Below are 57,581 nucleotides of genomic sequence, written 5' to 3'. Positions count from 1 at the left end.
CACATGAACGGTTATAATTCATATAGGATTAGAACAAGAAGACCAAACACCTCCTTAGCCACAGTTGCTTGTTCATCCTGTTCAAAGCCAGGGAAATAGGCACCAAAGTGACACCAGAGCAAGGAGTCAGAAATGAACTCGATTAGCTCAGAAACTGCTGTGAGGTCCTCCTTTAAACACAGTGTGAAGACCTGTTCAACGGTTCAATGTCCGGCTGGAGACCAGTAACGAGTGGTATCCCTCAGGGTTTGGTGTTGGGATCAGTTTTGTTTAACATCTTTGTCGCTGACATGGACAGTGGGATTGAGTGTGCCCTCAGCAAGTCTGCCAATGACACCAAGCTGTGTGGTTCTGTTGAGACGCTAGAGGGAAGGAATGCCATTCAGAGGGACCTTGACACACATGTGAGGTGGGCTGATGCCAACCTCATGAGGTTTAACCATGCCAAGTGCAAGGTCCTACACCTGGGTCGGAGCAATCCCAGGCACAGCTACAGGTTGGGCAAAGAAGAAATTCAGAGCAGCCCAAGGAGAAGGACTTGGGGGTGTTGGTCAATGAGAAAATGAACATGAGCTGGCTTCAGTGTGCACTCACAGCCCAGAAAGCAACCGTATCCTGGGCTGCATCAAAAGAAGCGTGACCAGCAGGTCAAAGGAGGTGATCCTGCCACTCTACTCTGCTCTTGTGAGACCTCACTTGGAGTATTGTGTGCAGTTCTGGTGTCCTCAACATAAAAAGGACATGGAACTGTTGGAACAAGTCCAGAGGAGGCCACGAGGATGATCAGGGGACTGGAGCACCTCCCATGTGAAGAGAGGCTGAGAAAGTTGGGGCTGTTCAGCCTGGAGAAGACAAGGCTGCGTGGAGACCTCATAGCAGCCTTCCAGTATCTGAAGGGGGCCTACAGGGATGCTGGTGAGGGACTATTCATTAGCAACTGTAGTGATAGGACAAGGGGTAACTGGTCGAAACTTAAACAGCAGAGGTTTAGATTGGATCTAAGGAAGAAATTCTTTACTGTTAGGGTGGTGAGATACTGGAATGGGTTGCCCAGGAAGGTTGCGAATGCTCCATCCCTGGTGGTGTTCAAGACCAGGTTGGATGAAGCCTTGGGTGATATGGTTTAGTGTGAGGTGTCCCTGACCATGGCAGGGGGGTTGGAACTGGGTGATCTTAAGGTCCTTTCCAACCCTAACTATTCTATGATTCTATCATCTGCTAGTACAGTCTTTATTTCATTCCTAATCTTCTGCTTTTGTTTACAGCATCAGCCAGATGTTATGTTCCCAGATACGGGAATATAAGCTTCCAGCCCAACTATCACTAGTCTTACAGGTTGTTGTAAGCTCCCACAGCTGTGGGTGAAGGATGCTTCCCTACAACCCACACTCTCTGACTAAAACTTACCTTGAAATTCAGTTCATGGTCCTGTCTCATTTGATCTCTTACAAGAACCCTTCATGTTTAGATTGCCCACTACCATCACCTGAGGACTTCTGTACAACATACAGTTCTCCTTCTGCCATGGTCTGGCTTTTTCAGCCCAGAGGTGGCCCAGACCACTGTAGTAGCATGTACTTTACCTCGTATTAGTACCCTTGGCCGCAAAACTAAAGCATTTTGCAGGATTGATAGTTGAGTGTAACTGTCTCTCATCTCTCATTCTAGTACTACAAGTGAGAAACTTGTCCTGGGGCCCACTGTCTATCCAAGCAATACAGCTGTCTCTTCTGCTAGCAGAGACTGCCTGCCTGTAAGTGTCACCAGTCAAGCCACAATCCTACTATGCTGCAACAGCACGTAGAAAGTCATTGGGACAATGTGTGGCACATGAAGTCTTTCAAATTTGTACATTCTAGCATTGGGCTCATCTGCTTTGAAGACTGCATAAGCTGTTGAGCAACCACTGTGCTTGGCCTTAGACCTTCAATCTTAATAGATCTACCAGTAGCAGTCAAAATATACCTATATTTTCTAAGCCATGTTCTACAGGTATCACTGGTGATGCTGAGCCAAAGAAACAGTATCTTGAAGAGCATAACAGAGAATATATTCTGCCATCTCTGCCTGCTCTGCAAGAATAGAACAGAATGAAACCTCTACCTACCATGAGAGGACAAGTATGATCAACTAGAATTCACTGGTCCCCTTAATACTTACTGGTCTTAAGAATGAACAAAACTTCCCCTCTAAGTGGCAAACTGTCACAGAACAGAGTGCTTTAGTTTTTTTGCCTATCCCTCAATAGGTCGGAACTCCATTCTATTACCTGGCACCCTGTCCACTTTAAAACCAGAAAACATTCTGGTACTTAACCCAACAAACACATTGTGCACTGTCTCCTGGCCTAATCTGTCAGGAGAGCTCAGTCCTCGAAGCTGAACAAATCCAGTGCCTTTAACCCCTCCATGTATGTCATGAACTCCTACCTCCTTCTCAACTTGGTGGTCCTGTTTGACTCAGTCCAGTCAGGTCAGTCTTGTACTGGGAAGCCCACAGCTGGTCCCAGGACTACAAGACTCATTCACAAATACTGCATAGAGAGGGAGTCATCACTTCCCTTGACCTGCTTCCCCCCACACCCTTTTACATAAAGCTGCTGTCTAGACAGTAGGCTCCAGCCTCTGCAGTTGCATCTCTTCCATTCTAGGTGCATGGCTTTGTGCACGTTTAGGCTGAAAACTTATTTCATATGGCATTTCATCAGCTACATCTTAGTGATTACATACATTGCTTTGTAGGTACTTAGATGTCAGCTAACAAGTAAGATTAATTAGGCATTTAAGGAGTGATACAAGTTGCCAGAAATACACCTTAAAGAAAAATTCATTAATCAGTTATTTCATTGATATTTTGGTGGCATCAATCCAGTACCTGTTTAATCACTGCCTACTTTGATAGCATCTAATTAGAATTGTATAACCCGTTGATTGAAGCTGCTGAACTGTCCTTCCTAGGCAGTCACACAGACACATACTTCATTAGAAACTTTGGCACCTATTTATTTGATGCCAACATACTGAGTTTAAATAGGAATCTAAATGAGTACTTACCCCAGGAGTTACTGCACTGACTGAAGACTTTAATTAATGCTTCCTGAAACAGTGTTTATTAATGCCGTTAAGATGTATTTAACTTGAACTGCTTGATAAAATGAAAAAGCTCTCTAGGTGGCCTGAATGGGCAGAATGTACTTTTCCAACTGTATTGTTTTACAGGCAACTATCCAACACATCCCACTACTCAGTTTTCACCATAGCCTTTTATTACCTAGAGCTGAGATTTATACAAAATGCTCCCTAATAAAACACATAAGCCTAGCCCCTCTTTTAAAAGAGACAGCCCTTTGGTTCCTACCTACTATAGAAGAAGTGTTACATTAAGATGAGCTTTTCCTTACAGTGATTGCAATGTTTACTTTTTTATCACTCCTTACAAATGAAGCCCTCTCATCCTCTGACTAGAATAAATTTCCTACATGCTAAGGGAATAAATATGGATGTAGCAAGAAGGGTGGACACTGAAGTAAGCACCCATTAGATCCAGTAGAAAGCCAAATCATTTACTCTGTGTCAGTTTCTGACCATGATTTCACCAAAAGTAAAGTTGTGGAGATCTGCTTTTGCTGCCCTTCACACATTTTGCCCTCCCCTCCATTTCTGAAAATAGAGCTCCAGAGCAGGCAACAGTAGGTCATACAATGATGGAGCCTGAACCAGTTTATGGAAGATTGCTTGAAACTTCAGAAAGGTGGTAGGCTTTGGTCTGTGCTCCGAAAGAGATTCTTTCAGTGGCAACACCATTTTCTGAGACCTCTGTTTTCCATAGCAGAGTAAACCTGGACACCCTGACTTCAAAATACAGTGCTGGAAACATCAACTCATGCGGTGGCAGAACAAGACAAGTCTAGACTGGAGGAGGGCACCTCACCCATACCACAACCCTACGCCACAAGGAAGTACAGCAGATTTTACCCACTGAACATAAAGGCACACTCACCTATCCTTTGGCTGGAAGCTGAAAGGATCCACATTGCTACCCGCAACAAGGTCCTGTTAACACCAAAGGATTCCCAGGATCCTTCTGGAACCTGGCTTCTCTCAGGATAGCAACAACATCCCTTTGCTCAAGAAGCTGCACTATTTGCTCCAAATATCCTGAAATGACAAAGACTAAGAAACTTGGTCTAGAGCTCAGGAGCATCCAAAATACAATCCTCCTAAATATACCCTATTTAATGTCTCTGATACTCTGGTTCACAGTTAGGTAAAAAGTGTGTAGACAAAAATTTGCACATCAACCATCTTATGAACTCAACATTTTAGTAGAGGCTGAGAACAGCATTTGTTAAGTAGCAAGGCTTCTGCATGGAATTCAATATCTACAAAGTCTAAAATACCTGAAAACATAGTAGGGGACTGTTTTGACTATGTTGTGACTTGAATGACTATTTCCAAACACAGACAAGATAGGTGAACAGAAAGCCAAACTGATTTGTGTCTGCTACCATTTGCACATAAAGATAACAATGACATGTTTGGTTACCTCATCAATGACAGTCCTGAATTGAAGTGCAAGTATTTTTTTAGGCAGATTTCTAATAAGGATCTGGTTTGCAGTGCTTATCCTGCAAAACATGCCCAAAAGAAAGTCCAAACTTAACTGGTGGGTGAGGCAGTGAAACAAAGTTTCCAGTTGTCTTTCATGGACTCTTTAGTCTCACATCATTTCCTGAATTTGTTTGAGCCATCTTGCACTCCATCTGACACACCAGGTCAGGCCACTCTCATTTTTGCTGCTGTTCTTCATTTCTGTGGCTTTTGCTGTTGGAGACGCATTACTTGGTATTATAAAAGTTTCAGGAGGAAGCAGTTCGAGTAATTTCAAACTTCTGATTTTAAGTGTTTGACCCTCCCTGACATATACTGAACTGGCAAAGTTTTCATCAGCACTCCATAACGTTTGTCATCTAATTTACTAAACCTAATTTACTAAATCTAATTTACTAAACCTGATGTCCACAGGGTCACCAGTCCATAAACCACCACCACCCTCACCCACTGCCCGCAGCACTCTTCTTTAGTCACCATTACAACTGAATGGTGGGCAAACAACAATGAAGGGACAATAAGTTAAAATCATACATTTTATTGCCAAGTAGCATTTAGGCTGACATAGCAAAGGGTTTTTCAGATAATCAAAATGTACACTTCTATTCAGATAATCACCTCTCCTGTACTTCTGAATCCCAAGAAGGCAGCAGATAATTCTTATTCTCCATTTCCCAGGGAGAAATGCTTCATTCTTCTTACAGCATTCATTTAAAAATCACTTCAAATCCAAGAAATCACACTTCATTTGAGGAAAAGGACTTCCTAGATTTCCATTTACATCTTTACTTCTTTCTCTGTCATATCTCAGTCCTCCAACTTTGGAACACCAAGACAAAGCTTCCAAACAATTCCCAAAGCACTGCACTTTCAACCTGGAATTATTTCATGTTTATAAAGAAATTTTCTACCAGTCATTTGAAAGAAAAAAAAAGATCAAGTCAAATATAAAACTTCCAACAAATAAGAATGAGTGGTTTAGAACAATTTTACTTTGCTCATTTCATTATGCGGCAGGTACTGTACAAAACTGCCACGGAAACAGTGGTATTGAGGACTACTTAAGCATCTTACACAATGTTAGGTTAAACCCAAGCACTGAATATTCAGAGCACTTTAAACATGTTAAACAATATAGATAGGCAACAGCACAGCCCAAATGCCAAAGGATCTGCCTATTTTATACACCATTTTAAAAGCACTTCATGAAGTTGCATGAATTCCAACTGACATCACGTAATTTGTTTCCAAAGATGCTTATTGCAGAGTACTTCTTTCAGATAAATGTACAAGAAACAATATTATTCTTCGGGCTGTGGAAAAGTGACACGCACATCGAAGCTGAAGGCTTGTTTCTGGTGATGTCAACAGGATTTTTGCCACTGACTTGACTGATGCAAAGGTATCTTTTATCCACTCACTTTTCTGTTAGATAAAAGGTGTAAAGGCCAGCTCAGATTTACAAAATAGCTATTTGAAAAATACTTCCATGAGGCACACGTGCAATACGAAGATGAGTTACCACAGATATCAAAACTACAGCCTTTAGTACTCACAGATACACCGCAGCAAAAGCAAACCAGAACAGAGAGGACAGCACCACCGTCAAACTTCGCTGAGTTCCTTCTTAAGGCTATGTAACTGTGTATTGGGAGGAAAGACATCAATGCTTTCTTTTTGGCATTACTTTCCTAGGTAAATGGGTGGTATATCATGTTTTAATCAAGTTATTAAAACGTACTTCAAAATAAATGTTTCTATACATGTGACTTGCTTCATATCTACAGATATACTCCAACAGACATGATTCAGAGTTGTTTAACAGAGATCTATAAAAATATTTTAACATTCATGTAGTTTAGAGGCTTAGTGGTAAAAATTATGATTTCTCAGTATGAATAGATTTGGTAATTATTGTTAGGCTCATCTTGAGAAGCTGAAGATTACCTGGGTTTTCTGAACAAAAGCAGCAGCAGAATATGTGACTGCTTAAGTGCATCTCACCAAGGTTCACATATTTATGTTAAAGCCATCATATGAAAAAATCCCAAGGAGCAGAGCTAAATATAATACTGTTAAAACATTTTAAGTTTTAAACTTCAAATCACAGGTAAAAATGTCAAGTTTCAGCTATGTGAAGCTGTGTGAAAAGTTAACAAGCTTCAGCTTTATTCTACTTACTACCAACTAAATCACTTTGGTTTTCTGTAATGTTAGGCCTACCTTCGGTATACCAACTGCATCAGCTCCTGTCTAGAACTACCTCGCAGTGTAACTATCTGCATTCTTCCTAACAGATCATACTAGCTTGAACACAGTGCTATGTTAACATAGCTCTGAGTTTCAAAATCAGAATTAGCCTTTCTCTGGCCACCCTGAGCTGGCTCTTGCCTGCAAACACTGGAAAAACAGTCCTCACAAGGGACTGAGGAAACATTCCTGGGAAGATGCTGAGCAACTTAATTTCTTCAGCTGAACTTAGCAAAGCAGTGCACTTTGTAGAATCAAACATTAATTTGCTCAAGAATTTAAGGGCAATATAAGCTATGCTAGTTTCTTTTTCATTCCTGTTCACAAAATGAGACAAAAAAAAGGTCAAACCAATTTAAACCACTACATGGTAATGAAACTCTTGAGGGCTGAGAATCCTTCTGGTAAGTTCTTTACCTGAAGTATATGCACTTCAAATATTTAGAAACATTTAAGTCCGCCTGTTTTCTGTGTGTGAAATAAAAAGCTCCAACCAAAAAAGGCAGTAACAGCATGCATTTTAATTTCCAAAACATTCTGGGGACAGATACAGTCTGTGAGTTTGCTGCTCATTCTTTCATGTTTCACAAGCTGTTCAAGATGAAACGTAGCCACAGAACGCTTCACAGTTAAGGCTCAGGGTCATGTGATAACTATAAAGGAATCTAAGCATGGATAACTGCCTTCCCATTTTCTGGCAACAGATCCCACACACCGTAGTAAGCTAGCTGAAAAATAAACAACAGATGACAAGTCTGCTGTTAAATCTGTTTCTTCATTATGCTAAGCCACTTTTAGCAGTACCCTCTGATGCTGCACAGGGGACTCGCCTCTAGTGCTACAGGTACCCAGCCACAAGGAACAAGAAACAGACTGCATCAGTGTCAATTCACTTAAGTGAACAGATACTACTCGAATTGAGAGCTGAGTCACCTCTTCTGACCAGATCTACGATCTCCTCTCCCAGAGAGCTACCTTATCATTTGTAAACAACTGACCATCTTTCACTGTTCAAACCATCATCCACTTCTGTTTATGGCATTTCCCATAAAACAAAAGTCTTCTGTTGCCAAACAGTTGAAGACATATGGTCTTATAAATTTTTACAGATACTGTTCCAAATTCATAACATACTTAAAGCAAACTTCACACATTCACCTTAAGCTTGCACAGTACAGAAAAAAATATAAACCCCCAATAAAGCCATGCAAAAAAACCCAAAGACCATCAAGTTAACATATCTAAATACAAATCAAACCAAATAGAACATCAAAAGAATATATAAAGTATGATTTTGTTGAAGATCTTGAATAACAAAGTATTAACAGTTTTCTTGTGTTGGGGTTTTTTGGGGGGTGAAAGGGAATAATGGTGGGTTGGTTTGCTGTAGGTTTTTTGAGATAAAGCAAAACAAGACTTAATTCCTCACTCTTCCCAAGTCCTGGATCTTTAGATACCAAAGAAGTCTGAGCACTTAACGAGCATTTAGTGTATTATATTCATACTTCGACTAAACTTTTATTTCCTTCCATATAGGAAAGTAACTCAAATTCCCAAATTTACCACATTAACACAAAAGCAAATTAAGCGTATTCCCATCAGTGTTTTTAACACAGATTATTTCTGGTCCATTTTAAGCTGTGTGACATATGTCAAAATTCATCTTTTGAGATTTACTGTTGTTCTTTCCACTCCCAAAAATGTATTTGATTACCAGTTTTCTCACTTTGAAGGCATCAATGGAAATCTGCACCACTCTGACAGCACATTAGATAGAAAATTGCACCAAACCCAGGTTTAAAAAGCTGTACTACTGTTAGGTATTATGCAGTTACATAAACTGTAAAAATGCAGAACTTTGTAAAGTATCACAATCAACCTAACTTTAGATGTATAATCATGAATATTCTGAACAACTGATTATTTGACAGATAAACCAAAAAGCGCCTCATACAATAACTTAGTGTCTTCACCTCTAAGCTTCTACAGCATAATTGTACATCAACCAATTCAGTCCTGGACATCAAAGTAGTCAATTATTGGCTCTTCTTTTAACGGTTTGGATAAACCACTGTCTCCAGTAGTCCTGAAATTATAAGAATACTAGGTGTTACTTACCAGAAAAGACCCCAAAAATTGGTAATACTTATTACAAAAATGATACTGTACTGAAGACTAAATGTTCAAGAGGCCTTTTTAAAGAGAAAGAGAAAAGAAACACAGTTGAAGCAAGTTGATGATCAAATCTGCTTGCTTTTAAAGGCAAGAGTAACAAAAACACATGACAATACCAAGTCCAAACACTGTAAAGACTTTTTTCCCCGTAAGACAGAAGATTCTGTAGAATTAATTACTTCTAAAGCAATTTCACTTCTAGTAGTTAAGAATGAATGGCTAAATCCCTTTTTTAATTAATTTTGCCACATAAATCTGTTTCATTACAGTCACTGAAGACAGGAATCCCAGAGGAGTAAGTGGAAATGAGGCATAACTTTTTCAACATTCACACTTACACTGTAAGCAGTCATTTTAGGCATGTGTTTCTGAAACAACTTATATTTTCTCTTCAGAATAGCCTACTTTGTGTTCCAGCAGCACCTTAAACACCCAATAGATATTGCAATAGTTACTGCAAAATCAAGCTTTTCCCTTCTGCAAGCAGTAGTGCACAGAACATTTCAAAATGCTAGTTTGAAATAACTTGGGGGGGAAAAAATGTATCTGAAAGGTAAAGAATTAGCCATCCATTAACAGAGTTCATGACTATGAGATGACTACAGGTACCTGAAGCTGGCAGGTCATACAAAGTAAAGCCTGTTCTATTAGACTGTTCACCAAGAAACCTTGTATATCCCATCTTCAGTAGTTTTCACTACCTGACAAAAACGGTAGTTCACCTTTAGCCAGCTGTGTAGTCATATCTACACAAGAAAAATACATTTACTACCTGTCCAAATAAATCATCTTAGGCAAGTAAGACCTTACTCTTTCACACAGAACAGTTAAAGGTGAAAAACATCCCCAAAGCAGCCCTCTCTTCCCAACTATCTAATCTTTATGAAGCTCAGAAACACTCAAGTAACTCAGCACAAAACTGTTTTAAAAACAAATTCCTTACTTATCTGTTTGTTTGTAATGAGGAATAGGAGGTGGAGCCAGAGGCCTGCTCTGCATTTCTTTATCTAGCACAGAAGTTAAGGTATTGCTTGGACAAAAGGATTTCCCTCTAGGAAAATAAAAAAAAAGGTTATTTAATTTAATAGGAAATTATATTCATCAATAAGTTAGGGCAAAAGAGTTACATTTGTAAGTAGCTGTTCTGGAGCAGAGCTCGTACTTGTATACTTAAATCGCTTACTCAAACACTTAATTTTTCAATGATGGAGACCAATAGTGTGCCAAGTCCATTTTTCTTACCAAGATATACAAGTATTCTAAATGTCTCTTGATAGCTGTCTATGAAAGATGCAGAAGCAGCTTACTAGATCTGAGTGCTGGTGCACAGACTTCTTGCTTTCCACATGTGAAGTGCACAATATGATCAACTATTAAAGTACCAAAAATGCAGTACTTGCTTTCTAGATCAACATATATCTCTTCTTTCACAGAAGAGATAAAAGATCAGAAGCAACAATTTACTTACTTAACCTGGTACCCTGTGAACACATCTTCACAACATGTTCTCTAATGTTTTGGAAACATGTTTTTAAACTCTGGCAGTGAAGTCACATTAAACTTGTTTATCACTCTGCACTCAAAGCAGCCTTGCTAAGCAGCACTATCCCAGGAACAATGCAACAACACTGCCTCTTCCTTTTCAGCTAGCCCAGGTGAACAAGATCACAGAAATTACATTAGGCATTGGGGTGAGGAATAATGAGCTATTCCTGCCCTCCACACTTGTAACAGTCTATTATGTGCTTGTGACCACACAATGAATCACCCCACTTGTGCTTGTATCATCTGCAATGCAAGGGCTACCCTGTGGCTATGGTGCAAAGCAGTATTTTCCCCAGTACAGGAGGACAGTGTATTTCAGTATGTACATTTGTATGCTTCAGGCATATACTGGCTGTGAATCACACTCAACTTCAGTATGGCAGTCCATGCTCAAAGGCTGAAATGGATGGAGAAAGAAGGATATTAAGACGATCCAAGCCAAAACCACCCAGAAAAACAAAGCAAACTAAAAGCCAACCCTAGATTGGTCCCAAAAGGCATCAAATTACAAAGAAATTATTTAAAAATTCCAAATAATTACTGGACACACTGTATCTCTAACAGGCTGTGAAGACATCTTCCTACAGATTATCCTGTAAATTCATAGCCACTTTCAAGACTGAACTTGCTTTACTTCAACTTGCAGTCACTGTTAGACTTAACTACAAGACTGAAAAGCCTTCACTATCACCATCTTTTCCACTCACAATTTCTTATTCAGCTTATTTGTCCCCACAAAAGCTGAACAAATTAAAACTCTTAAACTTTGGCAAGATCAATTTCTTACCTTTCTTGTACTTTCCTCCAAACCCACGTACCAAACTACGTCTGGTACACTAAACTGGATTACTTTCCTATTTCTATCTGAATGGTTTCTATTGGAAGAGTTGTCAAGCATTGGAACAGGCTGCCCTGGGAAGTGGTGGAATCACCGTCCCTAGAGGTATTTAAAAGATGTGTAGATGTATTGCTTAGAGACATGGTTTCGTGGTGGATTTAACAAGGTTAGGTTAAAGGTTGGACTCAATGACCTTACGGGCCTTTTGCCAACCAAAATGATACTGTGATTCTATGTCAATCATTAAATAATGTTTCCTCCTTGCTTACTTTACTCATGAGTTTTTAAACAAGCTCCTCCCAGAGCAGAACCCTCCAGACCATGAGACTTCCTGTGTTGACTAATCATGTTAAATTCCTACTTTCAAGTTCATCTTGTTCTTTTCAAAATTACATTCCGAATAGCAAAAAATGCTGCAAAACAATAGACTGTGTATTGCTGTAATTCCAGAAATGTGTCGAGTTCCATGCTTGGTCACATACTTGGCAATTCATGTTTTTCCCCGCCTCTGCCAGAGCCCTAAGCAGTTTAAATCTCACATCAGTACGCACACAGATGAACACCAGCTCTATTTCAGAGCTTAGAAAATAGTAAGTTTTATCTTATTCCCATCACATCTTGTTTCCATCAGTTCTGAAAATAAAGGAGCAAATTCCTGTGGCAACACAGATGAAAACCTCCACGACATCCTCAAGGAAAGTCAGAAGCCCACTAAAGTATGAAGTGGTGATCCCTGACCCCATTTCAGTATTGTTTTAAAGCAAGTATGACAGTCTGTTCAAATGAACTGCAAAGTTCGGAAAACACAGATCATCAGTTCAGAGTATTCTCATTTCCCCAAAACTGGAAGTGTTCCTTATTCAAAAGGAAAAGTTACTTGCCACTGACCACAGTTTCTTCCAAGATTATATTACACTTAATACGCACATTCTAACATCAAGTATCAGTTGAGAACAGCTGATTTCCCCCTCTATAATAAATGGGTAAAAACTCCTTCTCTCCTTTAGCTCCAAGCCTGGCATATAAAGCCAAATGCTCCCACTATTATTTCAGTTACCTCAATTGTAGAGCTCTACCTGAAAACATTAAAAGCAGCCTAAGGTAAATAGGAGAATATTTTGTTGTCTTCTTTCATTTTTATCACCTGTGGTTTGCAAAAATATGGAAACCCGTCTGACTGGAGGTAAATAGGTGAAAGTAGGAAAGGCTGTAATGGCCCTCATTAAGTAGAGTCTTTAAAATGTCAGGCTATATCTTGCTTCTGTAGTAAAACAAGTAAATAAATGAGAGTTTTGGAACGTAGGAAAACAGAACACTTGGAAGATGACACATGTGCTTATTTCTGCAATTAGCTAAAGTCTTACTAGAAAAAGAGACTGTTCTCCCCAAGAAAGTAAATACAGCAGCTCTCTGCTGAAGCTAAATGTTCCCAGGATGCAGATTAACGCATCAAACCTTTCAAAATGAGGAGAGATCAGTTTGTGTACTGTTTGAGGAGATCCCAGAACAAAATTAGCTTTGGTCACACCGAAGCCTACCTCTGTTCTAGCTTTGACAAGATTTATTGTGTGTGTGTCCCCCAAAAAAAGCAGAAGATATACACAGCAGACTGTCCAGTCATGAAACCACAGAGGCTTTAAAGACAAAAAACTATCAACTCACACTCAAGCAAAAGGTACACCACTTCTTGTATACCTTCACAAGACACAGGACAATGCTAGATTGACTCCATCTGTGAATCTCTGTTGTTTTGGTTTGTGGCTGGTTTTGTTTGGTTGGGTTTTTTTAAATCCAAAGAAATAAAAGGAAATAAAGAAATTAAACAGCCCATTATATTCAACTGATCTGGAAGAAAATCAAACAATTGAATTCAACTAAATACGTGTACAATGCAAAACACACAAAAACAAGAAAACCCCTTGACAAATTATTTGCCACAAAGGAGAAGGAAAGCAGACTCTCCCTTCCTGCTAACATAAATCATGGCTCCCTGTCACCAGTTGTAACAAAGCTGTGGAAATGGAACCAAAAGGCTCTGCAAGTACTTTGGATATTTTGATATTAAAGTTGCTATTCTATGCTCTCTTATTCTCAAAATAAGGAAAAAAGACAACTGCCTGCCTCAAGCAACAAAGATGGGATGAGAGGTTTTTAGCAGGACTCCAAGGAAAAACAATGAGAACATAAATAACTATCTGCTGACTCTAAGGCACTGGTAGTGCTGGCAGGATGGCCTATGGTCCAAAACTGAACTGTGAAAACCAGGACTCAAACTTATCTTCCCCTTGAAGACTGGAAGTTCAATTTTTATAACTCCAGGATTGATCTATTTGATATGAAATACTACAAAATTCTTTGCCCACCAATCTGTCCAGAACTGACTCCATACAGCCTTGCAATAATGATCCATTCTGTTTCAGACAGAGCAGGTTTTTGTGAGAAAGCGTCTCCCAAAGCTGATACAGTTTGGGTGGAATAATGAAGCATCTCCTGATCAGACTGCCTAGACTTAACATATACTATTTCATAAGCTGTCAAGAGGTAACACATACTATTCTCAGGGCAAACGATGTCAAGACTGAAAGAAAAACAGTAAGAAGGAGATGCAGTTCTTTTCTGGAGCAGGGCTCCTGTTTAAACCACCCTGGCTGGTGACCTGTAGCACTATTTGTACTTAAGCTGCTCAGAAAGCCTTCGAGGCTACAGGTGTTGAGATGCAGTCATTGGAAAAGACCTTTGTGATTGCAAGGAGTAGAGAGACTTCTCCTCATGGCAGAGAATTCCTAGAGAGTGAAGAGTAGAAGTCCTTAAAGTGACAGTACCTTCAGGAAGCCATAAGAACTTCTGTCAAACTGGATCCAAAGTAATTCCAGATACCAGAAAGGCTGTAGACAGTTAAATTACTGAATAGAATTAACTTGTACCTGGAGATGATCTGGACATATTTGAGTATCTGTTTCCTCTAAACATATGATTTCCTTCCAACCATGCCACTGGGAGGTACAGTTTTTGCCTTCTGGGATACAACTGCCATGACCTCATAAGGGTGTTACATGTAGTTACAAGGGGTTTATTTTATTTAGGTCTTTGTTCCAGTTGGGTTTTGCATGGCCTGCAGCTAGGTAACCACTCCTGCACTGTCTGCAGACATACCTCATTGAAAGCAAACAAAATCCTGGGTGAAGAAGAATAAATAATAAAGAACACTTCAACAAGACTGTGGCAGGATGTGGTTTTCCCAGTGAGAACAATGTGCAGGGACCCTGTCACCTTCCTGAAAAGTCCCCCTGTTTGTGAGGAGAGACTGACCCTATTGTTTTTGGAAGGAAGAGGAAAAGGATGGGCCTTACAGGGGTGACTGTTCTTAAAAAACACTTCCAGGATGTTCAAGTCCATACAGGCAGCTTAAACACTGGTCACTAAATAACAACAAGCAACGCTCCTTAACAGGCTCTGGCATCCAGCATTATTCATAGGAGAAGGAAATTCATATGAGGAAAAGAGTTTAAGAAACCACTGACAGGTACAGTAAAGTGCATGTGTCAACTTGGAGTGGAAAGCCTTCCCCTTCCCACCAAACCAGTCTGACCAAAGGTCCAGGTAATGTCCTTTCAAAAAGTATCCCTGGAGTCTGGTTCAGAAGGACTCTGGTATTGCAGCTGCTCAGAAGATGGTGACTACAAAGATGACCAAGAGGGAAGCATGGAGAAGGGCATCTGTAAGGATTTCCTCAGGGTTTTCTACTTCAAGTGACACCAGAACTGTAACTCAGATCAACCTTCCCCAGCTATATCCCCTTCATTTCCTTCTCTAATATGAATTGCCTTCTGTGGGTATTATCTAAATATTTCCAGTTTTGCCTGGAAAGCTCTCCAATTTGCAGTAATTCCAGGTCTCCCTGTGTCTGGTAATATACTCTGTGGCAAGTTAAGGCAGATGAAGAATAAGTAACTTCTAATACCAGATTTTTTCAAAGAAGGTGAGAATGTAGGTATGACTTTCCAATTCAGCAATTAACTTTCCTTTAAATTTGATGACTTTTATCATCTTTGATACCTCTATCCAATTTAGCTGATGACAAAAAGACAAATAGTTACTATGAAGATGAATGGAAAACAGCCTTGCAAAATCATTTATTAGCTTTTTAATGGCTAATTGGGTTTTCTTCTCCGAAGATTTACCTGACTAGTGGAAATAAAAGCCTATAAAATTATTCATTTTAAATCTACTTTAAATTTCTACTGTAAATTATTGCACATTGAGGATAGCACTGGAACTCAAACTCAAGTAAGTGATAAAAATATCCAGTTATTTAAACAATCATTAACAGGTTTGAAAACAACCATGTATTACATACTTCACTGCAGTGATAACAACATTGCGCTTTGGTTCGTTGTCGTAGCTCACGCTTTCAATGCCATAAACCTGAGCTAATTCATGGATGATTCTGCGGTGATCTCTGTTCATTGGTGGGTAACAATGGCTCTTCTTTGTATGCTTGCCCTGAGTTCAAGAGAAAAGGTTAAGAACAAAAAGAAAAGGGAAAGTTTTCCTTTGCAGGGTCAGGGGGAAGAAAAGAATTAAAAGAAAAGTGCTTTTATTAAAATTTGCTGCTACAACAACATTATTACCACAAAGTGCTAATTACAGAATGGTTTGGGTTGGAAAGCACCTTAAGATCATCCAGTTCCAATCCCCCTGCCATGGTCAGGAACACCTCGCACTAAACCATATCACCCAAGGCTCTGTCCAACCTGGCCCTGAACTCCACCAGGGATGGAGCATTCACAACCTCTTTGGGTAACCCATTCCAGTGCCTCACCACACTTACAGTAAACAACTTCCTTATATCCAACCTGATCTTCCCCTGTTTCTGTTTGAACCCATCACCCCTTGTTCTATCACTACAGTCCCTGATGAAGAGCCCCTCTCCAGCATCTTTGTAGCCCCCTTCAGACACTGGAAGCTGCTCTGAGGTCTCCACACAGCTTCTCTTCTCCAGGCTGAACAGCCCCAATTGTTCTCAGCCTGCCATCGTACGAGAGGTGCTTCCCGCAGCTCCATGTCCTTTTTATGTTGAGGACACCAGAACTGTACACAGTGCTGCAAGTGAGGTCTTGCAGGAGTAGAGGGGCAGGGTCACCTCCTTTGACCTGCTGCTCACCTCAGTATTGACAGAAAAATAACCTAAAGATGATTTGTTTCTCCAAAATTATGTATTCTCTATTATTTCCATCACCTCAAAGTACACACACACATGTATCAAATATAATTTTACTTATGGGGACTTCTCGTACCTTATACAATATAATAGCAATGCCCAAATAGCCTGAGAGGCAGAACTGATCTCTGAGATACTGAATTGTCATGTGGGCCTAACTGGTTCATCCTGACTATGATTAAAGCTCAAGTTAACACCGAGTAATTCTCCCTTTAGGTAAGACAGGGTGAAGATTGTCACGTGGTTTGGTTTCATTCTTTCATTCTCTTCTGTAATGTACAAGCTTGTTAACAGACATTTGTCTGCTTTATAAGATCATTATTTAACAAATAGCTGGATAGTGCTGAGAAATAGAGCATTGAAGATGCTCTTGAGCCTTCTAGTTCTCTTGTTCTGTCATATTTGATGTCACTAATTTACTGTATATGGCAAATTCTAGATGTGTGGCTGCCCTTTCTTTAATATACATCTATTGGTTTGATATTAGTACAGACATATGCATTGGTATACACAGTTATATATATAGAAATATCTATGTAGGTACATACTTGTGTACATGTGTGTATAATAAAGGTATACGTAAAATAGGATAACCACAGGCAACACAACATTGGGCAAATTATCTTTAGATGATAACAACTGTTCTATGCACCTATTAATAGATGCTGGAGGTTGAAGGGGCCTGAACATAATTATATACAGGTGGCCTCCTTTAAGACTTTAATTACAATGTGAAAACAACAGGCAAGAACATGAAACAGGTGAACAAGCACAAAGATTGCTTAAGGAAACATCATGCATAAAAAAGAAGGAATAAAGTTACGTAACTGTCCTCAGGGTAGAGGGAAGGAAATTGATGCTTTCTACGTGAAGTGTACTCTTTCTTGAGCTAAGGGCAACTGAGCGTAGCATGGTTTATACTGTCCTTTGAACCACATATCCTAGGTCAGGCACAGTGCAGCAGCATGCCAGGACTATGCTCACCTGACAGGCCTGAAGGTGGAATTCTGCTTTCACTAGAAAAACAAATAATTCTATTTTGGCATACTGGACTCTGCCAAACAACTGTGGCTGAATACAAATCTCCTTAAAGAAGGACTCCCTCACACACTGTCAATCGCAGGAAGGTATACATAAATTTGTGAGCCAGCTCTGTTACAGGAATCAGAACCACCTAGGCTTTCCTCCTCAAAGTATGACCCTTTAAACATCATCTTCAAGATGATCTTAAGGTCCTTTCCAACCCTAACTATTCTATGATTCTATGATTAATACTTCACTAACAGAGATTCAAAAATTAATGAGAATCATTGATGCATTAAAGCCCAGCACTGATTGAATCTTCAAAGCTTGGCTGTCACCAAAGTTATCCTGGATTACTATGTCTCCCAGAAATTTTGTTCTATTTATAACTGTGTACTCTATAGGAGCTTAAACAGATTCAGTGTCAACTCATAACTATCAGCATTCATAAAGTTTAGTAATATTAAGCTCTCTCCCAAGTTAAACAAACCTATTTATTACAATAGGTCATACATAATATCTGCATACTGACCTTATTCACAGCTTCCACAAGCATTCTCATTTCCTTCTCAACGTCACTGACAAACTTCAAATCCTTCCTGCAAAAACAGTATTCTAGGTAAAATGAGGTAAGAGAGTACAAAGATACAGTATCTTTATCTTTTGTGACATCATTTTCAACAAGAACAACGTTTAAGGTCTCAGTTAACTGAAGCAGAAGCATTTTGATTTGTTACACTATTTACATTTCAAAAAGGTTAAGTATGTCATTGCTATTAAAAAGTAACAATTATATTTTCTTGAACCCTTAGAACACAGCATTAAAGTCTATGATATAATTCTACTGACAACACAAGTCTGCATTTTAAACTGGATAATATAGGTTTTAAAGTTGCTATTTCAGTGGTTTTTAAATGACTTGTCACTCAGGCAATTCACTTAATTAGAATACACGATTAAACACAAAAATGGGGATTGGATAAACAGAGTAGAGTTCTTTTCCAAGACAGAGGAAAAATGCACTGACTTTGGTGGCTTACTTGTCTAGCATAACAAATTAGTAAGAAGAAGCAGCATAAGGCTACTTGCAAGCAAAGAAAATGTTCTTGAGATGAGATAGAAAGGAGTTTGTTCTATCTTGCTTAATCACAGTAAGTCAAGTTTTCACATAAAGGTAATCTTTGCACTCTGCTCTTAAATAAGCAGGTAAGCTAATTCCAAAAGTAACGTTGTTATTTCTTAGGGTACCATCCCCACAGGGAAAAAAGATAACCTGAATATTTCACATCTCAAAGCTGGTTAGTAGTAAACCTTATTTCTTCAAAACCAGGCACCATTCCATACCAACCCAACATCACTTTGTGAATGATGTCAGAATTTCATCGGTCAAGGAGTGCCTACTAAAGCAGACACCATCATCTTTGGCAGATGCCCTACTAAAGCTCTGGATGCTGACCAAGTGGTCTCAAGGAAACACAGAAAATGGCAACATCGAGTAATCTGGTTACCAACATCATCTGATCACTGGTTTGGTGGGGCTCAACCCATCACTGGAAAACCTTCAAGGTATTGTAACAATGGATGCACCATTATAGGATGGACCATAGTGGATGTCCATCCATTATCAGAATTCCTAGACATTCAGTGGAGAAAAGTACTACATTGGGAGAATTGCAAAAAGGACCTGCACTTGTAGAGTTAAGAAGAAAGGGGCCTCTGGCTACCTCAGCTGTGAAATACAGAGGCTTTGGAAAGAATATTGCAGCAGTAGCCCCAAAACCAAGCAATGACAACTGCCAAACCCACTGATCCCTTTAGGGATCAGCATTAGAACACATACCTTGCATCTTCTTTTAGAAGTTCACTGTACTTTGGTCCAGGAGTACGGATGTTAAAAGGATCAGAATTATCATCTATTTCAAGAGCCTCAGCAAGACGCCTAAGTTTAAGGGCAGAAGGGAAAAAACAGAATGTAACAAAACCACAAGCCAACAAAATAAACCCACAAATCCTCCCAGCCTCCTAAACAGGTTGTCACTGAACGGTAAAGAAAAGGGTTACTAATACAAATGGAACAACTCACAGAAGATGCAGTCTGTACATTTGAAACTACCCATTCAGTACTTTTAACTAGATTATTCTTGTAAGATCTCAGATCACACAATACAGATCAGGGACCATCTTCACATTTATCAGTTCTATAGGTCATGCAGGAAAGCTGTTTTTGTCCATAGCATTAACTTTCTGAACATGAAATTTTAAACAGGAAAAAAAAAGCAAGTTTAGTGCCCACCTGTTTCTCTGCAGGGCTAAGCATTCTTCATCACATTGCAACCTGAATTAAGAAAGAAAAATACAACTAGAATCACTGCTGCTACTCACACTTTTCAAACTGTAGCTTTGTTGGTATCATATCGTTATGACAGCCTAAAGAAGTAGGAAGAGTGTGTGAGAATAGTTTATTGTATTAGATCAGATAATATAGCTAAACAAACAAATCACAAAGATCTTTGAGCATACAAGCCCTTCTCCAGGTCTTGAACAGAAGCAGCAGTTACCAACTCCATACTGAAGCTGAGGAAAAAACAGCCTCTAACTTGGATTATATTGGTAAATTAGATCATTTGGAAAAACACATGCAGCTGGTATCAGCATCAAGGGGATTCTGGGAAGGATGAGATACCAGAGTAAGCTGTGACAGTCAGTTCTATGCATCAGCCAGGAAGACCAGGAAAGTTAGCTATGCATATGGAGGACTATGATGCACCATAAAAATCAGTATTTCAATTAAGTCCATAACTTCTAGTGTCAATAGAGTTACAAATTTAACTTTTCTAAACTTCATCTTTGTCAAGTATTTTATAATTTTAAGGGATTAAAAAATTTTAAGGGATAATGTCAGAGATTAAAATAATTCTGTTGATAACAGTTCCTTGATTTCAAACAATTTCTGTAGGGAAAACTGGTTCATCCAATTATGTATTATGTTTGGAGACCTACAGTTATGGGATCCACAATTTCTGGTGGAGGCAGAAAAAACCTAACCTACTTGCACTCTAAGATCAACCTGGCATTGTTTAAAGTCATTTGCTTGAAGAATGATATTCTCCTCCTCTAGAAGAGGAATGCAGCCAACTTCGAGAAACTACTCTAGGTCTAAACCAATATGGTATCCTCCAGAACAAGAGAGAGACAGAAATCTCTGCACAGTTTGCATAAAATATTCTGCTATTGTAAATGAATAAAGCTGACTTGTAAGTTACTTTGAAGGTCAGGGAGTCTGACAATAAGCTAAAAAAGATTTGCACCAAGAAAAGTAATCTCTGGCGATTTAAACTATTCAAAGAAAGGACAGCATAAGTCTGCCCACACAGAAACGTGTGTCAGTGACTACAGCACCATTTACATTACATATTGCAAAGGCTGGGACACCAGCAGAGATACTGTTGTCTTGTTTGCAATCCTGGCAAGTATACAGCTGCTATGACATTTCTGTCCTTTCTGATATGAGTTAACCTTGCCCATACATTCAGAGTTAATTATTTCAGCGTAGAAGATTACCCAAAAGGACTTGGTAATAAATGTGCTCCAATTTCATAGACATTAAACAAATAAACAGAACAGAATGACTAGCCAAAATATGTTGGTGTCAGCTTTTGATATAGGAAGCAATGAAGCAACTGTACAGGAAAATGTCACTATTTTGACATTACATAATATAAAGGAACATGAGATTTTAAACACATCAAAATAATCAAGTTCACTATTAAGAAAGAAGAGATGGACCAGAAATAAACTAAAGCCAGAAATATAGGGACTTTGAGGCAGAAGACTTCAGGAAGTCAAGTTTCTGACAGCAGGTTGTTGGAGAAACTTGGCAATTCCTTAAAGAAATGAAACAGGAAGAGACAAGTGATTCCAACCCTGAGGAATATCAGGAAGAACAGAAAATCACCAAACTTCAGTCACAGGTGTTTTTGTGACTTAAAAGCAGATTTGCACTAAAACACAGAAATGCCAATCAAATTGAGATTCAAATGCAATAAATGTAAAAAGAGTAATAGACAAATATTATAAATAGTAAGATTTCAATAACCAGGGGAAAACATGGGCTATTAATCATCCAGGATGGAATGCTGGATGCTGAAATCTAAGATAATAGCAAAAAGTTAGTGTCTAGAAACCTGAAGTCCAGAGGAACTTTAGAGTTTGCTGGGCAGAAAGAAACTCAAACCACAATTCTATTGTTCTATCTTTACAATTACAGCAACAAAACTGCTGATAACAGAGATCTCACTCTACGTAAAAGCAAAAACCTAAACCACTAAGGAATTGCATAATACCCTTTTAGCAGTATTGTCACAGCAGAGCCAGGCTGTTTAAAGTCTTTTTATTTTAGCTGGGATTTTACTCACAATATTAAGTATTTTCCACATTGCTTGTGATTCAGGTACACACAAGGATTTGAAGCATGTTTCTACATCGATCTCCTTACCTGGCCTGCTTCATTTCTTTTTTCGTAATAAGCCTGCTGATTTCCACTGAATCTCCAAGCTGTAGATCTGTTAACTTAGTGGCTATAGATATAGCAGCTATTCTGAAAAAGAAAAGCACTAGATTTCATTTGAGGCAACACATAAACCTTTCAAGAGGTTTATAAAACTGCAGATTTAAACCTCCAGGTGGAGGAGAACAGGCTGTTCACTCATCACATTGCAGGACGGGGCTCCAGTTCCACATCACCTAGTTTTAACTGCATAATTTAAGAGGCTACTTTGTCTCATCTCCCTTCAAGCAACCAGGAGCAAGACATACTTCAGGGATTTTTTCAGAGCATCAATTCTAAGCAAGTCTAAGCCAGGCAGTGTGACTACTTTTTCTTCTCACCTGCTTAACATGCAAACTGCAGCTGACTGTACAGCTTTAATTGCCTTTTTAACCTTTATGTGATTCTTCCTTAATTGTGTGCAACTAAAAGCTGTAAAGTGAATTTATAAAGTACTTTGAAATTTGCTTAGAAAATACAGATTATTCAAGCCATAAGGAAAGAGCAACATGCCTACTGAAACTGTTAGTATTTTCTTTATAAAGATTCATCATTCCCTTCAATAACAAGCTTTCCCAGTCTGATTTGCTTGCTAAACTTTCTGTAACTAAAATCTACATTAAGTTTTTAGTGAAATATCCCACACCATTCTCAAGCAAAATCCTGAAATTGGAACATTCAGTCCTCTTAATGATCTTTTCTGTTGAATACAGATTAAAGGATATGTTTGTCTCTATGTTTTACTTCACACACTGAGAACTCATCATCTATCAGGAAGGAGAATAATCACATTGCATAAACCCAAAAAACACTGAGAGGGACATCGGCTTCAGATTTACCAGATTCTCTCCCCACGTGCGTAGATGGTGGGAAAAAAACCAAACTTAACTCCATGAAACCAGAGTATCTTTCAGCCACGTTAACTTAGTGGGCATTAAATGCTGCTTTTGTTGCTATCACATGGGCCAAGAGTAATCTGTAGACAAGTATGAACCCATTTGAACCAGCAAACACTTGCTTTAAACTGATTGTTTCTTTCCCTTCCTCTTGATTTGGGCTCTGATTAGATACATACATACATGTGTTCAGCTTAGGCATGCAAGGACTCTCACTGACTTCAAAGAACTATTTTCCTTACGTGAATACTTTTGCAGTGTCTGTTTCTATAGCAGAGCTATAAAAATAGCGGAGAAACAGCCTTCAAGAATTTGGACTTGTAAGTATGTTACCCTCCCAGCTTATCAGTAATGACGAGTGAATGTCAGCTTAAACTGGTATTTCAAAGTTGAGTCAGTCTTCTGATTTGTATTCATAGTGCAATAAAACCCTTTCTTCTAAAGAAGAAACACTAATCACCATTCCTGTTATGCCTGTCTTGCATTTAACTTTTACTAAAATTGTTATTGACTGTTTCTGGTTAGCACACTTCTCTCCTCGCTTTCATCAGGTAATATTAAGCACCTATTATATCAATGCTAAGCTATTTTCTGACAGAACATGAATCTGGGCAGCATTCAGGAGGAACAAAGCAGCACCTCCTAAGTTGGACAAATATCAGGCTCTCAAACAGCAGTTCCAAATAAATTGAACATTAATAAGCTTTCTTTGAAAGACAGAATCTGTGACTGTGATCTCTTATCAACTGGGATGCAGAGCAGAACTCTGGTTGAATGTGTGTCCTGGTTCAGCTGGGATAGAGTTAACTTTCTCCCTAGTACCTGGTGCAGTGCTGTGTTTGGGCTTTAGTCTGAAAACAATGCTGGTAACATACTGATAGTTTAGGTGTTGCTCAGTAGCACTTACCCTGATCAAGGACTTTTCAGTCTCACGCTCTGTCAGTGAGGAGGGGTACAAGAAGCCAGGAAGGAGCAGAGACAGGACCCATGACCCAAACTAGCCAAAAGGGTATTCCATACCACAGCATGTCATGCCCAGTACAGAAACTGGGGAGAGTTGGCCGGAGGGGACTTATCACTGGTCAGGGTCAGGCTGGGTATTGGTAAGTGGGTCTGCATATTAGGACCAAAGCTCTGATGCCTAATTTAGCTATTTTAGAATAACTTTAAATCACTCTTAGCCATCATCACCTGTATTGACTAGATTCCATCACACATTAAGGGAACTCACACATAGACCACTATATGTAATCACCTGCACTCAGAGGCCTGAATCTGGAACTGCCCAATTAGTCTGTATCTAATTGCTCTATGTGGGTAGAGCAGAGTTCCACAGATGGGGGATTTGAGCTTTGACACACTGGCACAGTCAGACTAACACCAGTGAAATGAGGAACGTGTCCTAGTACAGCATAGCTGGTATGAAAGCTCAGGGGAATACAAAAGAAAAACCATACATGAAAGTACAAAAAAGTGTGGAAATGCCTGTGAATCAAATACAGTTAATCAAACTGCAAAGGAGTAAAATCAGAAAGGAATTAAAAGAATTACTGCAGAACAAACCTTTGATATGTATTAGATGCTTCTGAGCAAATCATACTCTCCTTTCTTCTTCCGCATTCACACTGAAGATCAACCTGTGCATCACAAAAGAGAGCAGCTTATCTAAACTTTTATGGCCATGGCGGGGTGTAAGGGAAGTCAAGTTTATTCCTTTAAAAAGTCCCATTTTAGTGGAATAATGGCTAATTTAAAGTGATGTATAGCATTTTAATTAAAAAAATAAAAATCAGTAACTTCATAGAGAAAATGTCATGCTACCAAAATACAAACACTTGTCACAACTGTTACTGGCTGATAATGAAATCATACTGTTTTCCTGTGAGTTTGCTTCCTCTGAATTTTCTTTTGGTATCTAACCTTTGCAGAGCAGGATGTTGTCGGGCAGGGTGAAGACGGATGACATGGAGCCATACAGGGATGATTACAATACAGCCTTGGAATAGTACACGGCTGTCTACACTCTTCATCTATAAGGCATTCTCCTTTATGACAGATTCTTTTACATTTGTGCATTCCACATTTTAACATTTGATTGCAGCGAAGGCCACACGATATGTCAGTGAGATGACATGGAATATTACTGCGCAGCTAGAAGAGGAGAGGAAACAGATGACAACTAAAAAGGAAAAACTATAAATGCAGATCTCAAAGTACTTTTGCTGTTCACACCTTCATTTGGCACCGTCCATGCAAGAGCTACTAAAATATCTTAGGACAAAGACCGAGTTTTTCTTTACATCATAGTTCAAGATAGCAGTTGGTTTGAATGCGTTATCACATGAAAGACATACTTTTCTAATGCAATCACATTAAACTCAAGCTCCCGTAACATATCCCATTCCATAGAGGCCACAAAACAATCTAACCCTACAGTCCCAGAACATTACTTAGTATTCAAAAACATTAAGAGTCCAGACTTACTTCATGCTTGCCCATACACCACTTCTGAGTGAGATAGGTACAGGGTGGACATTTCTCCTCACTATGACATGAATGGTACACTACAGTCACAGAAATATAAAGGCCAGCACAGTTTTATTAGCATATTTTAGTCAAAATCATTAAAGGAGACAGTAAAGACTATTACACAGGAGTTTGCATTTCAGAACAACATAATTTATGGGAAGCATGATGTTTCATGCAAGGGTAATCTGTTCTTTAAAGTACTCTTGGAAAACTATGATGGCAGGTTTTTTAGGTGAATATTATTCCATATTTCCTAAATTAAAGAGCAGAGAATTTTGTAACTTCTAAGCAGGGTTATGCTATCAAGACAGAATTTGTCAGAACACAGATTTGATTGACCTGTGCTGTATCATTTGCAATCAGCCAAGGTAATTCATTCCAAAGAATACAAAAACTAACCATTCATTAGATTATCGCACTGTTGCAATAGTACTTAATCTTTGGAATATAACATTTAGTGTGCTGTGACTATTAATAATGGTCAGAAAAAAAATCCAATGCTTTTACCAGTCATAAGTACCACTGCTAGTATTCATGGCTAGTATTTAGGTGGTTGGCTTTTAAACACAGACTTTTGGGAACATTCACAACTACAGAAAAAGCATCTAAGAAAAAAGCAAATAGATTTTTAATACTTCTGTACATTTGGATTTCAAACAAAACAAACCCAAAATGAACAAAAACCAGCAACAAAATGAAATAACCCAAGCAAAACTGGATGGCTTCACTTACCTGGGTGATCACAGTCGTGTGGCCTGGTGCACGTTTTCTTACACTCTGGTGGCTGAGTGCCACAGGGCACAGGGGGGTAAATCACAGATTCACCACAATAACAAGTTAACTCGTCAAAACCTGAAAAAAAAACAAAGTAAAACATATCCCAGTGGCTACATGTATTTGCACTTCATTACATGAAGCCTTTAAATAACATGCAAATGTTTACTCTAGCTTCAGAGTGTTTTAAATTAAAGACTACTCTAGTGAATTTATTGGCTTTTGTGGCTCCTCAAGACAACTTCATTAACATCACTTCATTAGAATTATTCTTGCCTTTAGAGAGTGGTTTGACAGCAACATTTTGAACTGGAGCAAGACAAATGCTCATGTCAAGTTGAAAGCTGTTGCTGTTCTATCCTTTACTTTAAAATGGAAATGTATCTCTTGAATTCCCTTCCAAAGAGCACATCACCAAAACCTTGTACTCTGAACTTCCCCCTGCCATCACTTTCTCAGAGCAGTGATTCGATCTGATCCTTTGCCAAGCCTTGCAGATGGTACTGGGAAGATTACAGAGAAAATAACTGAAGGCACAGTAGTTTGTAGACTTCTTCCTACAGTTTCTTCTGTATACTTGATCATACAGTATTACATGGGTCCTCATAAGCAGCTTACGAGCCTGTCCAAATACTTCAAAGGCCAATTTTGGGTGCTTTGGAAGTTTTTTGTCTCAGGCAGCATATATCCATTAAGGGCTTTTCCTGCCCAACTTTCAAAGATTATGTTTAATAAATATCTTATAATTTCTGTGATAAGCTACATTAGGAGACTGAAGAACAAAAGAATTAAACTGCTATCATATATAAAGATGTTCCAAATCAACTAAAGGTTCTGCTACCAGAAGGAAGCATTTTTCTGTCTTCTCCAGGCCCAAGTCAGAAAATCTATTATTATCTACCTATTATGATGGTGCAAAATAATCAATATATGATCCCCTAGTTTTTAATAGAGTACATACCTGTCTAAAGCTATTGCACCAACTTAAATCTTTAAGTAAATTAGCAGGAAAATTAATACCTGCTCCCTGTCAGTCCATTTCTAGCAATTTACTACTAATTTTTACCATCCAGAACGTGATCAGAAAGCCTAAGACACACATGACTGACATCTCTTTATTTCTTCAGATGGTCCTGTCCAGAGAAAAAAATCACTAGTGTACCAAGTGGGAAAGTCTGAATTCTAAGCAGCTAAATGAATTCTGCTACATACTTCAATACCTTTAACAGATATCACATTGTTAAACAAGAGTTCCCTTAATTCTAAAATTCTAAACTGCTTTTTTTCCTTGCTTGATTCCTCAAATTTAAATGATTGCTGGATCAACATACATACCAATATATTTCATTGTAATTCAACTTTCAGTATTAAAATCACTTAGTTAACTCATCCCAAACGAAATACCTTTCTCTTTCATGAAAAAAACATAAAATCAAAGTTAGCTGCATATTCTCCAGGTTGTGGTCAGTTTGGATCACATTCATGTCTCACTCTGACCAGTTCAGTGAAAAGACTCCTGTAATATATGAGAACTACCATACTCTTGCATGTAACTCACTCGTTTGCCAGCATGTTTGACAACTGCCCCGATGACAGGGTTCTTCACATCTGTGAAGCCCACAGTTGAGTTTACGACCACAAACCAAAGAACACTTATGTTCTGTGTCCTAGGAGAAGGCAAAAAAGAAAAAGCAGAATTAAACTATAAACTTCATTAGTTTATTTTCCTCTGTAAGGTTGTAACTTACTAATCGACAAAGCTGTAGTGCAAAAAATAGCTTAGGCCTAATCTATAGAGTTTTTCCATCACTCTAGAGATACACAATTCAAAAAGTAGATTCTGGTAAGACCTCTGTTGCAGACATACCTACATCATAGCTTATACTTCATGCATAGCTTATATTTCCTGCATTAAGTAATACCTTTTTCTTCCCCATCCTCCCTGGAATCATTGCATTGACAAAAAGCAACTTTACGCTGATTTACTTGCATTTAGGCTGGAACATGGTTTTACATTTATAACTATGCCCACAAAACAAACACTGCAAAATAAATGCACACACACAAGCTTTTTGAGGATGACCAATTCTGCAAATAGACTGAAGATGCACAAAAATGGAAAGATACAAAAGCAAAAAGCCTAACATCACAACCAAAACCAAACACACATCGCAATGAACAACTTTATAAAGCTACACGTAAACTTACCACACAGCAAACTTCATTACACTTGTGTCGTCCACATGACCTTTTCTTGTTGCATCGCTTGTCACACATGAATGTAATAGCAGCTATTAAAAAGAAAATCAACTCTTACATCTCTGATTATGCTGAGAACAGCAGCTGCAATCACATTACATAATTAATTACACTATATTCATTAAATCATAATAAATAAAAATATGAACCAATATAAATTGAGAAATATGAATGTTTGATTATTTAATAAGCAAAAAGAGGGTAAGTTTAGATTAGCTATACAGAAGAAATTCTTCCCTGTGAAGGTGCTGAGGCACTGGCACAGGGTGCACAGAGAAGCTGTGGCTGCCCCATCCCTGGCAGTGTTCAAGGCCAGGCTGGACACAGGGGCTTGGAGCAACCTGGTCTGGTGTGAGGTGTCCCTGCCTACATCAGGGGGTTGGAACTGGGTGAGCTTTAAGGTCCCTTCCAACCCAAGCCATGCTATGATTATGCTGAGGCTGTAGCAGAGCATGATCTAGAAGAGACTAGTAGAGCCAGCAAACTTGTAAATTACTTGCCCTCTCACATTAATTCCCCATGTGAACACTTGGCTTCCTTTAAACAAACACTTGTTCAAAAAGATTTTGGAGAGCAGAATACATGAAACTTTAGACACACATTAGACTTAACACCATAAACTCTGCTGAATAGAACACAAAATAGGATAACCTGATACATCAGATTACCCCAAACATCCATTTTAAGACTGCTCAAATTGGTAAGGCATTAAGAGTCAGCTATACACAGTTACTCCTGATATGCTCATGAAACTAGGGCTAACAAAGAACATCCTTATCCATGGGTAACAAAGGCAATCATTTCCGAATTCTGAAGAGCAAATGCTTCATAGACAAAATCTCGAATTAAGAAGTACATATATTGCTTCCTTATGTATCTTGCAAATGAGAAACTCAGTATGACAGGAGTCCATCAAGTAAACATTTCACTGAGGCAAATTCTGAGCTGCTCCACCCAGAACACCAAGAAGTGTCAAACGGCAACTTGCTGCCAAGCCCAGATACAAAGATGAGCAGCATGCAACTGTGAAGCAGAAGCAAAGCTTCCAGAAACCGGACAAGAGCAAAGCAAAAGCATTACTTTGCATGAGTTGCATTTGCATGAACCCCAGGATATGCAGGATTGAGGGGACAAGCTAGTGAGCATGGCAGGTAGCATAAGAAACTGTTCAAATCAAACAGCTTGTCTGGAATTTTTGAGCTCAAATGCTGAATATTCCCTTGTATAAAAGATGGACAGAAATGAAAGAGGTTCAATTCAAACCTCTTCCCCAAAAGTAGCAGCATCTCAAGAAATGACCAACTTGTTACAGAAGTATGGATAAAAGAAGCAGTACTGACCAGCTGTTTGCCAAAGTCATCAATCAAACCCAGAATTACCATGAGCTGTGCATCATTTTAAAAACAATTTCACATAGCACATGTAATGTAACACTGTACCTTTATTTCTCAGGAGAGCACATGGGACTTCCTAAGAAATAAACAGGGAGCCATTAGGTTAAAAGAGTTGAAACAACAAACTTCTTTAGAAAACAGTCACACAAAGAAGCAGCACTCTCAGTTTTCAGGTGTATAACACTTTTGTTTGCAAAAGTGAAATAAAAGCTGGAAAAAAAACCCTCAAATCTTTTAACAAAACTTTTCCCTTAAGAGATTTAATGTAAATTAAAAAAAAACAAACCCAAAATGTAGTTCTGTTCTGCCCAGCAAACTCAGCAGATAAAGCCGTGAAGTCACAAAACCAGGTTTGTCCTAAGAAACCACAAGAGCTCTCCTAGACAATAGTGATGAGAGTGCACAATTTGACCAACTGTTCCAAAAATGCAAGTCTGACTTGATTTAAAAACCAAAGAGAGTGAAGTCAAACCTCATGATCAAAGAAATTTTACATAAAGACTTTAACATGAAAATAAAAGGTGAAAGATGAAAAGAATATTGTTGACTGACTACATTTGAACCTTCAGTCATCACAACTTTACATTCTGAGTTGTTGTTTGTAGGCATCATGTTTTTCATGACCAATTCAAGTTATCACTGTAGTTCATGCATATGTTTTCAAGAAGCAGCTTTCTGGTGTCTGAGAAGCTGCATGAATTAAAACCTAAACTCACTACCTAGTTTCAGGCCTCAAAATGAAAGATAATCTGAAGCCTTCTACCCCATAACTACCCTCAGCAAACTTGCAGGAGAAAACTGTTCCAACCTCTAGCAAAATCTCAGTCTATGTACCTATAGACTTTTATATTCAGAAGCCATCTCTACCTATAGGTACGTAACAGGTCAGAAAAGTCATCAAGGCTCCTGTGACAGCAGCCAAAGATTTCAAAGTTGTGATTACAGGAATTAGTATATAAAAACATCCTAATTATTATATAACAATTGCTGAGAATTTGCTGGGTCCCTATAGAAACGTACAAAAGAATGGGAACTAGTAAAAACTCCATATTCTCTCAAAAAAAAAATCCACAACAAACCTGCAATCTATTACTATAGAGTTTTAGTTAGCTTTTTATGTTAGGCTGCCTTTCTTCTCTCAGTTTACATCACCGTTGGTAAAACTACCATTCTTTGTGCTACATAAATACTACAGGATGTAATGCAGGATTTTATAGCCAGCCTAAACAGAATTCTGTTTACACACTGCAAAAATGCTTCCAAAAATTGCCTTCACAGTAAGTGACCTCTGTTAGCACTTCACAGTATGATCTAGTTAGCATCTATCAGTTAGTATACAACGGAGGACCTTGTAACTAGGAGCACAGCACTTCTTAGCTTTCTTCTCCTCAACTTCATCTCCTTTTTCTCCCCAGCTTTAAAAGCCATCAAAGATTATGTGTTGCCATGGTCCAGCTTTATACACTCACCTTCTTTTTGAAGCCACACCTACAATAAATATTTGATGTGCGAGAACAAGGTCTACACTCTCCTTCATGGCAAAGGCTTTCACACGTGTGAATGAACTCTAGCAAAATGAAAATACAAAGTTTAACAATTAATATCAAAGGAAAATCAATGACCTGGAACTTCACATTTGCCGTAAGTATCACTGGTCAAAGACACCAAGCTTATGTGCAGCTGGGTTTCCAAACAAGCAATTACTTTGAGTTAAATGTGCATAAAATTTTGTTATTTTCACCTTTTAAATCATAGAATCCAGGATTAAATCCAGGAGTTTTAAGTCATTTTAAAATTCATTTTCAGATGACTTATTACGCACGCTTTCACTTACTAGGTTAACTGAAATTCAACTGAAAGCTAAGTCCTTGGACTGAGAGAACAGATCAGCCTTTCAAAAAGAAGCTCTCATCTTGACAGCACTGGTCTCACTCCTTTCTGAAGCCTAACAAATCACAATTAAATAGCCTGTGAAACTGAAGCTTCACACAAACTTAAGTACGCTTGAGTTACCTAATGCACCCATTGAAGTGTCACATTGCTTCTGCACATAACTTTCTCCAACTTTCCAACGCTACTTTTTAGTTCTTAATGCTCCTACAGCAGCAGGAAATGAGCATTTACTGGAGGCATTTGAACAAAGTCATTTATCTCTACCAGTCTCCACATGTTTGTCAAAAGATCTAGATGAGCTTTTAAAAGACATTAGTACATACTCCTCTCTGGAAATTGCTACAGCTTTATTCTCCTACCAACATAGGAATGGTACATGTAAACAAAATTTAAAAGGCTAGCTAGTGTTAGTGCTTCCTAGACAAATGTATTTCCTGATCATTATGAACAGCCAGACTGCAGGCTCTGAAGTGGCTTTTACCCTGTTTGGTTAAAACCCCAAATCAATGATCAAATATCAAAGTCCGATATGAAATAGAACAGTTAAGGACCACTTTTTTTCTTCCTTTCTTTTCTAAATGATAAGGTAATTTGAATATTCTGGAGCAGAAAGTTCTCATTACCATAGCTACCACAAGGAAGAGGTTTGCCACACGTTTTTCCACATGAGGGGATAGGGTCCGTGCAGATTTTACGTTCAACACATCCTAGTTCCAGTAACTTGCTGAGAGGAGTCTGACCGCAGGGACAGCGATACACTACTTGTGGAAGCCGTGGACAGAGCTGGCAAGGCTGCGGATGGCACACTTGTGTGCAATTGTGCCTCCCACAATTTAGTTTTCTGGGAAAAGAAAGAAGAAAAAAAGGCAGGTTACCTGAGGGTATCATGATCACACAGTGTGAATAAAATAACCTTTTCTTTCCAAAAGCCTAAATTATAGTGACCTTACTTGCCACATATATTCTGACACGAGAAATTCCCAAATCCATCAGAGAACTCTTCCTTCGTCCCACACAATACATCCTTAAAGTTGTTTCCACAGTAACACACTGAAAAAAGATGTTATTTCACAGAAAGTGAAAGAGAGAATATCAGTGACAGAACACCTCCAGCAGTACACTGAATATAAAAAGGTCACTGTGAAGAAGTATTAGTCAGTTTCTAGAAAGATAATTAAGCTGGTATTTAGATTTATCTCAGCATGAGAGGCTTCTCAGTTCTACAGAAGCAGGAATTCATGTTTTATTTGTTTTGATAAGGAGATAAAAACTAAAGGGGAAGTACTACCTGCATGAAAATGATTACTTATTAAAGCAGTGTTCTTCTTCCAGGTACTGTTTAATCAAGTCTTCAGAATTTTAGTAAAAGATTAAGCAGGCTCATAGGACAATTCAGGTCAGAAGGGCTCTCAGGGGACCAGCTAGTCCAAGCCCTTGTGAAAGCAGAGTCAGCAACAAGATCAGATACTTCACTCAGTGTCTTATTCAGCTGGCTCTTGAAAACCTCCATGTTTCCAAGAAAAGTTTTTCCTTATAGCTCATTATAACATTTCAACTTCGGCTCCTTGTCTCTCACCCTCCCTCCATATAGAGCCTGTTTCTGTCTTCCTGGTTAGCTCTTATCGCCTACTGAAAAGCCACTATTCAGCCTTTGCAAGCTAACAAAGTCCAGTACCAGCAGCCTGTTCCAATAGGGCACATAGCTCCAACAGCCTCATCTTTGCTGGATTCTTTCTAGTCATGTATCCTTCTTTAAATACATACTGATGCTGACATATTATGCATTTTCTAAATGTTCTAGCAGTAGATTTTGGGTTTGTTAGGTAAGAATAAAGCATCTGCTTCTTGGTACTGGTTTGTTTGGGCTTCTTTTTCCACGCTCTTGTTTTCATAGTATAAAGTGGATATACACAAAGCATTCCAATACTTACCTTGCTGTACCGTTAATTGGCAAGGTGAACATTTTCCGGCATGGCACACTTGAGTACAGCTGTGCTTACCACAGTTTAAAGTGTTTCCACATACATTAGAACAATGGATTTTTGTTGATTGGCCACAGCGAACTGAATGACTGCAGAGAAATGACACCATAATCTGTCAGCTACCTTAATACCTACAGACCATTTATTAAAAAGGAAAATACATTTTGATTTTGCATTCTGGCTGGCCTCAGACAATGGCTGTAAAAGTCACTATTTCGAATGTATATTTAAAGCATCTTAAATTCAGAGATCCTGTATCATACATCTTGGATGCTAATAAGGTACAGATAAAATGCTATTTAGAAGCAAGTTTAAATGCAGTATTACAAAAAAAAATCAGCAAACTGGTGAAAGCAGCTGGCACCTGGGAAAAAAACAGAAAGCTGGTTGCATCTGTTAGATTTCTAAATTCAAGGATTAGTTAGAATAAAAGAATGGTGACCTTACTGCATAAAGTAAATAATCATCAAATGGTTTGGGTTGGAAGGGATCTTCAAAGCTCATCCAGTAGAAAACCCTGCAACGAGCAGGGACATCTTCAACTAGACAGGTTGCCCAGAACCACATCCAGCCTGGCCTTAATGTCTCCAGGGATGAGGCAGCCACCACCTCCCTGGGCAACCTGTGCCAGCGTTTTAGCACCCTCATTGTACAGAGTTTCCTTCTCATGTCCAGCCTGAATCTCTCTCTTTCAGTTTAAAACCATCACCCCTCATCCTGTCACAACAGGCCCTGCTAAAAAGTCCTCCCCATCTGCCTTAAAAGCCCTTTTTAAGTACCAAAAGGCCACAATAAGGTCTCCCTGGAGCCTTCTCTTCTCTAGATCAAACAACCCCAACTCTCTTAGCCTCTACAACCAAACCACTTTTCTACTGAAGACACAGTGCTCTCAAGTACATGTACTACCACTGACACAGCTGTACCTCCTTTTGAAGAATTAAGATCCCTTAACAGAATTTACAGCTTTCAGAAGTGTAAAAGTCTGAAAACCTTTCTTTTTAGAGCAAGAATGCTAACACTGAATCAGGTTTGGTTAGATCTGGATGTGGAAACGAGCCCAGGCAAGCATTTTATTACACACCATCAATTCTAGGTAACTAGAATAGGGACTCAGAAGACTCTGAGCTGAATATGAGAGATCATAGGTAGTATGGGCAGTACAGTCTTGCTGTTGGCAGTGACACACGAGTTCTGTAATATATTACAGACATCTTGTTAGTGGTACAGCTTCCCAGAAATGTACACATCAGTTTTGGAATTATTATTTCTGGAAAGGAATAGCTCAACATTATATTCCATTCAGATAGAAAAGGTGGGAACTTTTTCTCACTTCTGTGTCTTCTACAAAACAGAAGAAACACTAAAATATGGTTTTGAACCCAAATCAACTCTGAGACTGCTTGGGCACTTCAGCTACACGTACCATAAACTGATATTAACATGGATAACTTTCAATTATTTGTTCTTAAAATAGTAAAATCTATTTCAGTTTTTAAATATAAAATTCTTCAAATTATTTTAGTGCACAAATAAAAGTCACAGCTTAGAATAAACTTTGTTCTGTAAACTTGTAATAAACTATAAGAAGGGAAAATCTTATTACATAAACTTTTATGAAACTGTTCTTATATAAACTGGGTTTATAACAGAAGCATTCTTACCTTGTTTGTCCACATTCACATGTTTTTGTCACAAAGGCAGGGCACGAAGGGCAAGGTCCTGGATGGCACAGGCTTCAAAGTAAGTCAAAAAAAGAAATAAAAAGAAAGGGAAAATAAAATTGTAAAGTTAACATCAGGTTGACTACAGTCCCAGAGAAACAACCCACTATGACCCAATGCACAGTGCACTGTCAGAATATACACTCCTGCAGGGCATGACAGCATTATTAACACAAGACAAGAAACCACACTACATTATTACAGTTGCAGTACTCTCACATGTCACTTACGTTGAAGGAAAACTTCTGTATTCCTGCTGCTGTCAATTCACCAGTAACAGTGCTACTAACACATTTCATAGTTTGCATTTCATCAGCAGACATGCACCAACACAACTGCGTTCATTACCAGTAACACTCAAAACAAGCATCACGTGTCCAAGCCATTAATACATTTCTTTCTTCAGTGATCTTAAATAGATTAGAAACAAAAACTTCTCTGTGAATTTCTTCTTTTTAGGTAATGGGTTTACGTTTGAACTCAGCATTTCTAGCACCACCAGCAACAGCTTTTGTTCCTCTTCGTGTAAGGTAACGCATGTAACAAGTCTGCCTCAGTTTTCTTTCTCACCATCAAGCACATCACCAGAGTATCATCAGTGACAATCCTTTACTTATTAGATCTTACCTCCTACTTCCAAAAACACTGGTCCCTATCTGCATACAAGACCTCTGCTGGGCAGACAAGCCCACGTTTGTGAACTTATACTTAACTAACTTGTCTGCACTCTTCCTTACCCACCTTCTAGTTCCATTCCTTTGCAAATAGAGCAGCTCTCATGTGGAGCAATTATTACTGGCTAGGACTGACCAGCTTAGATGTAGTAGTCAAAAGAAAAACAAAATTAACAAAATCCCAAAATACACAACACCCCCCACCATAAGGATACACAATTACATGGCAAACTAAATTCCCCAAGCACAATTGCTATGCCAGTACTAATTAGTTCATTAGTTACTACACTCATATACAATACAATTGAGTCAAAGGCCCCTCTCCAGGTTTCCTGTAGCCTCTTTAGGCACTGGAGCTGCTCTAAGGTCTCCCCTTAAGAAGCCTTCTCTTGTCCAGGCTGCCCCAGCCCAGCTCTCTCAGCCTGGCTCCAGAGCAGAGCTGCTCCAGCCCTTGCAGCATCTCCATGGCCTCCTCTGGACTGGCTCCAACAGCTCCACGTCCCTCTTATGTTGTTGCCCCAGAGCTGAACAGAGTACTCCAGGCACACAGTACTTCAGTGGAGCAGAGGGGAAGAATCTCACATATTTTCATGTGTGGGAAAGAAGTATTACAAGTACAGAAACATTCTTTCATTCAACAAGATGTTGAAACAGATTTGAAACAGAACACATTAAGTAAAAAGTTCAGAGTAAAGTTCTAGTGAAGTTCCGAGTTTTAGTAAACCTTGCAAAGAGTTTAAGATGACAGTCTATTTGTTGGAATGACTGAAGTTTTCAATTGTGTACCAAGAGCAGAAACAATTGCTTCTGACTATTAAAAATGTCTCAAAACAGAAATATGAACAGGCATTAGGGACCAGCTTCCATACATGGAAAACTAAGCTGGATAAGCTAGAAGCAACTTGTAATTTATTTTTCTGACTGGCAAGCCTATTCATACACAGAAAAAGCCTGACTAATGCTGTTAACCTTATCAATATACTAGCACCACATTACTAAAAAAAACAACAAAACTCCAGGATTTGCACTTTCTTGCCTCTCTTCATTGAATTATGCTAATAAATGTCAGCAAAACCAATCCGAGTTATATATACACTGATTAAGGTCACCATGAGGGATTCTGGTTCAACCATCTGGTGGTCTCAACAAGTAGATAAATACATAAAATACCTTCTTATCCTCACCAGTTTACAAGCCAAAGGAAAGAAAAAGAAACAAAGGACAGAAGTAAGTGGTCCTTCAGTTTAACCAAGTACCACTGCTCTTGGATTAAGATATAGACAAACACTCATACAGGAAAAGCAGCACCTAAAAAGCCTGCACCACTGGATACATGTTTAAAGTTACCTCTATTCAGTATTACTTCTCTAGTTCAGTTAAGGTTTTTGAAACCAAGTCAGGCAGCTGGATTAGCTCCTAAAATGATGGAAACGTTGATACAACTATTGTTGACCTCCTGTTCATTCTCATTTGAACTCACCTTGGGAATACAAACACAAATACCCTCCATTTTTTCCAGGCTTCATCTGAGCTATAAAGCAAATACAGCTCCAAGCATATCAGATAGACATAAAATATCCAACTATAGCCTTCAGAAATAATCTCTAGATCATTTCAACAGCCACATGATCAACATTTACTTACATGTTACAAAGATGTGGACAGTCCAAACCCTGTCTCTTTTTTCCACAAAGTTCCCCACAGCTATGTGGAATTTCGTTCCTATTCCATTCAGGATTGTGCACCTTACCTAAACCATGTCAAAAACAAAAACGTATTTATTGCCTTGATGACAAAAGCCATACCACAATGAACACATGGTATTTTCCATCAAATAGAAGATAGCTCTGCATAAGCAACTGGTGATATCCAAGTGCCATATTATTAATGTAGAATTATCTATAGAAGATTAAAATCTTATGTTCAAACATAGTAATATTAACCCCATGGACAACTTGAGGTTCCTACTTCAGATCACCCAAAACTATGAAATCGTCTTTAACCCTGGGCAAAAATTTCTTTCCTATTTAACACAATGACAACCTTTCTTACAAGTGTAATTTTCATTTCAAATCAAAACATTCAATCTATCTGAATTTTTATCCCTGTACTCCTCAGATTTCACACATTTTCATACAAAACACCTCCTGTCTTACCTGCATTGCACTAATTTTACCTGACTCAGACATTTAGATATGAGAACTTTAGACAAATTGTTGCCTATTGCAGCATAAGTCTAGTTTCTTTAGGACAACATCACTGACTCTCAGATCCTGTCTCAATTCCAGAACACTGTTTTGTAGAAAGTCAGGTGTAACTTTCCATTGACCCTCACTTAAGGAAGGAAAAGCTACACAGAATTACCACAAATTTCAGAAGTGTAAATCTCAAACAAAATGCATTTGCACATATGCAGTTAAGTAACATAATGCATTTCTCCACCATATACTTAAGGCTTCATGAATGTGGTACTTGCCTCATCCACCTCTTTTATTAAAGATGTATTCATATAAAGATCTGAAAATTATGAATATTACTTCCTATTTAACTTGTATGTGTCCCTGATCAACATAAATGATGAAAATGCTAAAACAATTTAAAGGTTAAGATAGTTGTATACTGGAATTGTGTAGTATTTTGGTGTATCTTGCCATGAAGAATGACAACACATGAATGTTATTTCAGGCTTGCTACAGAAGGAAAGCATATAGGATAGTGACCCAATTCTATCATTGCTCCATAAAAACTACTTTTACATAGTGATATGAACATGTTTATCACTTCTGATTTAGTATTTCATTTTTAAGTGGTTTAAGCAACATATGTATGACTCTATACACAGCCACCTTTCAGTGACAATACACTTTTAAACAAGGTTAATTTCAGGGATGTAGGCAAGCAAGCAGCAAAAGCAGAATTCAAATTAACGAATCAAAATGACAAAATTGTTTATCTTTGCAAAAGCAAGAAACTCACCACAGAAGCAAGTGTAAGTTTTAGGAACTTGCGTGGAAGCATTCTGACAAGCTGGACATCTCCAACCGCTATTGCCATCTGCAGATAAAAGAAATAAGGATAAATACGACTTGAAATAAATAAAGGAGCTAATCTGGACGCTTGGAGTAAGTGCTCTCACATTGTTTCTTACCACCACAGCTGCAACCAAGCGGTTAGAAAGCAGCTTAAAAATGCATTTTATCTGTATTAAGATACAGTGCTACTTCATCTGACCAGGCTCCAACTTCATATAGAGGCAGTATTACAATTCCACTTTTTCTATTATCATATTATAAGACATTCTCCTAGAATACAGAAAGTCTTTAACATACCTAAACATGTGAGAAAGTGTTGAAGTGTGGGAAATTGGTGAGAAAACTATAATTACCTACAGTCTTAAGCACTACCTGCATATTCCTTTTCATTATCCTCCAATGTCACAAACTTACACGTCTTGTTGAAGACCAATTCAATATTGCTTCATGTCCAGAATAAACTGGTGCTATATAAATCAGAATGATCTACTTTAATTAATTTCAAGGTGACAATACCTAGGTATTGACTAGGACATTATTATTCAAGTTAGTATTTTATTAAATGGTAGTTTTCTTGCTTCTGCATTTCAGGAGGGGGTCGGTTAGCAGTATGGGAAGAACTTCAGTGTAAGGAACACAATTCATGAAGATGTTTCCTAAATTCAGTACATATCTGGCTATGAAGAATACCAGTATAAGATCACTACTGAACACAAAAGGGCAGAGATTTTGGTATCTGTACAGATAGATATAAAAATATCTATAAACTGATTAGCTCTTACTGCCTCTCTTAATCAGTGCTGAGAAATTCATAAAGCTGTGATTTTGGAACTGTTCTTTGCTATTAAGAAATTTGATTGAGATTTATGATGTTCTCACATTATGAATGCAGCAAGAATTCCAAACAGTAAACCCTATGTGACACAACCACTGCACTCCAATGACAGGCACACCTACACCTGCTATCACCAGGACTAGAGGCGTCCTGCATTAACCATCATAACGCACACTGGTAATGATTTGCACAAACTGGAAATGATCCAGTTTGTGATCATTTGCTTTGCCACTCTTGAAATGCAAATCTAAAGCACGTCTGTTCTTTTCAGTTGGTGCCTATTCATACCCCTCCTCATCCTGGCTTCTATTACTGTGCCACCAAGAGTGGCAGAGATACAATTATGGGCTGAGCAGCTGTACAACAGTGGCACAAGAAGTATGCTTCCATCTTCATGATCATGACCAATCTGTGTTTTCTGACCAAGATTTGACTGCTACAAATTGAAACATCTCAGACAGCAGTGTTAAAAGCTACAGGTAAAAAATGGCAGCAGGAAACTGAAAAGGGTATCTGCTGACAAAGCTTTCAGCATTTACATGGTCCCTCCAAAAGCTAGCATAGTAAATCCTAAGGGATTCCCTATGGGGTTACTTTGTAAAATATACTTCACTATTGCATTAATAACATTATTTCTTTCACTGTTATTCTATGTTACGCTTTTCAAGGTAAGCCTATCATAAAGCCGCAGGAGGCAAAAAGAGGGCCTCTATCAACATGTCTCCCAGAACAGCACACCCAGACCAGGAGTCCTTTAACAACAACAGTTTCTCTAGAGTTTAGTGAATGCCCTTGAAAAATAGGAACCTTTTACCAAGCAAAACAGTCTTCCAAGATATATTTTCTTCTTCTTAACCACTGATTATCCTTTGTTCCTCTAAGAAGGGCATGTGGATCCACCCACAAGGAACATGCACAGTTGCTTTCCTCTAGAAATAAGAATTAAGTTTTCTTCATGGATTCAGATGCAATCACAGTAGGGTAGAATGACAGTGGGGTGACTCCTGACATCTACATTACAGTCCTGTAACCACTCCTTCCAAATCCTGATTAATGAAGAAAGTGGGAATGAGGATGACCCTAAAGAATGATCATTCCACTCCCATGAATCTTCTCATTAATAGGATCAAAGTACACAGACTTCCAGTCAAAGACACTGAAAGGACAGTTATATTTACCTGTGGTATCATGCTCAGAATCCTGCCCCTTCCTGCATGTCTGTTGTCATAAAGGTACAGTTAACAACCTCCTCAGTTTCCAGCACCCTAAAGGATTAAAAGGCTCAAAAGAACCTTGAGTAGGAAGAGCTGGGAATTATATATATAGACTAGAGATCTTTATGTGCAGTTTCAAACAAGCAACTTTCCTCTTTACATGCTTGCCTAGATGAGTCACAGGTAATTACATAAGAAAGGATCCAGACACATCTGCTAGAATAAAGTGAATGCTAGAAGGCTGCATTTCCAAAGGCAGCAGTATGGCAGGAATTTTCCACATATATACAATGCTAGGTACATAAGAAGACCTCCAAACAAGATTTCAGTCACTTCAGCTGTGTAGACTATACTCAAATCAACACTGGTAGTTTCATGCTACCCATTTCTAAGGTCTTACACAGTTCTCCGAAGAGATAATCTGCATAAGAATCAATTATTGCTTTGGCTTCTCAGCTGTACACAACCAAAAGCTTTTGTCCCAGTAACAAAAAAGTGGTATTTGTGTAACATCCAAGGCACACAGAATGGCTTCAGACCTTAAGTAGCATGGCTTAAGGAAAAAAGGGGGGGGGGGGAAAGAAGAAGCAAGTAGATTCATATTCTGACCACTGAAACTCAGAAGCCATCTTAAAAATCAATACTGGTACAGACCACTGTCTAATCTGGAAGTGGAGAGCAAGGGGAGCAGAGAAGCAGAAGAGAAAGAGCTGCTGTAACTCAAATATCTCGAGTCCTTCCAGCCAAAATGAAAATACCAGTAAAACCATCTGCAAAGAAGGGAGCAAATGGCTTAAACTTTTGCCCCATCAATGTTAGTACACAAGTCAAACACCACTGAAGCATCAGGTTTTAAAAGTACAAGAAACATGGCAACAGACAAGTTTTCCCTTTATAAACACAACAAAGATGTGTGCAGTCCAAGTGTTTTTGTCAGATTGACCTTAGCTATGCAATATTTAAAGGTCACATTCCTTCAAGACATAATTCAAAATGTTAGTAAAACATGTTTGCCAAGGAGAAAGTGATGTTCTTCTTTATAGGAATGGATTTTTCCACATGATGGCAAGGTCATGCCTAACAGACCCCTTCCTTCTCCTGACCTGGACCATCTCTAACACACAATGAAAAGGCACTCTTTACTTCTTAGTGCTGCTGACAGTCTACACTGTGGAAATACCAAAGATTGGATGTCAATCACAAGTCTAATATAAGCAGAGCCAAGAACAGAGAAATACCCTATGACTCCCCACAGATAATCAAGAGATTCTTTGACCTGGCTTGGCCAAACTAATTTTTCAAATGACCAAGAGCACAATAGAAGGCAAATAAGTCTCTGAGGGAAGATACCTTCAGTAAAACACATCTAAAAGATACCCTGAGAAGAGAGATACTGTAAGGTGCAAGAAGTCTTTGTTATGGTAGGATAATTCTTTGCTTCTTCCCACCCAAGTATGCCCAGACAGATGAAGATTGGTAAATGCTAAGCAAGCAGGGTCCAGAAAAATATTAACTGTACTTCAAGATGAACATTACAATCTTCAGTGTGTCCACATCACACAACTGAACACAGCAGGGAGGCTGCAATTCAGCTTTAACTTACACCAAAGCATTCACAGGGCAGAATGTAGTGGTATCAGATATTCAAAAAGTGGTCTGACACAAAGAATCTGAAGCAGATTAAGCTAATGACAAAGGTAGAAGCCTTCTGTCTTCTCTGAATTTCATTTCACTGCATGGCATCAGTGATGGATTTTAGGAGTGCTTTATTTGAGAACAGAACTAAGAGTGAAAGCAGACAATTGATGCCTGGAGTACTGCTTCTGTTTGACTGCTCAGCCAAGCACAGATGAGCAAAGATGAGACACTTCTTGGCATGTAAAAACACAGCCACAAAGGTTTGCATGTTGATGCACTGATTTCATTGAGTGATCTTTTACTTACACTTCCAAACCTGAAAATTAGTTTTAGCTATAACACTAGAAAGAATCAAAACAGTTAGGAACACAGAGCATCTAAAGAACCATGGAAGAAGAACCAAGTAATTAAAATTTGCTTTGTTTACAGCTTACTGGTTACCTCAGACAGTATTTACAAGCAGTTTTCCAACATAAGAAACACAAATTTTGCTATTATATATATTTGAGAGAGGAAGTGTGTGCAACAGAATACCAACCTTCAGCTTGTGAAGCTGGTGATCGTGCCCACTTCTTAATGCAGTTCAGGTGAAATACATGGTAGCAATTCTGACAGCTCCACACTGGGGCTACTATTCGGACCACCTCACAGCACACCATGCACTCGTACTTCTCCGTGGTCAGCTGTTCAATCAATGACCCTGCAAATAAAACACACACTTGTGCATGAAACATCAGCTAGCTGGGAAACAAAACACAAGTGAAATGTAAGGTTTCACTTAAACTGTAACAGAACTTCTTTTTCCTCTATTGGAGGAAAATCCTCGAAGATTCCAGTCAGAAACCCAATAAGCATTTTTCTAGATTTAGAGCAGGAAAAGCAAGTATGAGATTCCCACAAAAGTGGCAAGAGTAATCCCCGTTGAGGAATAACAATCATTCCAATCTTCCAAATTTGTTAATGGTTTTAAGCTTGGCAGAAGTTTGGGATTTTACTTATCACTTTTTATGGGAAATTTATCTTCGCCTAAAGTTTAAACTCAAAAGCTTGAAGCTCTTAACTACAAAAGGTTCAGCCAAAACTAAATTCCCATCCTTGAGTATTCCTGAGAGATCACACAACAAATATTAACAGTGAAGTACTTGGATTACATAAACTCACTGCTTTAGAAGTGGAATTACTGGGAAAGGATAGTCAAAGTACAGGGCCTTTGAGCCATATGAAAGAACATGAAAAAGTACTCTGAAAATAAAGCAAGCACTCCACATGAAAGACAGAACAGTCTGACAACAGAGTTAAATGTGCAACCTTAACAAAGGCACCACACAGTCTGGCAGAATTGAAGTTGACACTCCAATCAAGGTAAGGCAACCAAATACACCTTTTAAATGCTATTTAATCTACACCTGCAGCATTTTAAAGATCTTAAGTGTGAAGTGTAAAAATGTACAATTTTTACACAGTACAAATACAAAGGAAGTTAGAACTCATAATGAAGGACAAAAAAAATTGAAATAACAAAAGAAAAATTACTATCAATTCAAAACATGTTCATAACACACATGACTGAAAGCAAGCCCATCAGAGCAGCAAAGAAAGCATCACTATCTAAACCAGACTTCTCCAGAAGACTAAAGCTATCTTGTCAGTGCTCAGAAAGAACAGCTGTCCCACAAAGACTCAGTCCCCTGAAAACAGTGGCAGATACATTTCCAAAATAGCTCCCAACTAAAGCATACAAACACAGACTGCCATTTTAGAGGAGGAAGTTCCCTCAGTTCCCTGTAAAACATTGCTACTTCTTTTCCTGCTTACTGCATTCAACCTTTTCCATGTCATAATCATAATGATGGGAGAAAGACTGAGATATCTTTATGATTCAAGTAGAACCCAGGAGCATGAAAGTTAATATATTTACATTAGAAAGGTTCAAGGAGAATCTTGATCCTTGAGCTTCTTTCTCCTAAGGGAACAAAGTTATTACCTGAAACAACATTACGCTTCCTGATTATGCTACTACTTTCTCAGCTCTGAAAGTGAAGAGCCACTGAGAAGCACAATCTTCAGAAGATTCAATACCACAGTTCAGATAGGAACTAGTCTACCTGTCTCTATCATTCTGGGCAGCAGAGATAAGGTTGAGATTTTTGGGTAGTTCAACTGTAAAAGTACCAAAAAACAAAAGGAAAAAGAAAAAATAGGCCAGTTTCCACACACTTTCTCTTACTAGCTTTTGATACATTGCAAAAAAGGAACAAAAAAATCCAGTTAGGAGGGGATTACAGTTCTTCTATCTGTCATTTTCCTACTTCTACACAAAATGTGACAAAACTGTTCTGCAAAAATCACTTTTAGGATGGTCCCTCTCAAGTCCCCTTGTTCAGTATGCTCAGAATTTGACTCCCTCAACATACATGTTTTAACATGGTTGCCTGACCACTCCATCAACTGCAGTTTGGTAGGGAAACAATACAAAAACCAAACCAAACCACCTTTAAACATAATCTGGTCTTCCTTAGTAAATATAACAGAAGATCTCAGCACTCAGAAACCACACATTTACATGTAATTCTACCCTCAGATACTGACCTAATGTGAAATATGCCACTTTAGCTTGTGAAGGCAGTTCAAATTATTCATGATCATATCTTTAACACAGAAGTACAGGACAGTCTAGAAAGCTTACCTGTATGAGTTTCTTTGTTTTTTGGTACATCACTTTGCTTTTTCCAGTACTGGGTCCAGCTGTAATGAAGTGTAGGTGCTTGATCCCCCTTTAGAAGGAACTTTCTTCCATTACATCTGACAGAATCAGGCAACTGGTGCCTGATATCACTCGTCAACGTTTCATCATTTCTGTGAACAGACAGCTCTTTCTTCCTTTCATTTTTATCTTTTGGAGTATATGCAAGAGAAGACTTCTTACTTACTTTTGTATTTTTACTACGGTGAGGATCGTGTCTTTTCTGACACTCTTTTTCTGCAGGGGGTTTATTCCACACAGGCTTCCGGGGATATCTTTTGTTTGCGTAATTGTAGCCTTTCTGCTCATCCAAACCACCAATAGGGGCATCGCAGAATGCTCTTCCAACAGATGACTCCGAAGAATCAGACTGAGTCAAATCCAAAGATGTAACATTTTCAAACAGCTCTACTTTCTGTTTAGAGCTCACTCTCTTTTCTCGGTCATGTACTTGCTTTCCCTTCTCCCTGAAACCTCTTCCAGATACATGCATCAGGTGTGTTTTCTTTGGCTTTGCTCCCCTGCTATCAGCACTCGGTACATCCCTGTCACTCTCTGAGGAGACAAAGTCATTGTAACCTCTAGCAGGTGCTCTTCTCCCGGGTACTACTGCAGCATCTGAAACTCCCGGACCTGCAGCAGCATCAGCAGTACTTGGCTTTATCTTACTTCTAGTACATGCGCTGTCATTTCTTGATCTGTGCCATCTCTGGCTCTGCAAGTTGCGGTTCTTCAAACTTTTACTGTTACCAAAATACCGGTGAAAGTCTTCAGGATTCCCATACTGACTTTCTGGATTACAAATGCCATGATGCTTTGCGGAAGAGCTTTCATACTCTGTACCTCTTTCAGAAGACAGACCAGGAAACGGTAAATTACTTCTATTCAGATTACTGTTGGAATCTTTCCTATCCTTGTTAGCCCAGTTTATATCTGTAGGTTGCCTTTCTCCTGGAATGGAATTAGCAGCATCAGGATTGAAATTCAAAGCACCTAAAAAGTGAAAAAATAAAGATGTGTCTAAGACTATTAAATGTGAAGTACTACAAGGGCCTGTAGTGACAGGACAAGGGGTAATGGCTTTAAACTGACAGAGGGGAGATTGAGATTAGACATTAAGAAATTCTTCCCTGTGAGGGTGCTGAGGCGCTGGCACAGGCTGCCTAGAGAAGCTGTGGCTGCCACATCCCTGGAAGTGCTAAAGGCCAGGTTGGATGGGGCTTGGAGCAACCTGCTCTAGTGTGAGGTGTCCCTGCCTGTGGCAAGGGGATGGAACTTGATGAGCTTTAAGGTCCCTTCCAAGCCAAACCAGCCTATGATTATATGATTTCTTTGCAGCAAAACTACCATACATACAAAGGCCCAGAAGATAAATCAATGCCACACTTGACAGAACAAGTGCAAACCAGTTTCCAGAAACTAGAGTCAAATTGTACAGTGCTTTCTGGACATTACTTTCTCTTGCCATCTTTACAGAATGACAGTTAATATAAGAGTATAAAAACATACAGTATGGGAAAACATTTGAAGCAGCATTAAAATAGCAGGCACTCTCTACCTATTATTTTACCTTTTCAATAATGTGAAAATTAACATTCTGAAGGGAAGAACAAACCAGGATATTTCAAAACATTAACACTTTTTTTTCCAGTGAATTTCACTTACTTTTAAATGAAAGAGGTTTTTTAAACCTCTAGGAAGAGTCATAACTACTATGAGGGATTTGGTGGCCAAAGAAGAAAACATAACATACAACTTTGTGGAAGTGAAGCTTTAAGGTTCTTAAAAGTTAGGAACTTAAAATTACACTTAAGCATGTTCTTAACCACATAACCTAATTCATACTTTTTAAAGAGAGACTCAGTTGAAACCATTCTGGGTTTCTATCTTTGCAAAGAAATATATATATATATAACTATTCTTATTTATTAATAGATAATAGTATTATAATATAGTATGTGTTATTAATGTAACAATGTACTAGTACATTTTATGCTATATGCTATTCTATATTATCACACTAGATATAAAGACACACAAAGGGTGTGTTTGGGTTTTTTTAAGCTGTAACACTAACCTGATTTTGAGACAGCAGAACAAGAACACCGAATAGAGGCCTTTCAGAACTGCTTGGGATTGAGTTAAGAATCAACCTTAACTCAAAGAGAAGGGAAATGGAGAGGGAGGTGCTGAGCTCTTCTCCCTGGTGTCCAGTGCCAGGGCACATGGGGATGACTCAAAGCTGCATCCATCAGGAAAGGTTCAGACTTGACAGAAGGAAACATTCCTTTACCAGGAGGGTGGTCAATGCCTCAAGCCTCTCAGTGTCTAAGAAGCATCTGGACAATGCCCTTAATAATATGCTTTAACTTTCTATCAGGCGGTTGGACTTGATCACTGCAGGTCCCTTCCAGCTCAACTATTCTATCATAAGGAGTGTAGACCCTAATACATACAAAATACTAGGCTTATACACCTGGAAACATGGACTGCAAGCAGCTTCCCTGGAAACAATCTCATCTTGGCACATGTATTCTGTGTAAAGAACTCAAAATATAAAGTTGTCCTTTTTACTTTCTACGACTACACTTTCAGTTTTTCCAGTGTTTCGATAGTTTCTTTCCTATCACTAATGAAGAACATTATAATGTAAGCAACAGTCATTTATTAAAGAATACTTAACACAGTTTCACATATTTTGATTTGAAGACAGGTTGCCATCCTGTAACTACATACTAACTAAATTAGAAGCAATCCATTTCATTTGCTGGTTTAAGGAGTCTTTTGGGTACCCTAAAATTTAAAGTTTAAACTTTAATTTTTAATTTGAAATGTAAAGATATATACAAGGGAAACCAATTGGCTTAACGTTTCATACAAACATGCTTTGCAAATATCACACAGCTTGCCTCTGAGAAGAACATTCTGTTATTAAAGACCATCGTTTCTTTGGTTATGAAATGTGATATGTAAAAATGTATGCATGAATTACAAACAAATTGCAGGAAAGGGCTTTCAAATGAATGCAGTAAATAAGCTTGAGGAAGTTTGTCTTGTAGATCAGTAACACTATCTGATACTGACATAAAAACATGCTGGACATGGCTTTAAAATGCTGGGTTTCTAAAATACAAGTTAATTTCTGCACATGGCCTCCAAGAAGCATAACCAGGACTTGAAATATAGCTGTGGAAGAGATATTTTTGAAAGCACTTTCCAAGTAATCTCTTAAGTTTGAAGAAACAGATGGGAAATCGGGATTCAGCTATTTAAAAGCACCTCCAAAATATGAATAATTCATTATGACTTTTTATATCACCCATGAATAGGATTCCTGTTCTTACTGTCAGTTTTTACATTATGAAAAAAATTCCAAAGTGGTAAATTCTACTAAGACTTACTTCTGTCTGCCAAGAAAAGTAACTGCAAAATACACATACAAGTGTAATAATCAGTAGCTAACACTGGCTCAAATTTCCTCTGACATGTTTACATGTACATACACAAAAATCCCAAGGAAAAGGGAACCTCCAAAGCAAGATTGTCTATAAAATAAACAAAGAAAATCCCAGTACCTTTAGAAGCAACCTCTGCATTGCAGATTTTAATATCCTTAAGAGCTCAAATGTGAATTAAAACCAAACATATGAACTTACATGGTTTCAAATCTGTTCTGCCACAAAATTGCATATTATACCCCCTCAGCATTAACTATGGACAGAGACAAATGCCTTGGCAAGGTTAGGTAGTCTGCATGAACTGTCCTTCAGAAAAATCATTTGATAAGGCCACTTTTAAAAATGCAAAGCAAATTAGTAAGTACACATCTCATTTTAATCACTACAAGCACTGCTTCAAAACCAGCTTATTTTACAGACTAGTAAAGCCAGACTTAACTTAGGTACTTTTTTTTATGAAGGTATCAATAATGACATTTGAAAGTGCCACTAACAGACATCATGTTTAAGTGACGTTTCTTAGCGCAGTTTCAGCAAGCTACATTCAATTAGATTTTGAAGAGCCTTTAAACAACATACTTTAATTAGGCTGAGACTGTATAAAGTTTGTAATTAAGAAAGACAAAATTATACTGAAGAAGTCCAGCCAGGCTGAAGGAGGTGATCCTGCCCCTCTACTCTGCTCTCCTGAGACCCCATTTGCAGCACTGTGTGCAGCTCTGGTGTCCTCAGCATGAGAAGGACATGGAGCTGTAAATCTAGAAGAGGCCACGAGGATGCTCGAGGGCAGGAGTACCGCCTATACGAAGACAGGCTGAGAACATTGGGGCTGTTCAGCCTGGAGAAGAGAAGCTGCGTGGAGACCTCAGAGCAGCTTCCAGTGTCTGAAGGGAGATACAAGGATGCTGGAGAGGGGCTCTTCATCAGGAACTGTAGTGATGGGACAAGGAGTGATGGGTTCAAAGTGAAACGGGAAATTCAGGTTAAATATAAGGAAGAAGTTCTTTACTAGAAGGGTGGTGAGGCACTGGCACAGGTTGCCCAAAGAAGTGGTAAATGCTCCATCCCTGGCAGTGTTCAAGGCCAGGCTGGACAGAGCCTTGGGCGACATGGTCTAGTGTGAGGCATCCCTGCCCATGGGGATGATCTTAAGGTCCTTTCCAACCTAAACCAGTCTGGGATTCTATGATTAAATACAAATACCACCTGCCCCTTCTAGGTGCATAGAGAAGGCTAGAAACTAGAAAAGTGTAGTAATGTGAATAATCAGTTTAGCATTGTCTTGTTTCTTATATTCTTCCCCTTTGTCTCTTATACCCATTCCCCGAGTCTCAACAATCAATCACCACTGGCAAAATATCCCAGATGGGCTACACATCTGCCATGACCCAAAACTGTCTCCCCTCAACCCCAACTGCTCCCCACATCTACCCTGAGAACAAAAATACCTTTCATATTTAAGCTCACAGTCATATACTCAGTCTGCTCATGTAGTTGCAGGGGAAAAATCAGTTCCCATCTTAATATTGTACAAGCACAATTTGAAACTTACCTATGAGATGGCTCCTCATAACACAATATGGATTACAGTAACAAGTAATGAGCTCCAGGACAATATGACAGTATCTGTGTTAGCTTAAGTACTGTAAAGCAGATGTAGAAATGGTGTATTATCCAGGCTGATCATTGCCAGCAAATCTATTTTTAGCTCAGTACACCTATGTAAGACCCTTTATTCCAATACATATATGCTGCATAAAACATTTCAGGACCAGAGTTGACTTGCACAGCACAGCACAGAAGACAGACAAGCAGACATTTGCCTGCAGCAGCTTCTCTTAACTGAAACTATCACTCTCTACTCTCTGAACCATGTCCCAGGCCATTCCACTTCCCACAAGGCAGCTGTCAAGCAGAGAGAAGAGGCAGAGGATGCTATTTAAGATACAGGCTAATCATAACATTATCTGAGTTAACATCAGGGTGCTGCAAAAGTAGAGATTCATATTTTCTTCATCCCAGTCACAAAAGACAAGGATTCTTCCAGGCAGAAGCCTAATGCCTCTAGAAACAGTGAAATGAGTTAGCTCATCAGGTGATCCCAAAGTGACACTCATTACCAGAGAAGTCTACCTAGACTACAATAAAATAGAGATGTGCTGAAAATATGAAATATCCTAAATGACTCTGGGCACCCATGTTATTTCTAGTTACATGCTCAAGTCACAGTTACATAATGGTTCTTCTATCATTAAATACCCATAATACATAATAAATCATTAAATGCAAGGGTGGAATAAGGATCTTGAAAAGCTATTCCCCCTCCTTCTCAACAGCCACACATGGTAAAGCAAAAATGAACCTGGACCTGCATCATAAAAGCCAGCAGGCAAAACAAAAAATGAGAAAAACAAAATCCTTCTTGCACTTGTGATGCTCAACCCCAATCCAGGCTGGGTCCCTAAACTGCTCTCTACCCATGAGCTCCTGCCTACATCACAGACTGGTCTGGGTTGGAAGGGACCTTAAAGATCATGTAAGCTTCACAGAATCCCAGACTGGTTTGGGTTGGAAAGGACCTTAAGCTCATCCAGTTCCAACCTCCTGACATGGGCAGGGACACCTCACACCAGACCAGGTTGCTCCAAGCCCCTGTGTCCAACCTGGCCTTGAACACTGCCAGGGATGGGGCAGCCACAGCTTCCCTGGGCACCCTGTGCCAGCGCCTCAGCACCCTCACAGGGAAGAACTTCTGCCTTATACCTAACCTGAATCTCCCTCTGTCAGCTTAAAGCTTAACCTGCCCATTCCGGCCAGGTGAGGTGGCACCTGCCTCAGCAGTCACCTCCTGCCTGCCCAGACCCGTGGCCCCGCCGCCATCCCCGCGGGCTGGGACACGTCAGGCTGCCGTGTGTGCTCCGCGGATGCGGGTGGGCACAGCGCGGTGAACTTTTCCAGAACCCAACCGCCTCTCTGGGCTCGTTCGTCACACACCGAAGCTCGCACGGGTCTCCTCAGGCAAAGTTTCCCCCTCGCCGCCAAGCCCGGCCCAGCCATTTTGGTCACCACAGGCGCCCACAAGCTGCGGCGGGGTAAGGGGAGGGGGCGGCGGCAACAGGTGGTGTTGGTGCCGCAGCCCCGCAGCCCCACCACACGGCAGCGCTCGCTCGACCGGCACGGAGCGGCCGTTTGCCCGACAGGCTGCGAGGCCATGAGCCGCTCCTGCCCTCCGCAACCAGCCTGCCCGCTCCTCCGAGCGCAGCAGCCACACTTACCTGCGCCGGGCCGCGCCTCCGCCATGCCAGCACAGCCCCCTCCCCACGGGTCCGGCTTCCTGCCTGCCGCGCATGCGCGCAGCCAGCTCACTCCCCCCCTCCCTCCCTCCCTCTAACCCTGCCCGCCCCCCGGGGGAGCGGTGCTACGCGTGCGCAGCCGCAGGAGGGCTCCGAGAGGGCGGGGCGGGCGGGAATGGCAGCGGCGGTTCCGGAGCGGTGTGGGTGCTGTGGTGGCTCGGGAGTCATAGAGACGTGGGACGGGGTGAGCTGGGGAGGACTGGGAGCTGCTCCAGTCTCGGGCACGGACACCTCACACTGGAGCATCTTGTACCAAGACCCTGTGTCCAGCCTGGCCTTGAACACTGCCAGGGATGGGGCAGCCACAGCTTCTCTGGGCACCCTGTGCCAGCGCCTCAGCACCCTCACAGGGAAGAGCTTCTGCCTTAGATCTAACCTGAACTTCCCCTGTTTCACTTTGAACCCATCACCCCTTGTCCTGTCACTGCAGTCCCTGATGAAGAGTCCATCTCCAGCATCCCTGTAGCCCCTTCAGACACTGGAAGCTGCTCTGAGGTCTCCACACAGCTTCTCTTCTCCAGGCTGAACAGCCCCAATGTTCTCAGCCTGTCTCCATACAGGAGGTGCTGCAGCCCCTGATCATCCTCGTGGCCTCCTCTGGACTTGCTCCAACAGCTCCATGTCCTTCTCAGGCTGACAACACCAGAGCTGCACACAGGGCTGCAAGTGGGGTCTCATGAGAGCAGAGCAGAGGGGCAGGATCACCTCCCTTGACCTGCTGCTCTCCCTGCTTTTGATGCAGCCCAGCACATGTGGGTTTCTGGGCTCAAGTGCACACTGATGCTGCTCATGTTCAGTTTCTTATCAACCAACACCCCTAAGCAGTCTCTGCAGGGCTGCTCTGAGACGGTTTGATGGCTGCAGCCCTTCCTTGACATGGGCTTTGAGTGCTGGCAGCATTCCAGAGCCTGGCTCAGGACACTGCGTAAGAGAGATGCATTGGCTAGAAAGGAGTGATGTGTCATCAGGGCTATATGGCATCCTGCACTGCTCTAGAGAGGTGGCAGAGCCACACTCCTGTCATCCCAGATGAGTGCTGGAGCTTAAGCCTCAGTTGGGAAGCCCACACCAGGATTCCCATGCTCCACAGAACGCACGCTGTGTGGTACTGCGGGCTGGAGCCCTGGTGCTGAGCCATGGTGTGATCACACCTCCCCGCAGAGGTTTGCAGTGCCATGGTTACCGTACCAGAGCAGTTCTGTGCTGCAGCGTGGCTCCACTGTCCTCACAGAGCTGCTCATCTTTCCAGACGCTGCAAATTAAGCTCACATTCAGAAGTCAGGCTTCCAAGATCTGGCTTTCATGGAAAAAGGCATCCTGCTATTTGTGAAACAACATCTGCTCTTACGCCATTATCAACCTCAGGAATCACTCTTCACTTGACAGATGAAAAGTGCTGGGCAAAAGAGTTGCTGTTCAGATAACGAAAGCCTTCATCTAGATATAGAGGGATTGTACTGTCACCTGTTAAAACAGACTAGAAATACAGTTCTAGAAATCCACAGAAATATGCAGAAGATAGAAATGGACAGCTTTTCCACTGGAAAAAAGCCTCCAATAACCCATAATTTTGAGAGGTACGGAGAATATGCATTATTGTGATTGTCACATAGAGACTGCTGAAAAAATAGGAAACTGAGGCATTAGCAACAATATGCTCCAACCCTGGCAGTGTTCAAGGCCAGGTTGGACAGGGCTTGGAGCAACCTGGTCTAGTGGAAGGTGTCCCTGCCTGTGGCAGGGGGTTGGAACTGGACGAGCTTTAAGGTCCCTTCCAACCCCAACCATTCTGTGATCCCACAGCTCTGCAGAAGGACACCTCAGGGGCACTGCTGCACAGTGTCTGCATTCTGCCCTCCCCACTCCCCTGGTGAAATTCTGGCATCAGAGTTCCACCTGCTGCATAGTTCTTCCCCTCCTCATAGGCAAAATTCATGGCTCCAAAGCCCTTAAAGCAGTAGTTGGCTTATTGAGGAAACATTACCTGTTGAAATGCAGACAGATTCCTGCCCCTGCTGCAAAGGAAGCTTGCAAACCAGTATGGCAACATCCGTGTTTTGCCATGGATTTTGAGTGTGTTTGAAGTGCTTTGCTGTATGTAAACATTGTGGCCATCTGAGGCTGCAAAGAAAGGTATGTGGCAGTGGCATGGAAGTGATGCATTCCTTTCTTGCTATGTTCCCAGACAATTCTCTGTCATGACTGTAGAGATGTGACCACAACATTCACATAGAACTGCCACAGATTTTTAACACTGCTTTATATGATTGTCACAGCACTACTACTTCAGTGTCTACACTTAAGTTTGGCCAAAATAGTCTTTTTATCTTTTCATTGTCATTTTTCCTTTTCAGGTCAGGGACAGGGGAAAGGACCCCCCACTGTATCTTACACCCTCCATTAAACTGTATGTTTTGTTTGTACTTTGTAATGCTAGAATATTTATCTCCATATACTTTTGCCATGTATCACTCATTTCTTTTCTCAGTGGCTGTTCTTTTTTTTCCATCTGACCACTATGACTATCAGGAAGCAGCAGGGACAGACTGCTCCATATCAAAAATAGAGCTGGGAGCCAGCAAATACTGCAATACCTGAGCAAGAAGAGCAAAGGAGGTTCATCAACACTTCAAGCAACAGGCCTGTAGTGACAGGGCAGCTCAAGCCAGATGTCAAGACAGTGGGTAAGGACCAGAGGGAAGTAGACACAAACATACCTGCAGTGTAGTTCAGGCAGACACTAAGGACAAGAGCATGAATTTCAAAGCAGTGTGGGAAGGAATGAGGGACAGGCACCCACTGAAGCTTCTCAAAGCCTGACAGCTACTTATAAAAGTTGGCACTGAGGCCATCCAGACAAACCCCCATGGTGGTGGGAAGGGACATGGGGAAGATGTAGTCATGGCTCTTACAGTCACAGATCTCTCCCATATGCAGTAGGATGCTGGTGAACAGCCTTGCCTTCAAGGGAGATTGGAGATGAGGTAGGGAAGCAGAAGGAAGGGAATCCTTAGCCATAACTTGTCAGTGCCAGCATGGCAAAGAAGATAAATCTGCTAATAGAAACACATTCTCCTGAGCTGGCATGATGGTGTAGTCATGTTTAAGGACCAGTCAGTGGTCATAGTAACGTCAGTGACAGCTCAGGAGATGCCTTGACATGAAGAGAGCAAGGCTGCCATGATGCCAAGGTCTTGGTGAGGAAGACAAAATGGACTACAGCCAATCAACTGCAAGTCTAGATGTTCAGCATGAGTCTCACATAATAAATACCCTTTTGTGCACAGGATTTCTTGGAGTTCCTGGTTTTTAAAGAAGCTGCTCCTGGGTGTTTCCAAATGCCACTGGGGTTACTATCCCTGCAGCCAGAAGCAGCAGTTTAATACAGTGCCATCTACCGCTCCAGAAACCAAAGGAAGAGTTCTAAGATGCTGTGTGCATTTCCCAGTGCATCATACAGTGACATTCTGTCTCTTTTGTCCTTTCTTTCCCTACGTAAAGCCCTTATAGACAAGAAAAAAAAATCCACCAATTTGTGCTTTGATTAAAAAAAAAAGAAAAAAAAACCCAAGGAAATTACCTAAAAATGAAGAAACTTGTTAAAAATGGAGGGGCGGCTACAGTAATTATGTCTTTGTGGGTTACATGGAGACTTTAAGGATACTATACTGGAAGCTCAGGGCAAATGCATATGCAGGGAAAAAGGAACCTGTCATGGTTAAGCAGGAGGGACAAGAGAGCCTGTTGCTGGGGACAACTTTTCAGAAGCCTCCTTCCAAAACTTAAATTTGGTCCTAGAATTGAAAATAGAATCCAAACTTGTGACAGATGAAAAGTAAACCACACCATGAGACAGGCCAAAAGGGTCTGAAGAACAACTTGCATAAGGCATAAAATCTAATAATAAATCCCTTTTTGAACACTTCAGGCTCTGGAAGCCTGCCAGGCAGTCTGCAGCACCAGGGAGATGAAGAGAAATACAGAGAAAAGGACAGAAAATCTGAATGAATTCTTTACATCTGTGTTCATTACAGCAGAGCTGGATGAGATTCCCAAGCCAGCTCTTCTTTATGGGGGACTCACCAGGGGTTGTGTCTTAGAAGAGTCAGTATGGGACATAGAGGTTATGGAACTTACAGGCAGAATTAATACTAACAAATCACCAGGAGCAGATGGTGTATAACCAGCAGTTCTAAAAGACTCCAAGGGAGAACTACAAACTATCCTCTGTTATAAAACTGCAATGGTAGCAGGAGACAGGGATGTGCCAGCTGTAATGTCGTTTGTTTATAAAGGATGCCAGAAGAAACCTAGAATAGTATAAGCCTGATGTCTATAGCAGGCAACTCAATGGAAACTGAAGATAGATTAGAATTACTGAGCATATGCATGAAGGTGCTGTCATACAGATGAGTCAAAACGGCTTTTGTAAAGGGAAGAACTGCCTCACACTCCTAGTGAAATGTTTATGGGTCAACAGGCTTGTGGCCAAGGGAGATAGACCCTGGAATCCTGACCATGGATTTCTGGAAGGTATTTAGAGGTCACTCATCAAAAGGTCTTAAAAGCCACACTGCCAAGAAATAAATAATGGACAGGTAAATAGCTGGTTGAAAGGCAGGAAATATGAAAGTAGGAGTCAATAGTCCATTTTCACAGCAAGAGCAGGTCACCAGTGGAGTCCACAAAGATGTGCTCTGGAACCTGATCTGGAAATGGCAGTGTCAGTCTGCTCTGGAACAATGTCATTAGGCAATACAGGCAATGGCAAGCTGAGAGCTGCACACAGGAAAGTCTCAGGATATTGAGTGGCTCTTCACCCATTTCCTGGAAAGGCTCTTTAGAAGGGAACAGGCGAGATGAAGAGCAGGCATTGCCTCAGGAGCAGCTGGGACATAATGCAGATGTGCCGTGGCACTGTGTGATCTCAGCTCTACGCTAGCAGGATTTCTCAGCTCTCAGCAGCCAACTCTTCCAG

General features: G+C 39.9%; 1 protein-coding gene across 1 annotated transcript; it reads right to left on the bottom strand.

Annotated features, from left to right (window-relative positions):
* Positions 1 to 5,132: 5,132 nt before the first annotated feature.
* Positions 5,133 to 52,575, bottom strand: NFX1 (nuclear transcription factor, X-box binding 1). Its single transcript, XM_034063111.1, has 24 exons — positions 52,526 to 52,575; positions 45,736 to 46,785; positions 43,588 to 43,749; positions 39,307 to 39,384; positions 37,975 to 38,080; positions 35,597 to 35,668; positions 33,885 to 34,024; positions 32,904 to 33,003; positions 32,577 to 32,794; positions 31,530 to 31,627; positions 30,106 to 30,136; positions 28,616 to 28,698; positions 27,966 to 28,074; positions 26,366 to 26,485; positions 25,589 to 25,668; positions 25,025 to 25,255; positions 24,668 to 24,741; positions 22,158 to 22,259; positions 19,956 to 19,997; positions 19,503 to 19,601; positions 18,195 to 18,261; positions 15,776 to 15,921; positions 9,979 to 10,086; positions 5,133 to 8,946 (listed from the first exon to the last, which is right to left on the bottom strand). Exons 1-24 carry the CDS (start codon positions 52,548 to 52,550, stop codon positions 8,871 to 8,873), a joined length of 3,417 nt encoding a protein of 1,138 aa, XP_033919002.1. The 5' UTR covers positions 52,551 to 52,575; the 3' UTR covers positions 5,133 to 8,870.
* Between the last annotated feature and the right edge of the window lie 5,006 nt (positions 52,576 to 57,581).

This window comes from Melopsittacus undulatus, chromosome 1, assembly GCF_012275295.1.
Source record: "Melopsittacus undulatus isolate bMelUnd1 chromosome 1, bMelUnd1.mat.Z, whole genome shotgun sequence".
In the NCBI taxonomy this organism is placed as follows: Eukaryota; Metazoa; Chordata; class Aves; order Psittaciformes; family Psittaculidae; genus Melopsittacus; species Melopsittacus undulatus.
This window is presented reverse-complemented; position numbering and strand designations above follow the sequence as displayed.

Coding starts and splice junctions, on each gene's coding strand:
- NFX1 (XM_034063111.1), bottom strand. CDS start 52,550: ATGGCGGAGGCGCGGCCCGGCGCAG. Junction 43,750..45,735: donor AAACAAAGAAACTCATACAG/GTAAGCTTTCTA, acceptor TTTTATTTGCAG/GGTCATTGATTGAACAGCTG. Junction 22,260..24,667: donor GCATCTAATACATATCAAAG/GTTTGTTCTGCA, acceptor TTTCTTTTTCAG/AATAGCTGCTATATCTATAG.